General features: G+C 50.9%; 2 protein-coding genes across 4 annotated transcripts; both read right to left on the reverse strand.

The window, feature by feature from the left end:
• Window positions 1-12,738: 12,738 nt before the first annotated feature.
• SLC22A6 (solute carrier family 22 member 6) lies at window positions 12,739-20,168 on the reverse strand. 2 transcript variants are annotated; one of them, XM_004770244.2, is made up of 10 exons: window positions 19,523-20,168; window positions 19,061-19,164; window positions 18,649-18,803; window positions 17,501-17,669; window positions 16,889-17,012; window positions 16,622-16,737; window positions 15,347-15,561; window positions 15,138-15,246; window positions 13,585-13,788; window positions 12,739-13,379 (listed from the first exon to the last, which is right to left on the reverse strand). In XM_004770244.2, exons 1-10 carry the CDS (start codon window positions 19,889-19,891, stop codon window positions 13,229-13,231), a joined length of 1,716 nt encoding a protein of 571 aa, XP_004770301.1. In that variant the 5' UTR covers window positions 19,892-20,168; the 3' UTR covers window positions 12,739-13,228. The 2 variants fall into 2 exon arrangements, with proteins under 2 accessions (XP_004770301.1, XP_004770303.1); XM_004770246.3 differs by having other exon boundaries at window positions 12,739-13,316; window positions 19,523-20,165.
• A 6,812-nt stretch (window positions 20,169-26,980) lies between these two features.
• Window positions 26,981-44,501, reverse strand: SLC22A8 (solute carrier family 22 member 8). 2 transcript variants are annotated; one of them, XM_004770242.3, is made up of 11 exons: window positions 44,340-44,501; window positions 43,263-43,628; window positions 33,784-33,887; window positions 33,077-33,231; window positions 32,238-32,406; window positions 30,132-30,255; window positions 29,823-29,938; window positions 28,676-28,890; window positions 27,862-27,970; window positions 27,514-27,717; window positions 26,981-27,425 (listed from the first exon to the last, which is right to left on the reverse strand). In XM_004770242.3, exons 2-11 carry the CDS (start codon window positions 43,596-43,598, stop codon window positions 27,326-27,328), a joined length of 1,632 nt encoding a protein of 543 aa, XP_004770299.1. In that variant the 5' UTR covers window positions 43,599-43,628; window positions 44,340-44,501; the 3' UTR covers window positions 26,981-27,325. The 2 variants fall into 2 exon arrangements, with proteins under 2 accessions (XP_004770299.1, XP_004770300.1); XM_004770243.3 differs by lacking the exons at window positions 43,263-43,628; window positions 44,340-44,501 and adding an exon at window positions 42,569-42,672.
• Window positions 44,502-69,652: the final 25,151 nt, after the last annotated feature.

The raw sequence follows: 69,652 nt of genomic DNA on the forward strand, positions 1-69,652 counted from the left end.
GGGGCTGGAATGACCAGGACAATTAGGGAATTCCCTCTAGATGTGTTAATATATATCCAAATGAATTCATCTTTCAAGTGTATTTACTTGATAATTTTGATTTGGTTGGAGAGAAATCCTTATTGGTGAATATAATTATTACTGTAGGACTTTTACCATAGATACACACATTCACATGTTGTAGAATTTGGGATGTCAACATTTGAATTCTTTCTCCTAAGAGCAATGGACTTTCTTGCTGTTTTATTAAAATAACTATTATTTCATAGTTCTATATGTTGTCTGATATATCTTTAATTTTTATTTATTTTTATTTTTTTTATAACAGATTCTTTTTTTTTTAAAAGATTTTTTTATTTTATTTATTTGACAGAGAGAGATCACAAGTAGGCAGAGAGGCAGAGAGAGAGAGGAGGAAGCAGGCTCCCCGATGAGCAGAGAGCCCGATGCGGGACTCGATCCCCGGACCCTGAGATCATGGCCTGAGCCGAAGGCAGCGGCTTAACCCACTGAGCCACCCAGGCGCCCCTGATATATCTTTAATTTGAAAAAGATGATGGGGGCTGTGTCAGGCTGGGAATTAATTTTAACGATATTTTAATGGAAATACGTGAATGGAATATGACTGTAGAGGGGCACATGGGACACACTGTGGTGAGTGGGTTAAGGATATTATAGACAGGATGGAAGGATAAGAAGCAAGATGTAGGAAAGAGGGAAGGAGTCAGAGGAGTGCAAAGAGAATAAGGTCTGTATGCAGTTTAGTGATGAAATCTATATGTAGTCCAGATTAGAAATTGATCCATGATACAGAATACTCAGAAAGAATTTCTCTGCCTCTCGTTCACTCTAAGATGATCGTCACCTACAGAAATAACAGTTGCATGGGGCTTCTACCATCCTAGGGTTAGTACTGGCTTTTGCCATCTGTGTTCTCTTCATGTGCACCTGAAACCCCAGATATCAGACATTGCTGTGTGCTCCTGGGCTTCGTGTATACGTTATCACTAACAGGAAACAATCTCTTGGAAAAAATGATGTTGGGTTTAAGGGTGACTAAGAAAATTGCAGCCTTGGTTAGCTCTGGACTGCTAACTTGAGAGAGATTATGATAAATGACAGCTGCTGTGAGACTGATTCAGGAAAAAGAAAAGGAGAAAAAGAGAAAACAAAAAGGCAGTGGAACCAGGAAGCAGAAAGGTAAAGTGGTGGCTGTTAACATCTGTAGAACCGGACTGAACAAGGAGACTCAGGCTGGGTCATTCGTAATAACTTATGCCTTCCCTCCCCTACAGTCACTGGACCAAGGGTAGGCACATGACTCAAGACAGCCAATAAGTCTTTCATAGAAGGTTTTAAAAGCTGGAGCTGAGAAACAGAAACCCTTTTTCTCCCTGGTGAGAAAGTCCTTAAGATTGAGCTCAGATGGGGCGCCTGGGTGGCTCAGTGGGTTAAAGCCTCTGCCTTCAGCTCAGGTCATGATCCCAGGGTCCTGGGATCGAGCCCCGCATCGGCTCTCTGTTCAGCAGGGAGTCTACTTTCCCCTCTCTCTTTGCCTGCCTCTCTGCCTACTTGTGATCTCTGTCAAATAAATGAATGAAATCTTAAAAAAAAAAAAAAAAGATTGAGCCCAGAATCGCCAGTGGCCATCTTGTGAAGGTTTCTGTGCACAGTGGACATGCACAGCATGCAAAGAGAAGCACAGATGAGAGCTAGCAAGGGTCCTGATGACATCCGTGGTCTTGGTTACTATTGTCCCTAGAGCCAGCTCCTCCTCTGCATAACTTGTGGTTGGGAGACTATATGGTCTTTTATTGCAAGATTAGCTTGATTTAAATTATAGCCATTAGTAAGAAAGGATTCTGACTAATATAGTTCAGATGGAAGCTGCTAGTTATTGCTCAGGACATTTTAATTGAGAAGACAACAAGGAAAAGAGCTCAGGCAGGATTTTATTATAACCCATACACCTATAGCCAGGATCATTTTCTTGTTATATTTATTTATCTTCTGCTTTGCATTCAGAGTGCTGAAGCATCCCTGATGGGGTCATTCCAAGGGGCAGCCTGGGCCTTGTTTCTCTCAGGTGACCTGTGCTGTTGTACCTACCAGATACAGCCATGTGGCCTGGGTAGGGTGTCTTCACTAAAATCAGGCTTCTTGCTTAAGCCCTGTTAATTTGTGAGCCATTTCATTTGCTTCACAACTCAGAAGGTCCAGCTTCACACTGGGTCATAAGTAAACTTCCTATTGTCCTAATGAAATATTCTCTGGTGCAGGCATAGGCTTTGACATTATTGGCTCAAGGAAGAGGTATCCTGGCTGTGCTAATGAAATAGGACTCATGCTTATGTGTGGTGGTGGATGATGGTTCCATCCACCATGACTGTTGGAAGAGGATTTGATTATCTTTGGCATCTCTATACATCTCAGGGATTGGGAGAACTATGTGCATCTGACTTTGTTGATCATCGACACCAAACATGATACATTCCTTCCAAATCTCCATTTTGAAGGAGATCCAAGGTGCTCACCCAGATTCTTTGTCCTACATGGCAAGAAATAGGAAGATTGGATCAAACTGCCTGTTCTTGGGGCACCTGCATGGCTTAGTCGGTTAAGCGTCTGCCTTCAGCTCAGGTCATGATACCAGAGTCCTGGGATCCAGCCCTGTGTTGGGCTCCCTGGCATAGGGGGAGAGTCTGCTTCTCCCTCTGCCTCTTACCCCACTTGTGCTCATTCTCTCTCTCTCTCTCTCACTTTCTCTCGCAAATAAATAAAATCTTAAAAAAACAAAACAAAACAAAACCAAACAACTGCCTGCTCTTTTGAACATATGAGCAAGCGCTAGGTTGATCGATCCTGTAGTATTGTCAACCTTGGAAAGCAGAATGTAGAGTATTTTTTTAAAGATTTTATTTATTTATTTGACACAGAGAGAGAGATCACAAGTAGGCAGAGAGGCAAGCAGAGACAGAGAGAGAGGGAGGTAGGCTCCCTGCCGAGGAGAGCGCCTGATGCGGGGCTCGATCCCAGGACCCTGAGATCATGACCTGAGTCGAGGGCAGAGGCTTTAACCCACTGAGCCACCCAGGCGCCCCCAGAATATAGAGTTTTAAGAAGGGAAATGGGGAAGCAGAATTGGAAGGACTGATAACATACAAATTAAGATGGGTGGACATGGATGTCTTAGAACTTGGGTTGAGGCTGGTAAGTAATGAAGAAAGTCCCCCCAACTATGCATGGAGGGAGATGGCATGTGATGCCTGCTTCCCTCAGAGAGGGGAGGACTAGCCATGCTTAGTTACCTTCTGCTTCTTTGTGCTGGGGCTTCTAGTGGGAGTATGGCTTAACTCTGATCAATGCAGACAGATGCTGCATTAGCAAGTTTGGGGACTAAGCTCTACCATAAACTTTTCTTAGGACATCTCTGCAAATTCCTGACCAGTAAGCAGTGGGCTACATAATTCCACTACATTGTGCCTTGGCATGATGAGTAGATGAAGGGTGGACTCCTGAGTCAGTTGCAGGGTAAGGGGAGGTGCATCAGTGTGCTTGCACTGAGCCAATCAGAGCCTTTTCTAAGAATTTGAGTTAAGATACACAGAAACATTCTGATTGGTAGTGGGCCCTAAATCCGAGAGAAAATGAAGCAGATCTGGGACTGGTGATCATGTTACAAGATGAACATGCAGACAAAACGGGCTGAGGAGGGACTTAACTGTATAGAGACACCTCCGGTGCTCCAGTTCCCGGTTCCAGTTTCCACGAGGCCTGGACATACTTTGTTTCCCATCACTGGATTCCCTAAAATCTCTGAATCCTTACAAGAATTCCCCCATTTCTCATGAGCTGATTCAAGAGATCTCTTCCTTGCGACCAAAAGACCATTGCCTGAAACAGTTGTTAAGAGCATGATCATTGTGACAGCTATGAAGTGTGGAAGTGTAGAATTCGGCTGGATGAACCACTTTGCTAGGTTGACTCTGCTGGTGTGTGTGTGTGTGTGTGTGTGTTTGAGGGGCATTAGATCACTAGAGATGAAAGGACACTCCGTAACTCTATTCTCTTTCCCATCTTAGTTCCTTGGCTGCTCTCCATGTCCTGGTCTCAGCTGCTGAAAGCTCTTTTTAGATGAAGTCAGAAAACTGTTTTTGTCTCTAGGACTCTGAGCCCCGATATTCCCTGCTCAGGAATAGTCCCTTTGCCCTCTACCACCCACACACCTCCTTTCCTGTGAGGGCTTCCATAATCTCCTATATCAGAAAGTTTGCAACTCCAACCACAGTTCTCTTACCACTCATTTTGGGCAAAGGTCCTCATATCTCCAGCACTTTCCCATATTTAGGCAAACTCGGGTTAGGGTAACACAGTCTGTGTCTGTGTGTGGGGATGGTAAGATGGAGATGCAGGGGTTGGAAGGGGATTAGGGGGCCCAGATACCCTCACCTTAGTCACAATGGTGGAAGGGAAGGTGCTGTTGTTGTAGATCTAGTCACTGATGCAGAGCTCTGTGGCCCCCATGCTGTTGGCCTCTGGGCTATTGGGAAAGGGTGGACCCTATTGGAGAATGGTGAAGGGGAGGCAGGACCTGGGCTGTCCCTGCCTGTCTTGCCCTTGTTGAGATTGGCATTGGCAGGTGGGCAACAGAGGTGCATGGGGATGGTGGCAGTGAAATTCTGTATAAAATTGGGCAAATATGTCAAGATCAGGGGGAGGACCACCATTGTGATCTGAATCTTCTGGAGGCAGCTGACACCCCCCATCTGTTGCAGGAGGTCGCTGAAGGCCATGGGCAGGACCTAGCAGAAGCAGCTGGGCTGAGGTATCCTGGTCCTTCTATCTGTTTTCTGTCTCTCCATGCAGAGGGAGGAGGAGGATTGCACTTTGTCTCTTCAGCTCATCAGTTCCTGGGTCTGCTGTAGCCCTAGGCTTCCTGATGACCAGCAGTAGCTTTTATAACTTCTTTAAGACTCCGGAGACAGAGAGAGAGAGAGCGAGCAGGGGGAGGAGCAGAGGGAGAGGGACAAGCAGACTCTGCACTGAGTGTGGATCCTGACACGGGACTTGATCTTATGACCCTGAGCCAAAGTCAAAAGTCAGATACTTAACCAGCTGAGCCACACATGTGCCTCTATAATATTATCAAATTTAATCCAATAATATATAAAAAGGATAATACATCTTGACAAAGTGGGGTTTATCCCAGGAATGCAAAATTGATTTAACTTTATTATTTAAATATTAAATTAAAATTAAATTAGTATTAAACATTAATATTAAATATTAAATAAATATTATTATTTTTTGTTTCAAGTTTCTATTTAAATTCCAGTTAGTTAGTTAATATATAGTGTAATATTAGTTTCAGGTGTAGAATTTAGTGATTCATCACCTACATACAACACCTAGTGCTCATCACAGTGTCTTCCTTAATATCCATCACCCATTTTGCCCATCCCCCAGCCTACCTCCCCTCCAGCAACCCTCAGTTTGCTCTCTATAGTTAAGAGTCTGTTTTATGGTTTACCTCTCCCCCCCATGTTTATCTGTTTTGTTTCTTAAATTCCACATACAAGTGAAATCATATGGTGTTTGTCTTTCTCTGACTGACTTATTTCACTCAGCATGATACACTCTAGTTCTATTCAGGTCATTGAAAATGGCAAGATTTCACTTTTTTGATGGCTGAGTAATATTCCATTGATTCTATCTATATATATACATATATGTATATACACATATATACACACATATACATATACATATATGTATGTGTATATATATATATCACAACTTCTTTATCCATTTATTAGTCAATGGCCATTTGGACTCTTTCCATAATTCGGCTATTGTTGATAATGCTGCTATAAACATGGGGGTGCATGTGCCCCTTCAAATCAGTATTTTTGTATTCTTTGGGTAAATTCCTAGTGGCGCAATTGCTGGATCATAAGATTTAACTTTAACTGTAAAATAATCAATGTAATTCATCATGATAGTAGATAAAAAACACTGTATGATCATTTTGATACATGCAGAATGAGCATTTAACAAAATTCAATAGCCACAGCACCTATGAAAAACATTTCAGCAAACTAGGTGTAACAAGGGACTTCTTCAAACTGATAAGGGACGTCCATGGAGAGACATCATACTTAATAGTGAAAGACAAAATGCTTTCCTTCCAAGTTCACTCTCACCAACATTGTTTTGGAATGTAATAATGTAAGTAAAATAAATGAAGGAATTCCAGAAAGGAAAGAAGATAGACATCTGCCTTTATTTGCAGACAATATGATTGTTTGAACAGAAAATCCTAAGGAATCTGCAAAAGAAGTTACCAGAATTAATGAGTGATTTTAGCAAATTTTCAGGATGCAAGGTATGTATACTAAAATCAAGTGTATTTCTATATAATAGCAATATTCAATTGGCACTTGAAATAAAAATATCATTAATATTTGCATAAAAATATGAAATGTTTAGGAATAAATTTGATAGAATATCTGTGAGACATATAAATTGAAAATTGTAAAACATTGCTGAGAGATATTAAAGAATATCTAAATAAATGGGGAAATATATCATGGATTGGAGCACTTAATATTATTAAGATGTCAGTTATTTTCAATATGCTCTATAGATTTTTTGTAATACAAACTTAAACTGTTCCAGCTATTTTTTAAAGATTTATTTATTTATTTATTTATTTGACAGAGAGAGAGAGAGAGAGAGAGAGATCACAAGTAGGCAGAGAGGCAGGCAGAGAGAGAGGAAGGGAAGCAGGCTCCCTGCTGAGCAGAGAGCCCTATGTGGGACTGGATCCCAAGACCCTGAGATCATGACCTGAGCCGAAGGCAGCGGCTTAACCCACTGAGCCACCCAGGTGCCCCTGTTCCAGTTTTTTGAGGTCAAAATTTACAAGTTCTTTTAAAATGATTTATTTATTTATTTATTTGTGTATTTATTTATGTATGTATTTATTTTTTATAGAGAGAGCAAGCATGAAGGGGGGAAGTAGCAGAGGGAGAGGGAGAGGTAGGATCTTAAGCAGGCTCCACACCCAGTGGGGAGCCCAATGCAGGGCTTATTCTCACGACCCTGAGATCGTGACCTGAGCCGAAATCAAGATTTGGCTTTCTAACCAACTAAGCCACCCAGCTGCCCCTGATTTTAAAATTTACATGAAAATGCAAAGGTTCTAGACTGGCCAAGACAACTTTGGAAAAGCTAAACAGTGTTAAAGAATCTACACTATCTGTGTTCAAGACTAATTATGAAATTACAATAATCAAGACAGTGTGGTGTTCATGCAAAGATAAATAGATCAGTGCTATGGGATGGAAAGCCCAAAAATAGAGCCACACACAGGGACATTTGATCTTTGACCAAGCTGTCTAGCCAATTAATTGATGAAAAAACGTCTTTGAGCAAATGGTGTCGGTACAGTTGGATATCCATACGCAACCTCTTTCCTCACGTTATTTACAAAGATAACCTCAAAATAGAACACAGACCTAAATATAAGAGTTAAAACTGTAACATTTATATAAGAAAGCTTAAGAGAAAATTTTTGTGTCCTTTGGTTTGGCAAAGATTTTAAAAATAAGACACACAGTGCCTGGGTGGCTCAGTTGGCTGAACACTGGACTCTTAGTTTCTGCTCAGGTTGCAATTTCATGGGTCTTGGGGTGGAGCCCTGTGTCTGGCTCTCCACTCAGCAAGGAGTCTGCTTGAGATTCTTTCTTTCTCTTTCCCTCTGCCTCACCCCCACTCATGCATGCACGTACACTCTATCTTTAAGAAAAAATAAAATAAGACATAAAAAACATGAACTATAAAAGAAAAACCTAGTCAGCTGGTCTTCATCAAAATTTTAAAACTTTCCTATTCAATGGCTTTAAAAAAAAAAGATTTTATTTATTTATTTGAGGGACAGATCACAAGTAGGCAGAGAGGCAGGCAGAGAAAGAGGGGGAAGCAGGATCTCTGCTGAACAGAGACCCCAGATGAGGGGCTCGATCCCAGGACCCTGAGATCATGACCTGAGCCAAAGGCAGAGGCTTAACCCACTGAGCCACCCAGGTGCCCCTATTCAATGACTTTTTAAAAAGATTATTTATTTTTATTTTTTATTTGAGAGAGGTAGAGAGAGAGAGTGCGCAAGCAGGGGGCAGGGACAGAGGGAGAAGAAGGAGAAGCAGACTCCATGCTGAGTGGAGAGCCCAATGCAGGCTTCCATCCCAGGACTCAGGATCATGACCTGAGCTGAAGGCAGTCTCTTAACTGCCTGAGTCATCCACGTGCCCCTAAACTTTTGCTATTCAAAAGTCACTGATATAAAAATGTGAAAGCAAGCTATAAACTTGGAGAAAATATTTGCAAAACACATATCTGGCAAAGGATTTGTCTCTAGAATACATTAAAAAAAATTTCAACTCAATCATAAGAAATCGAACAATTAAATTAGAAATGTGCAAAAATTTTGACCAGATATTTTACCAAAGAAGAGATCTAAATGGAAATAAGCACATGGAAAGTTGTTTAACATCATTAGTCATTAGGAAAATGCACTTAAAACTATAATAATGTACTGCTACACATTCACTACGTTGGCTAAAATTTAAAGTATGGATCATACCAAGTGTTGGCAAAGATGCAGAGCAACTGGAACTCTCCTATATACTGCTGGTGGGAATGTGAAATGTTATAACCACTTTGGAAAACTGGCTGTTCTTAAAAACTTAAACAAATACCTTACCAAATATACTACCTAACCATTCCATTTCTTGGTATGGAAGCCTATGTCCACAAAGAAGGGGCCTGAGGAAACTTTTGGTGGTGATGGATAAGTTCATTTTCTTGATTGTGCTGATAGTTTCACAGATGCGTGCATCTGTTAAAACTCATTAAATTGTACACTGTAAGTATGAGCAAATAATTGTCTTTCGCATTTCAATAAAGCTGGAGAAATATAGTAGTTAAGATGTCTTTAACTGCTGATCACAGAAAAATCAACTTACAGTGGCTTAAAGAGGAAGAAGAATTTAAGTTTAAATTCCCATGCTTTACAATTAGAGTAGAGGTTGGTGGCTACAGGATTGGTTAAATCAGAGGCTCAATGATGTCATCAAACCTCAGGTTAGTTCCACCCTTCTACTATGTCACTTTCAGTTGTCGTAATCCTTGCTCTGGTTTCCCTGTTGGGTCGCATGCAAGATGGCTGCCGCAGTTCCAGACATCCATCCAGACTCAGTATTGTTTACCACCTAAATCTAAAACTTGACCAATTCAAGTACTAACAGGCTGTTTGTGTTCTTCTGTGGGTGTGGCTCACGGAACTTGCTTCTGGGTGTAGGCTTCTCTCAGGGGAAAAGTTTAGAAGAAGCTGGAACAGACCTCACTAGAGCTGGTCAGGGAGACTGAGGCTCAATTTCATCTGGCTTACAACTCCAGCTTTTTGCAATAGAGTCAGCCACAGTTCTATGACTACAACATGAGCATGTGGAGACAGTCACATCTCAGAGAACATCATTAGATGGTTTTCTTGAGAGAAAAGGAACAATGGAGGAAGTGGGTTCCATCCAGAGCTTTTCTTTTGCTTCTTATCACACAATTTTTTAAATACATATGAAGGTAAGTTGGGGGTTTAACAGAGAGTAATTTAGGAGTTCCAAACTTTATGGCTGTAAGCACCATAAGATAACATAGATGTGTGAATCTGATCAGGTATAAGACAATATGGAGTGGTGAGGTCTATGGCGATCTAGACAGTAAAACCCTATCCCCACCAAAAAATAGAGCATGGAGAAACAAAACCCCTATGGGCCAGTTTGACACCCCTATAGGAGTTTGAGAATAAGGGATATACATTAGTTCCCGACTGCTGTTGCATCAAATTGTCCAAACTTAGTGGCTTAACACAGCACAAATCAATTTTCTTATAGTTCTAGAGGTCAGAAGTCTAAAATCAATGTGTTGGTGGGAATTTGTTTCTTCTGGAGGCATCAGAGGTGAAGCCATTTCCTTGCCTTTTTCAGCTTGTGTTTCTTGGCTTTTTGTTCCTTCTTGTACCACTCCAAACTCTGGTTTCTGTTGTCACATCTCTGATTACCTACTCTGGTCTCCTGCTTCTCTCCTCTGTTCACAAGAGGCCAACTTAGAATATCCAGGATAATCTTCCCACCTCAAGATCCCTAGCTTAATCTCATCTGCAAAGTCCGTTTTACCATGTAAGTTAATATATTCACAGGTTCCAGGTATGAGACTGTGGACTTCTTTGGAGGTACCCATTATTCAGCCTCCATGTGATATGAAAGCTGAACTGATTGGACATCCATTCTCTAAGGGGTCATGAAAACTCTTGGAAAAGGAGGGAAGAGCCTAGTGAAGGGGCTTGGTGCGGACTAAAGCCTGCATTGTGGAGGTGGGTTCTGGGATACAACAGCAGAGCTCAGGAAGGGAGGTGACTTCTGGTGAGCACTCTACCAGGGCCAGGCATTTGAGAAACCTCCTGAGTGTGCCATCCTAGCCAGGATGTGCTCAGAGCCATAGGTAGAGAAACTGAGGGTGGCCACAAATGCCACCTACCAATCCTGGCTGAGGATAGGACTTTGTGGTTAAAACTGGGTAGAGCATCTGAAACCTCTGGAGCAAAGCATGACGGTATCAAAACTCAGGCTCAGGGCACCCAGGTGGCTCAGTGGGTTAAGCCTCTCCCTTCGGCTCAGGTCATGATCTCAGGGTCCTGGGATTGAGCCCCACATCAAGCTCTTTTCTCATCAGGGAGCCTGCTCCCTGCCCCACACCCCCGCCAGCCTCTCTGTCTACTTGTGATCTCTCTCTCTCTCTGTCAAATAAATAAATAAAATCTTAAAAACAAAAAAAACAAAACCAAAAAACCTCAGGCTCAGAGCCAGTGTGAAAGGATGGGATGCGAGCCAGTGTTCTGCAGATGGCTCCTTGGGGGAGATAGTCAGAAGTCACTTGCTGGTGACTTTAAAATGGGAGGAAAGTAGGGTTCCCTTTGGTCAAGGGCATGGGGTGAGCATAGGAAGTTCCTGGCCAGGAGCTGGGGAAATGGGTTCTGTGCAGATGGTGTGAGCTATCTGAGTCAACACCAGTAGTTGGGCCAGTTGGGGGTGTGTGCAGTAGGGGCAGGCCAGGGACTGTCTCTGGTGGAGGCAGGAGCAGATACCAGGTGATCTAAACACAGAAATGAGAGAGCCCCAGGAGTCACAGCATGCCTGTGTTTCTGGCAGGGTTTTTGAGGCAGGGACAGGGCAAATCATTGATCCCCAGGCCTCCAGATCTACAGAAGCAGGGCTAGAAGCAGGTGACCTCCCTCCCAGTCGTGGTCCTGTCTCCCTGCTCAAGGCTGGTGAGGATGTCATTCTAGGTGCCCCTTGACAGCCATGAGGTCATGAGGTCAGTGCTTCCAGAGAAACAGCAGCATGGGGAGGGCTGGTGGCCCTTGAGCATCTATTGGATCCTCCAATGGCCTAAAAATTCTTAGGGAACATGGGGAGTATATGCACAAGGGAAACACCGAGTCCCCAGAGGTTCTAGGAGGTGGGATGGGTCATCATAATTTCAGCTCTGCCCACTTTGCCCTGGAAATCCTGCTGTCTGAGCTCCTGTGAGCTGTCCCAGGGCTTTGTGGCTTTTTCAGGGGAGCCATGGTCTCCCGATCCTCTCCAGGTAGCCTTGATTCAGCTAGAGCCCTAGGGTCCCACCTGGAAGACAATGTGTATGCCTCAGAGGTGTGGACTTTCCATGAAGGATGAGGGGCTGGGGAGCTGAGTCAGCTGCAGGGGAAAGAGTAATGAGGAGTGTACCAGGAGACAAGTGTGACCAAGCAAGCACAGCTACAGCAGGGCATGGCCAGTGCCCTGACTCCTCCACTTATGGATGCTAATAAGGCTATCTTTTCCATCCCCCTGGCTTCCCTGCAATGATCTCCCTTGCTAACCCAGTGATCGGAAGGATATGCTTGTCTCTTCCTGACTGTGACCCGTAAACTGCCTTCCATCCCTCCTCTCACATGGTTCCTACCAGGATTCTTTTTCTCTTCCCCCTTCACTCTCTCTCTCTCTTTTCAGGCCAGGAGGGAGGAGAAGAAGTCAGGCCTTGGGGGTTCCAGAGGCCGAAGTCTCAGAGCCTTACAACTCGGGGCAGAGGGGTCAGGTCCATGCATTCCGGAGCCAGATTGTCTGCATTCAAACCCCGACTCCCCAATTTACTGAACTTGGTGAATCTGGACAAGGGACTTAACCACTCTGTGCCTTGATTTTCTGGGCTGCAAGATGGGGCTGACAATGGGACTTATCTCTAGAAGGTTACTGGGAAGATTAAACGAATCAGTGTATGCAAAGTGCTTAGGACAGTGCCTGGCACCAAAGTAGCCCTCAGTGCTGGCGCTCTCTGGTTGGGTTCCACCCTCCCCTTTCCCTCCTCCCTTGTCTCCACTAGCCCCGGGGCCCTGGAGGAGGCAGAACAGCAAAGAATATCCACGGAGGCTGGTGGTGGGAAGGATTCGGGGAACGAGTGGGCGGAACATCCAGCAGAGGAGCTGGAATAGCAAACTGGTTTTGAGTTTGGACTCTGCAGGAGTCTAGGGGAGCTGGGGCCAGCCTCCTGACGTCATATCCTCTGTGGTGCTTGTTCTCCCGCTTTGCCGCTGGAGTTTCTCATTGGCCCTCGCGAGGGGGGAGGAGCCTGAGACAAAGCCTCTGATTGGCTGCTTTTATTCAGACACTTCTCAGTTTCCAGTCTGATAGGGAGGGGTGGAGCGTAAGATATTTAAAACTCACAGAAATATTTGAATGGGGTAGAGAAGAAAGGAGGGAGGGAAGAGGGTGGGAAGTAGGGGCGGGGGAGCGGTTCCAGGTAAAAGATTCTTGTCCAGTTCTCTGGGATGGTTTATAAAGTCCTGGGGGTTGAGGGCAGGGGACTGGACTGTATGAATTTTGGGCCGCTGGCTGATGTGGAGTGGCTATTATATTTGAGACGAGAGAGATAAAAAGAGATGTTGCACACAAACCTTTTAATGACGCGGTCTTGGTGGAGTCTGTTCAGGGCGGGGACCCCTGGGAGGTGCTTTCCTGAACCACAGTCTTGACCCGCCTTGGGCCGCCATTTCCCTCTTTCCCTTCCCGGAGTGGGTGGCTCAGGACCTGCAGGACCCTCACTCCCTTTCGGGCTCTGTGAGGCCCCGTGTCAGTGCTCAGAGTACATTCTCGCGTGCTGAAGCCTGGAGCGGGACCATCTGCTTCTGCTGCTCTTGTTCCTGCCGCCTTGGCTTTCCTCTTCTCCTGGAGGGCAGGAGAGCGGCGTCCTGGGTATGCAGCGTCCAGGCCAGGGCTAGGAGCTGGGGGCTACCAAGGGGCTCTCTACTCAGCCGCGCCCAACTACCATTCTCTCTGCCCCATCTATTGCTCCCTGGGGCCAGGACCCCCAGGAAGGACTCAAGGAGACCCCAGCCAACTGGGGAAGTGGACAAAGAGCTCTGGCCTGAATGGGTTTGAGTCTCGGTGCCACCCCCGCCTGGGCGCCTGAACCGGGGTAAGTCCCTGCTCCCACCTGCTCTCCATGTCCTGCACCGTGTCTGGCAGTGGCTGGCCCAGGGTCTCTGGCAGGAGGGCAGTGACAGCGCTGGCGGCCACGGGGACCGCGCCGTAGATGAAGAGGGGCACGGAGGGGTAGAGCTCAGCAGTCATGCTCACCAGTGGGCTCACGATGCTGCCCACACGGGCCATGGTGCTGCCCATTCCCATGCCCGTCTGCCTGTGGGGCCCAAGGTGTGGTGGTGTCAGTCACTGCCCTAGCGTGAATGCTGAGGTCCCAGCTGAATTCAGGGTCAGGGCAGCTCAGGCTGAAGCCTCCCCCACCCCCCGCCCTTCTTCCCCACCCCTTTGATAGCAAGTGAGTTTGGCATTTGTTCCGGAGATTAAAAACAGACAAACAACAAAAACAGGCTGGGAAGGGCTGTGGCCAGAGAATCAGGAGACTGAATTTTGCCTCTGGCCTTAACTGGCCATGCGACCAGAGGAAGAGTCCCTTTTCCTCTCCGGCCCTCAGTTTCCTGAGCTGTCAAATGAGACAGTTAAGTCAGGCCAGTGGTTCTCAGATCTCCTAGGGGATTTTGAGTTAGAATTGTCCCAGCCCACACAGTCCTATTGGATTAGAATCCTCAGGGGACAGGACCCGGAAGCTGCATGTTGAGAGTATGTTAAGAACATTCTCTGAGGGAACCGAGGTTAAAAACCTTGACTCAGGAGACAGACGGTTTGGGTTCAAATCCAAGCTTCCTCCCTTACAAGCTGTGTGACATGGGGCAAGTCACTTGATCTTTCTGTGGCTCAGTTTTCTCAATGGTAAAATGGAAATAGTCACGGTACCTACCTTAAAGGTTTATCATGAGGATTCAATGACTTGATACTTATAAAAAGTTTAAGACGATGCCTGGTGTGTAGTGTTTTATACTGTTGTTCTTTCCCATTAAATCCTCTAAGGGCACAGGACAGCAGCCATGACCCTGCTGCGTCCCTAGGGAAGCCGGGCCATTCTTTGACATCTCATGGGAATTTTGCGACCCATTTTTTAACGTAGACACGTGTTTCTTGTTTCTCAATGCAAAAATGCTCCCCCCGCCTTTTGGCACTCCAAAAGCAATGCTGGGTTTATCTGTACAACCACCAAGCACAAGCAGTATTAAATGTGGCTTTTGTGAAAAGAAATTACTCTCCCGTTTGGTCTTTGGTTTCAGACATACTTTGGTTATAGACACACTTAGCTTATAGATGAAATTTAGGTTTGGTGGCTGCTTCTAACTTGTGGTTTAGATCAAGGTGGATGCGGGGTGGGGGACCTCAATGAATTGCCTCTGAGATGTGTCTTCTTGGCTCTCTACCCTGCCCCAGCTGGTGACTCCTTTTGAGATCTTTTCCTTGGATCAGGTAAGGGCTTAGCGGGCAGGTGTATCTGTGTTAGCCACGAAGTGTGTACTGAGCTTGCACAGTTGGGGGCTGAGAGGGGGCCTTGGGCTACGCATGCTGGGCGGTGTGCTCTGGGGTCTGACCTATGTGTGTGGGGATGTCTTGTCTGAAGTCTTCTCCCACAAGGCTCCTACTCACCGGATCACTGTGGGGTAGAGCTCCCCAGTATAGAGGAAGATGCAGTTGAAGGAGGCAGCCAGGCAGCCTTTTCCCAGCACAGCAAGGGAGGTTCGGACAATGGACTGATCTGGAGAGAAAGGAAGGGGTCAGTGGGAGTTTGGGAGTGGGGCACGAGAATCTGGGGATAGGGTTAAGGATGAAGGACCAAGGTACTCGTGGGTGCTCACCCTGGGGTACCACCCCATTGACCAGGATGCAGATGCCTGCCAGCAGCAGTGAGGCCATCTGGGCAGGCCGGCGGCCCAGAGAGTTGATGACAAGGAAGCCCACCAGCTTGGCAGGCAGGTCCACAGCACCAAAAATCACCTGGATTAGGTAGATGTTCACGCCAAAGCCCTGCAGGTCCATGACCAGCCCGTAGTAGGCAAAACTAGTGGCAAACCTAGTGGGGGAGGGACGAGGGGTATGGAGTTGGTTAGGAAGGGTTAAAAGTGGGGGTGCTCATTCAACATAGGGGTGAGCTACACTGCGACCCTGCTTCAGAAGCTAGAATTTGCCTTGGCTAATCTGTCTTCAAGCATTTAGTCTAAGTGCAGGGTAGTCCTCCAAGACCCCAAATTTCTCACTCTTCTGATAACTAGTATCCCCCAATATATTAGGGGATTTTTCACTTAGTTGAATGTAAAATTCATCTAGTTTTGGTCTTTATCTTATCTATTGATGCCGGGCTGAGGGCAGGTGGATTTTCAAGGCACATCTTTAGAGTCAAGGTGTTAGGAAATGCCAAAGCTTTGCAGACCTAGGCCTGGTTCTGGGATGGTTGTGCTTCTTACGTTGTCCAGAGCCCACAGAATGAAGCTCAGGTTATTGGATAGGACCCAGAACCTGGAGTAAATCCCAAATTGGAACCAAAACACTCACTGGTAGAATTGTTGAATGTGCTTTTCCTAACTGTTGTGGCGTTATTCTGGTGATGGGCTCAGGAGGGAAGCACATCAGAAGGATTATGGGGAATGTTGCAACCAGAAAGGAACATTTTTGGCTGATACCAGCCTTGGTCAACGTGTCCTTTTGGAGATGAGTTCTAGGCATCTTATTGCCCGTGCTTGTGTTTCTGGCAGGCCCTGATCAGGTAAGATCAGGAAAGTCTCCAAATGTTTTGCAAGCCAGACTAGTCTCTGCCTTCAAGATGTAATTCTATTGACTTTGGGGCTGATCCCAATCCTGAGGAGGTGTTTCCATATTGCCACAGAGTGGATAAAAGGAGAAGGTGGAGAGACCGAAGCCCAGTGTGGCGATCGGAAGTGAACTGAGGGGAGGTCGTCTGGTTCTTCACGATCGTCCCTGGTGGAGGATTACAACCCCTCATGGCAGGTCCGCTGACTTTTCCTCCCTTCTGTCTGGCCTCTTCCACCCACTGCGTCCACTCTCTCCCCAACCAGCCTCCTGTCTCTTGGTCTGTCTCTGTCTATCTCTCTATGGCTCGGTCTGTCTGGGCCTACCACAGCATGGAGAGGCAGAGGAAGAGGTGGCGAAGGGCGGGGCAGCGCAGCAACTCCAAGGCGGAAGCCTGGCCTTTGCCCATGGTCAGCTCCTTTTGCAGACTGGCCCGGAGCACCTGCCAGGATGGGCAGGGCTCAGGGCCTGGACTCCTCCAGAAACTCCTCCCAGCCTAACCCCTTACTCAGGGAAGCCCTCTGAGACCTGGGTTCGGGGTTTGAGGGTAGAATCCTCATGGGGTGTCATGGGAGGCCTTGGGGGGGTCTCACCTCCATACTTAGCTTGGTGCCCTCTTCTCGCTTCCCATTGATCCAGGCCACTCTCTGCAGGGCCCTGAGGGTGAGGTCTAGCCTCCCGGAGGAGGAGTACCAGCGGGCTGACTCGATGAAGAACCTGGGAGCGGGAGGGTAGGGGTAGGTGTCTACATGGCTTCCGTTCCCTTTGGCTGGGCTGGGGGCAAAGGGTGGGCTTCCCAGGGGTCTGCAGTGGGATTGTATTTCAGGCTGGGAACCCAGGGGTTTTGCCAAATCCCCCTCTCTAGGACCATAAGACAGCGACCAGCTTGGTGATGACCCATTCCCAAATTCAGAAGCTCAGCTTTGGGGTCTTGGGTAAAGGCAGCAACACAAGCAGGTTGGAGAGCCAGGGGGGAGCTGAAGAACAATATCCCTGGGGTGGGGAGGGAGTGGGTAAATCCTTCCTCCCACAGCCTCAGTTCTCCCATCTGTCACACGGAGGCACTGGGCTGGGTTTGACCTTCTGGCCTTGACCTTCTCTGATTCTGTGTGTTGGAGTGTGCTGTGGGATCTGGGGGATGTCTTGTCCCTTGAAGCCCTCTGGGCAGCCCTTGGGCACTCCTGCCCACCCCGGGCCCCACACACCAGGAGTAGATGAAGAAGGCGAAAAAGGGCACGGAGACCAGGAGCTGCAGGTGGCGCCAGTGGGGCACGGCCAAGGCCACACCGGCCAGGAGAAACTGGCCCAGGCTGTAGACATAGCCAGTCAGGGTGCCCACACAAGCCCGCGTGTGGATGGGCATCCACTCCACATCTGGAAAGAAGGTGAGAACAGAGTGGTGCCGCTGACCGGGTTACCCAGCAGGTCGACACCCCTGGGCTGGGCAAAGACCCCTCTCTCCACCCAAACTTTGATCTGTCCGAGGGCTCAGTGGAAGACACGTCGAATGAGGATGCATGCCATGACGGGGGAAGTGGAGGACTTTCGGTGGAGGAAGGAAGGGGGAGATCGGTTTGGAATCTCTAAGAATTGTCCCCGCCACTCCCCCACTCTGTCTTGCTGCTCCCCAACCTACTGTCCTGGCGAGCGCCCCTTTACCCTTCGGAGCCTCTCTGACCACTCAGTGCTGGCTTTCCTCAGCATGGGCCGATTCGGTGGCCAGAGCAGCTGATGAACCATCCTGGTTCATCCCTGACCCCCAATCCATAGATTCCCTCCTGGACTTGAGGGACGACGTTGGGTAAATCCTTGCCCTTCTCCCCAGTCTCAGGTTCCTCCTCGAACAATGCACATTGATGGCTCCTGGACAGACCATGCTCAGGCCATAAGTGTCTTTGGTCTACATGATGCTGGCTTGCCCCATGTTAAAAACATGGAATTAATTTCCAACATTACAAAATTGGGCTATTTGACATTAATAAAGAGAAGAGGGTAAGATCGGACAGCCCTGACCCTTCTGGCTTGAGCAGCTGAGTGGTTGTGGCCCCTCTGGATGGGGCTGTGACCCTCCTTTGTCTAAAGTCCTCAGCGTTCCCTAATCCCTCCTGTACCCAGTCAGTTTCAGTCCTTTATGGGAACGGCCTGGCCCTAAAAATGGAGTTTGCAAGCATGCCTAAATGACAGGTCAGGATGGTATGAGTCAGGGGAAGAAGGCTGTTAGGTTGGCTGCCCAGACCAGGGCAGGCGGGACTCAGGTGGGGTTGGCTGGGAGAGGGAGCCGGAAAGAGGCTGCTGGGTTGGGGGTCAGAGAGGAGTGGGTAGGGGCCCGCCCTGCCCTCCCGGCCTCCCTCACTCAGTGTCATGCAGTTGAGAGCGATGCCAGCCAGCGACATGCCGGAGAGGAGCCGGAAGGCACAGTAGACGGGGAAGTTGGGAGCGAAGGCTGCGCAGGTTCCTGACACGGCCGTCTGCAGGTAGTTCAAGATCAGCAACTTGCGGCGGCCCAGCCTGGGGTGGGGGAGGGGGGAACAGCAGCAGGGATCCTGAGGGCTGACCGTGCCAGGACGGGTGGGGGAGAGGGGTGCCTGCCCTGGGGGAGGCTCTGGGCTGGGGGTTTCTTTTGAGGACCTGCGCTGTATCCTGAGGCTGGCCCTGTAGGTCCTCAGACCAGCCCCAGGGGTTCAAGGCCAACTTCCCACCTGGTTCCCATGAACCCAGCTGAGGCCCAGGCCCAGCCCGGCCCCGTGGCTCTGCCCAGGACTGACCTGTCTGCCAGGTAGCCGAACACCATGGCTCCGAGAAGCACCCCTACCATGTACAAGGACTGGGCCAGCTGGCGTAAGGCCCTGTTAGAGCACACGAGGTCCCACTGCGGGGAGAGGGGGCAAGGGTCAGGCAGAGATGAGCCTGGGCCGCGGGGCTCCCCTCCCCCTCCCTTGGGCTGGCCCTCTGAGACCTATGCCACCCTCTTCCCCTGACATTTCTCTTTGCTGTTTGCTTCCCCGGTCCCGGTAGCCGAGAGACTTTTCTTGACTCGAACATCCCCCTTTTCTGTAAAGGCCCCCATCTTGAGTCCCTTTCTTCATTTTTCCATCTTGGCCTCTGGAGAATCTAGGACAGTCTGTGTGTGTGTGTGTGTGTGTGTGTATGTGTGCATCTGTCTGCCTGTCTCAGAGGGGAAAGCAAGTCTGGCTGGCCTCTGGAGCCGGGGGCCCAGGTGTCCTCACCTCGGTCACGATGGTGGACGGGAAGGTGCTGTTGTCATAGATCCAGCCATTGGTGCACGGCTCTGTGGCCCCCGTGCCGTTGGTCTCTGTGTCGTTGGGAAAAGGCGGTCCCTGTCGGGGGGCGGTGAGGAGGAGGCAGGACTCGAGCTGCCCCTGCCCGTCCCGGGGCAGCCAGGCCTCCAGGTCCCCGTCCTGGCTGAGGTTGGCGTCGGCAGGCGGGCGGCAGTGGTGGGTAGGGATGGCCGCGGTGAAGTTCTGCAGGGTGTTGTGGGAGGCCATCAGGAGCAGGGGGAGGACCACCAGCGTGACCTGGATCTGCTGGAAGCGGCCGACACCCCCCACCTGCTGCAGGAGGTCGTTGAAGGCCATGGGGCCGGGCCGGCCAAGCGGCTGGGGGCTGAGGACTTCTGTCTGGGTGTCCCTGAGCCTGCCGTCCTTAGCTGGAGCACAGAAGCAGCTGTTGCCTCCGCAGCTGAGTTGTTCCTAGAGCCGAATCGGAGCTGGCTCTGTGGGGGGACAGGAGCCTGGCTGGCTGCCCCTCCTTCCTTCTCTCTCTCCGTCTTCTGTCCCTCCCTTTCCCTTGAGCCCCCCCTCACTTGGGGGTGGGGTGCTCAGCTTTCAGGGTCTGCCGTAGCCCTGACCCCTGCATGGGCAGGATTTAATCCTTGGCCTGGAGGGAATGAGTTAAAGTGTGACTTGGTATCAGAAGGATTAACCCTCTGAGTGTCCTTGTGTCAGTGGAAATTCTCCAAGTGGGTATAAAGGGCAGGAGAGTGGACCGGAGTGGGGGTCCTGAGAGGGGATGTACTGAGAGGGCATGTCCGGACATCCGGGGGCAGGGGGAGCCAGGTGGGACCTTACTGTCTTCCTTTTACTGAGAAGACTGGGCTCTGGGAAGTGTGGTGGCCTCTTGAAGGGATTCTGTCCTTTTTAGTGGACAGGATCCAAGCAGTCTGTCTTTGAGAAGGGTTGCCAGAGAAAATACAGAACTCTCAGTGTCGGATCAACAAATACATTTTATTGTAGTGTAAGTATATCCCTAATATTACGCGGGACACGCTTATACTAAAAGAAAATCATTCACTGGTCTGAAATTCAGATTTAACTGGGCATCCTGTATTCTTATGTGCTAAAATTGGCAACCCCCGTCTCTGGTCTCCTGGGGGCAGCTCATATCTCATAGGACTACAGCTTTGTTCAGATGGAAGTAACTAAAGAGGTCGGAGGCTACTTTTGAAGGAGCAGGACCTAAGACCAACATTTGTACATGATATAGATCGATCCTTTCAGGGTCTCAGCTTTTTACCTTCTGGCTTTTTCTGTTTCCAAAATTTTCCCTGTGTCTTATCTCTGTCCATAATTTTTGTTTTAACTTTTTTCAGTTGAGCATGAACTTATTTTATTTGCAGCCACAACTCAAAGACAATCACTTGTTTTCCTCCATTGATTTGGCTGCTGAGGCCGGATCACCCAAGATCAGGGCAGTGCCGAGTTCTGGTTGGGTGGGCTTCTGTGAGTTCTGATTGGCTGGATCATGGGTTGGGAATGCCAATAGAGCCAGTGGCTACTTCTTGCTTTTATTGAATTTAATTTTTTTTTTTTCTAAAGTAGGTCCCATACCCAGTGCAGAGCCCAGTGAGGGGCTTGAACTTACAACCCTGAGATCAAGACCTGAGCTGAAATCAAGGTGCTTAATTGACTGAGCCACACAGACACCTCAACAACTTCTTGCTTTTAATTTGCATAGTGCATGGTATAGGAAACGTGGACTCTGAGTCAGTTTACGTGGGTCTAAATCCAACCAAAAAATGTCTCCAGACATTACCTTAAGAGACGTCTCAGACTTATTTTGAATAATGATCAATCCCATACCTGCTTGGCCAAGGATATTCCAGACATACAGATGACTTCTACCAAAATACTTCCAAGAGAGCACATGCTCTTATTGGAGTAGGGGAAAGGTTTGCAAGGTGAGGAGGAGAACTCCTCTTCCTCCACATTCTGCTGGACTACAGCAGAGTAGCTTGGACCCTGAAGCATGGCAACCCTTGCCCTTCCCAGGTGTACCTAGCCAGTTTTGCCATTGGAGGAGCCAAATCAGGACCCTGACCTTCCTGGGTCCAGGCCAACACTCTTCTACCATGTTCTAACTCAATTGTTGATTTGAGGTTTCATGCCAGACTCTTCATTTTTTTTTTTTAAAGATTTATTTGCTTATTTGACCGAGAGAGATCACAAGTAGACAGAGAGGCAGGCAGAGAGAGAGAGAGACAGAGAGAGGGAGAGAGAGAGAGAGAAGCAGGCTCCCTACTGAGCAGAGAGCCCAATGCGGGGCTCCATCCCAGGACCCTGAGATCATGACCTGAGCCGAAGGTAGCGGCTTAACCCACTGAGCCACCCAGGTGCCCCTCATGCCAGACTCTTCTTTGTGGGGTATTTCCATCTGGGGTCTCTGGCTGTCCCTCCCTCTTTCCTGCCTTCTATGGGCTGTCTGTTCATCCCACCTCACCAGGTTCTTTGGCATATGTCTGAACAGCATAGATGGTTAGAGTTCTAGAGTTTTGTGGGACATATCCAAGCCCCATACGAATTAGCTGATGCAAAGGCCCGTGAAGAGAGGGGGTATTTCTCAGTTCTCCCAGGCATAAATCTCCAAGTCTTATTGTTGAGGGGAAGCAGTTTTATTTCTGACTTCTCCTGTAAGGACTCAGGATGCCCTGCTATTGTTGTACAGTTTACGCAAGCTACAATCTCGTGGATGAAGTTGGGAGGGTGTTTACTATGCGCTGAGATACGTGAAGTCTTAGACTGCTTCAGACCTATTTTGTCTAACTTCAAAGACAGGTTATTTCCTGCAGGTTTAGAGGTGAGCAATGCCCGGCTAAAGACGTCTTAGAGCTCATCCAGTCTCATGTACAGAAAAGAATAGGGAGGCCCAGAGAGGGATGTAACTCAGCCCAGCCTCCCTCCCCCCACCCAGTGTTGGTTCTGGGCTGGGACCCAGTGGGTGTCCAGATGCCTGACAACGTTCTCCAGGCCAAGGTATATAAGAGCCTTGTGGCCTGGGGATGTGAAGACAGCTGGACAAACAGCTTGGGGGCTCTGGGGCCAATCTCCTGCCAGGACTTAGTGCCCTCGTGGGGGCGTGGGAGGAGTGTTGAGGGCAGTGGGGGAGATGGCGGTCCTACAAGCACCTTCCCTTTTTGAGCATGCGCCCAACCCTACTTTTGAGAAGAACTCCCTCCCTAGGGCCTGACCAGCTCCAAGCCAAGCTGAGCCTGGAAAAGGCTCTGGAGACTCCAGGGACTCCATTGTGGTTGGCTCCTGGGATCATCTGTCTAGCAAGGAGACTTCCCACCAGCCCCCCAGCTCCTGGAGGGTTTCTGGAGGGAAGTGCTCCTGTGGCGAATGATTGGCAGAATGCGAAATATCCTTTAGGGACATTCTGAGTCATTAATCACTCAGAGTTGGACTCCCTGGACTGACTGGAATGTGGACTTCAGTTCTGGCCATGCTCACCCAGAAGAGGTCAAATCTGGGACTTCTGATTGGCCAAGCGCCACAGAACCACATACCATCAGAGACAAATGCTGTTGCTCACATGAAAACGTCTCATTGTACAGATAAGGAGACCAGGGCCCAGAGAAGGCGAGGGATTTGTCCTTGATCACACAGCAGACCCATCTAGATCTCAGCCCTCTTGATTCCATTGCTCTTTCTATCATGTTAACAGCCATCACATATCTCAGATTTTCTGAGACATCCAGTTTTTTTTTTTAAATAATTTTATTCTGTTAAATGGGATTTAAAGTGTGTCACTACATGCGATTTTGATTTTGGTTGTTTTGTGAGGTTTTTCAGATAAATGATTTGCAGGTCGGAGGAAATGCTCTTGCTCAGATCACAAGTCCTAAGTGTGGGTTTGAAATGAATGGCTCGGGGAGAATCAGGCAACTCCAAGTGCCTACACCAGGCACATGGCAACACTCTGAACAAGGAGCCAAACTGTGAATTGTATGTCTCATGGCCTGGTTACCCTGGCCAATGAATGGTGCAGAAATTAGAAATTCATCCCAAACTGCCATGGAAAGCCTGGATAGGAGGCGAGTAACCAATGCAGTGGCTCAGTGTGACGATTCTGCCCAAGAGAGGGGCTCCATATTGCATGACAAGTCCCTGAGCCAGTTGGAGGGTGAGTTCAGGGACTGAGAGCAGGGAGTAGGGAAAGCAGGAGGAGCCAGAGCTCTAGAGGAGCAGCAGAGATGGGAAAGGTGGAATCCAAGCTGGGGACTTGGGAACGGCCAGAAGAATGGGCCATGTGCATCCTGACCGGCATCCTGGTTCACCAGGTGTCCTGACCACGTGACTGCGAAGCACTTTCCCGGGCATCTTCTTTTCACCTTCCTGCGTGTCTTTGCAATAAATACCCTGAAACAGCTCAGAAATGGTTACGGCCAGGACATCCTGGGAGCCACCCTGAATTCTGGACGGCTGGAAGTTGGGGGGGTGCGGCGGCGGGGCTAGTGTTCCTACCTGAGCCCAGTTTTCCTCCCTTCAGGCTGAGCCCCAGCCAAGCCACCCCGGGGCCCACTGAGCCCCAGCCAAGTGCAGTGGGGGCTGGGTGGGAGCCTTCAAGGGCTGGGCGGGTACTAAAGGCAGGGGGTAGGGGGAGGCTGGTGCAGTCTGGGAACTGACAGGAGTGGAATGAGGCTACATGGCAGGTGCGAGGGGGAAGGTATTGAAACTGAAGCCAGTCGAGGCAGGTTGGGGCCTGAGCGGGTTGGGCTCTGAGTGGGACCGGCCTTGTCACAAGAATGTAGACTTCATCCCACTGGGAAGTCACTGAAATGTTGAAGCAGGGGGGTGTAACACGCTCTCTCTCCTGTTTAGTAAGCTCTCTTCCAAACATCTAAATACAGATTTGAGAATAGTGGACTCTGCGGCTGGCGGTCGCGGCCCTGGAGTGTGTCTGAGTTGTCTGATTGGTGGCCGTGACCTGCTGCTGAGGGCTAGAGCTCAGCCAGTCCCAACGGAGATGTGCTAATAGGGTAAAACGCACCCCAGACTCTGAAGACTTACTATGAACTGAAAGCTGTAAAATACCTTTATCGATAACTTTTATATTGATTACATGTTGAAATGGTAATAGGTGGATATCTGGGGCTAAATAAAATATATTATTATTATCATATATACACACACTTAAAATTAATTTTACCTCTTTTTAAGAATGAGCTACTAGGAACTTCAAATCACATAAGTGGCCTGCATTCCATTTCCACCGGACCTCCCTGGCAAGGGATGACGGAGGAAGGGGTCTTAGGAAAGAATTCTGGGGAACGTCAGTGTTTAGGAGATGATAGAAGGAGAGGAGCTGCTTTTGGAATTGTTTGGTTTGGAAACATTTGAGTTTAGCTTAAACAAAACAAAAGCTATTCAGAGAATTCAGGATATTTTCTCGCGCTCAGTATATCCAGGGCCGAGGAGGACCTGGGGCCTGGACTCCGTTAGGAATCACTGTGAGGGGCGTCTGGGTGGCTCAGATGGTTAAGCGTCTGCCTTAGGCTCAGGTCATGATCTCCAGGTCCTGGGATTGAGCCCCACGTCCGGCTCCCAGCTCAGTGGGGAGCCTGTTTCTCTGTCTCCCACTCCCCCTTCCTGTGATTACATGTTGAAATGTAATCTTTCTCTCTCTCATATGAATAAATAAATAAAATCTTAAAAAAAAATCAATGTGAATAGTCTCACCGAGTCTTTTTATCTGGGCCCTCGTGTCTGTGGTTCTCCTTTTCTCAGTGCCTTTCGCTTTGTTCTTTCTCGGCAGCCGGCTTTCTCTGACCCACCGGCCTTTGGGTCAGCCCACCCTCCTTCCCAGGACAACGACCACGGCAGGGACTAGAACCTCTGTGACTCAGACTCCCAGCCCAGGAGGGAACACGTGATGAATGAGACCTGGTTCAGGAGGGCCGCCTGGTCCAGACAGTCATGACCAAAGGTGGAGGTCATGGAACAGCTCAGTTGGCAGGTTCTGGGGGTGTTGACCTTTGAGGAAGGGGTAGGGGCAGGATGGGCGAAACTACATTTTGTAGCATTTGCAGGAGACCCTCCAGGAGAGTCTGAAGGAGCAGCCACAGTATGGGAGGGAGCTGCACACGCCACCCCCTCTGCTGCCGGCCCTTCTCCCCCGCCCCCTGCTCCCCACCCCACCGCATCTCAGAAACCAGGGGACCCAAGTCTGTTGAGAGGCCAAGTAACAGGCAGGATGAAGATGCCCTTTGGGTTCAGCTCAGCCCTGGGGGCACAGCTGTTTCGCTGAAGGGAGGAGGCTGGAGAGCAGTTTGAAGATGTACAAGGTTAGAAGGTACAAGCCCGAGAGGCATCCAACTTCTTTATAAAGTTTAGTTATGAAGGAGAGAAATTTTGAGACGGTGTGGCCCCTGCGGAGAGATACGGTTCCAGGGGGGGCTGGTTGGTTTGGTTCGTTTTTGTTAAGACAGGAGATGCGGGAGCTCATTTGACATATGCTGAGAAATGAGCCAGGAGAGAGTGAATGGGTGGAGGAGACCTGAGGGGCAAAACATCCAAAGGCGCTTTCCTTTGGACTGGGTGCACAGCCCCAGTGGGAGGATTGACTTCCTGCTGGGATTGGAGGGAACTCAGGGAACAGAGTGACAATGGTGGCCCTTGGTTATGGCTACGCTTTTCGCATGTACACACGACACAGAGCTGTCCAGGGGCCTGGGTCTGGGCCATGGATCAGAGACCTGGGGCAAGCAGATGGATTGGATGGGGACTGGAGCAGTGCTGGCTTCTGCCTGCAGCGGCTCTGGGCTTGTCTTGTCCTCTGCTCACACGCATGCTGGGACACGTACTTGCCCACAGGGTACTTCCAAGCACAGGACTTGCTATGGACAATATTGGGTCCTTGCTCAAATTTGCATGTTGATGCTCCAGCCTCCAGTGTGATGGTAATTGGAGGTGGGGGCTTCGGAAGGTAACTGGGGATAGATGAGGTCATGGGGGAGGGCATCATGGTGGGACTAGTGTTCTCAGAAGAAGAGACAGCAGAAACCTTGCTTCTCTCTCACTGTCCCCGCCAAGTGAGGACACAATAAGAAGGTGGACGTCTGCACGGCAGGAGGAGGGCTCCCACCGGAGACTGAGTCTGCTAGCGCCTTGATCTTGAACTTCCCAGTGTCTAGAACTGGAAGAAAGAAATGTTTGTTGTTTATGTGGTCTGCCTGTGGCGTATTGTTGCAACCTGAGCAGACCTGGTGTATATGCAGCTCTGTGCACTTGTACACGTGCACACGGGTTCCCATCAGCCCAGCCTCTCTGTACCCGTGTGCCCAACCCTGCATGTGACACATAAGTCCCAGTGGATGGTTATGCATTGCATGTGTCTGCGTGGCGGCCAGCTCCCTTCTCCCTGCTTCCCCCACTCCTGAGCATGGTGGCCTGAGTTCATTGCCATTTATTGAACGTTTCCAGCGAAGGAAGGGGTGGGGAGCAAGAAAGGGAAGCTGTCTTTGTTTAAGATTGAGCCAGGGAGCTGGAGGGGACTTCAGGGAAGGGGGCTGGGTCAGTGGGGGAAGGTGGCCTGTGGGGAAGGGCTGGACAGAAGAATGACATGGCCTCGGCTGAGGGAGGATGAGGACAAGGGTAGGGAATGGGAAGGGTTCCCTTTGGGCTGGAGCATGGACCTACTCAGGGCCTCCCAAGGTGCCCCCAGAGCCCAGAGGCAGGCGAAGACCTGGCTAGGATTCGTTTCGGAAGGGCAGGGAAAGGAGGGCTCTGCTGTCTTCAGCTGGGGTCCCGGCCCCGTCCACAAGGCTGCAGAGGGATCTTCTGGGATGCTTTCTCTGCTTCTGGTTCCTGCTTTGGTTTCTTTGCCTGCCAGGACCTAGGGAAAGAGAGCTCAGGAAAAGCTGCCGGTCGGGACCTGCTTCCCCAATGAGGAGTTCCAGTGGGACCAGAGGCAAGGGACTGACCAGTTTTCCACGTCTTCGATAGTCTCTGGCAAGGGCCGATTGAGGGTCTCAGGCAGGAAGTAGGCGGCACTGCCTCCAAGGAGGGTGACGGTCCCAAATATAACACTGGGGATGAAGGGCTGTAACTCCCCCGTGATTTTCACCAGTGGGGCCGACATGCTTCCCACACGGGTCCACATGTTGCTTACGCCCATACCTGTTTGCCTTGGGAGAATCCAGGGCACGGATTGGCAGCCTGTGTGGGTCTTAAAGGACAGCTGTGGGACCCCTGGGCAGGGGCGGGAGGATGCCACAATCCCACCTGACCCCATATCCTTTGGCTGGGTCAGCCCCAAGCCCAGCACCTACCGGATGACCGTGGGGTATAGCTCGGTCGTGTAGAGGAAGAGGCAGCTGAACGAGCTGGACAGGCAGCCCTTCCCAAACACAGCCAGGACTGTCCTCAGCGTTGGCAAGTCTACAGAGGGAAGAAAAGGTGACGGGTCTTTGCCTCAGAAGCACCCGAGTGCTTTCCCTCCTCGGCAGACTTTGTCTCCCTTTTTGCTTTGACTGTTGGAAAGCTCAGATCTAATTTAAATTTGAGTAAGAGCCCCTCTGCTGTTTCTAGTGCTTTGCGGGCTGTCCTGCTGCATCCATGTTTTCCCCGGCTCTGATTTCCTTCTCCCATATTTTGTTGTATATATGCTGGTCCTAAAATAGCTCACGTTCCTTTGGGAGGATATGGGTGTATCAACACACAAACGTCTATATAAACGTGGCTTTTCCAAGGTCGTGGTGGGAGTAGTTTGTGGGGTCTCCCCTGAGCGCTGAGCTCCGTGGTTTTCACATGCCAGCTCGCCTTCCGCTTAGCGATGTCAGGCAGACCATGCTCCATCCCAGAGCGATCCCTCACACTGGCCAGACACCACCATACTTTGCCCAGGCTGGGTCAGATCTGGAAAGGAGCTTTGGTATCATCTAGCCCAAATGAGTCATTTTCTAGATGAGAAACGTGAGCCCCAGAGAGTTTCAGGGACCTGCTCAAGGTAACACAGAGAATTAGGGGCAGAGCCAGCAGAATTGGGATCCCAGGCAGCCCACTTTCCAGTCGGCGGCAGCCTGTGTTGCCCACAAACACGTTGGGCTGCTTTCAGAGGGCTCTGGCTTAGTCCTGGCTTCTCACCTGAGGGCACAAAGATGATAGCCAGGATGGCCCCTCCTGCCAGGAGTAGAGCACCCGCCTGGGTGATGTGTCGGCCCAGATGGTTCATGGAGAGGACGGTGATGAACTTGGCCGGGATGTCGACCCCACCAAAGATGAGCTGGAGGATGTAGAGGTTGACTCCAAAATCTTCCACACTCATAGCCAGACTGTAGTAGCCAAAACCAGTGGAAAACCTGAGGGGAAGAGAGTGATTGGTTGGTGCCTGCCACTAGACTGGGGTCTCTCCCTACACTGGTCACGGGGTCATCGGGAAGATGAATAGTTTCATTTCTTATCCCAACCGCAGCTGATCGGTACAGGCTGCTCAGAGAGCTCTCTGAGATTGTGCAGGGCTCAGTGCTGGGATGGATTCGTTATGTCTGACAAGAGCACGGTCTAGGGTGTGGTGGCAAAGATTCATATAATTGACTCTAGAGAATATCAGGACTGGTGAGACTCTGGGAGACCAAAGGAGGTAGGAAATGGTCCCTCTTGGTTGTGTAATAGTTGAACATCTAGAATGGGAGAAGTGAGAGTCAAGCTGTGTGCCTGGGTCAGACGCTTCCTCTTTCCCTCTCACAATCGTGGGATCTCTTTTGAAGTCCTTGGACATATGGACCCTATTCATGTGGAGATAAAGGAGGGTCTCTGAACCAGGTCACGGAGAGGGCTTTGCAGGAGCTGTAGAATGTCAGATAGAAGAGATGACTCGGAGAAGCGTAATTTCTGTCTTCAGGCTGTGAGGGCCAGCCTTGCTTCGTGTGGTCCCAGAGGGCAGAGCTGGGCCAGTGGGGGCGGTGGTGGAAAGGCAGAGAATGGGGCAATGGACATAGCAGGGATGGGAGCTGTGAGTGGGGAAGGGGTTTGGAGTATTTGCCTTGTGGGTGGGGTGGGCATGACCTGACGGGGAAGCAGACACTGATGGCCGGGACTAGGTGTGTGGCTGGGACACAGGAGATTTATTTCCAGGGTTGGGGCTGGGCTGTGGCAGCCCAGGGAGGGGATCTCTTGACTCCTCTTGCAAGTACCCTAGGCCTTCCCCTTTGGAGAACCTGCTGGAAGCCTTGTTCATCGCTCCTGTTTGGCAGAGATGCGCGGGTGTGAGCAACGAGGTGTGGTACGTTACCAGGCCAGAGAAAGACAGAAGGTCACACGGCGCAGGTTGGGCGTCCGGAAGAGGTCAGCCATGCTGTACTTGGCCTTGGCCAAGGAGATCTCCTTCTGCATGCTGAATTTGAGATCCTTGGGGCAGAGGAAAGAGAGGGGTGCCATTAGTGATTGGCTGCTGGGCCAGAGGAAGGAGGGAGGGAGGTGCAGGCCTGGTGTCTCTAGAAGACTTTTCCTGGGGCATTGGATGTGATGTTGGCTTGGAATCAGGGAAACAGAGGCAAGAGGAGGGTTCCTGGTCCAGACTGTAATCCCTCTTGGCTCCTACCTCCACGCTGAGTTTTTCTCCTTCTTCCTTCTTGCCATTGAGGGCAGCCATCCACCGGAGTATTTTCAGGGCCTTTGAGAATTTTCCAGACAGGACCACCCAGCGTACAGACTCTGGTATCCACCTGGGTGCCAGAACCAAGTCACAGTGACTCCCCCCCACGCCAGAGCCTTTTTGGTGGGGCCAGAAGAACACCAGCATCAACAGGGCCCAGGACAGGAGGTCCAGAAACCCAAGCTGTTGTACTGCAGATTTCATGGAATTTAAACTTGGCCAAGCTTTGCACCTGGGCTGCCTGCTGCCAGCACAAATTCTAGCATTCTCTTCTTCCCTTTCCAGAAGAGCCTTTCCTCTGCCCCCTACCTGGCTACTTGTTATCGTTGGGTATCTTCCTTAGCTAGGAGCCTTGGTCCTGGGCCAAGGCAGGTGGATCCTGGGGAATGGACGGCATGTTCAAAGCTAGACAGCTGGACGTTCCTGTATATCCTCCTCCCCAGCCCTTCTTGGGCCACCTCCCAGGGCGAAGAAGGGGCAGGGCTTCGGTCCTGGGGCAGCTTGAGAAGGTGGCTCAGGTTAGGGTTATGGCCTAGAGGACGGGTTTGAGGCAGAGGACCAATTCTGCTGGAGTAGGAGCACAGCATGAGGTCCTGGGATCGGCGAGTGGGAAGCCGACCTCACATTCCCCACCTCTAGGCTGTACTTTTGGGCTTGGTTCACCCTGAGCAGACCCTGAGTGTCACTAGGCAAAGAGAAATAGAGGAGAAGGAGGCGTGGGGAAGAAGGAATGATATTTTTAAAAAGCCCTGTCTGAGGGGTGTCAGCTGTGGCTGTGGCCACCATAGGCACCAAGGACCAGACTCCGTCCTCCTCTCCCCAACAAGAGGAACAGTGGCTCCCCATCAGTGAGCCTTCCTGTGGACCAGGCCCCCATGACCCTGGATGACAGGCGTTACTATCTTCATTTTGCCTAGGAAGATCTTGGAGCTCAGAGTGGGTGAGGCTTGTCCCAAGTCCCAGGGAGAAGGGGCCTGAGCTCTCGACTGTTCCCTGCTGACACTCTGCTGCTCTTTGGTCCCTGTCTTCTCTCATCCCAGGCTGTGAACATTCCCGGGCTCTACCCTGGACCCTTGGAGCACCTGTCCATCCCCTTCTATAAGAATCTACTCTCATTTTCAAATGGAGGTCTGTCCCTCTTCTATGTCTTTTTGTGTAACCCTGGGGGATGGCTTTACTTCTCTGAGCCTCTGTTCCCTCATCTGTCAAATGGGACAGTGATGCCTCCTTCATACAGAGAGGTCATGAGGATCCGGATGATTTAAGGGGACTCCTAGAACAGGGCCTTGCACACAGGAAGCGCTCAGTAAAGTGTCACTCTGTGTCAGTTAAACATCGGACCCTGGATCCCAGCTCATATCTTGATCTCAGGATCCTGAGGTCAAGCTCCACACCGGGCTCCATGCCCAGCATGGAGCCTACTTAAAAAACAGAAAACAAGTTACACTTTGGAGTTTTCCTATTTTCAACATGTCCTTAGCTTCGATGTGATGATAGTGAGCCCTTGACCTATTTGGGGTCTTTGATTCCAGATACTTCGATTCTCCCAGTTCCCCAGTTTGGGCTTTCCTCTCCTTTCTACCTCAAATCTAGAAGTCCCCAAATCCTGTGGATTTGTCCTTCAAAATGCCTCTCAGACTTGCTCCTGAGGCTCCTCCTGCCCACACAGTCATGTGTCTCCTTTAATCTCCACCCACTTGGGTCGGTCCTTGGGTCACAAACAGAAGCTCGGTCAGGCCTTTCGACACCACAGACACGTTCATTCTCTCTCCCTCCACACGAAGCTGAGGCTCCTTGGCTTTCTATTCTGTCCACAGCCTGACCCTGTGCCTCTCAACTTGGCCCCTTCGTCCACTGAGTGCCCCCCAGACACCTGGTCCTGCCGCACACCTTTGTGGATTAATTCCTCCTCCCTGGATTGCCCTTCCCAAATCCGGGACAGAGGTGTCCTGGGAGAGAGTCCACCAGCCTAGTCAGACACGGTCTCCCCCTGTTTGGCCCCCGCGGGCGTTAAGGAGGGAGAGGTAAGAGGTAGAGGAGAGGGCCACATACCAGGACAACAGGAAGAAGACGAAGAAGGGAATGGACACGGTTAACTGTAGCCAGCGCCACTGGGGGATGGCATAGGCCAGGCCAGGCAGAATGAACTGGCCACAGGTATAGAAGTAACCCATTAAAGTTGACATGATGGCCCGCATCTGGATGGAGACGCACTCGACATCTGCAGGAGGAGCCCAAGGACCAGATTAAGATTGTGTTGGGCCCTGGGCCACCTCCGGATGGAGGGGCACCAGCTCCTGCCCACCATCCCATCAGCTGCTTGACCTGACCTTGATCCTAAGGCTTCATCGCCCCCGTTTTATAGATGCTGTGACTAAGGCTCAGGAAGGTAGGACTCAAACTTAGGTCTTTCTGACTTCCAAGCCCACAGTCTTTTTTTTTTTTTTAATTATTTTTAAGTAATCTCTATGCCCAACATGGGGCTCGAACTCACAACCCTGAAATGGAGTCACATGCTCTATCCGCTGAGCCAGCCAGGCACCCCCACCCCACCTCCAAGCCCACACTCTTGAGTGTCTCTCTAGAGGCAAACGACTTCCCTCATTTTGCTTCAATGTCCTTATCTGTAAAATCAGGACAACAGTGTGGCCTCCTTGTGTGTGTGGACGGAATGGGATGGCATCCCCCCAAGAGTGTCTGGCCCGGGGGTGGGGTGGGGTCCTCGTTGTGGATTGATGTTGTCCTTATGCTCAGAGGGGGCCTCTGAGATCCTGAGAGGGGCAGCACCTTAGGCGACCAAGGTCACAGCGAACCTGCGTTGAGCCAGGCCCTTGGCTTCAGGCTGGGGTCCCCCGACTCCTGCTCCCTTGCTCCTTCCCCCTGTGGCTTACTCAAGATGGTGGTACTCAGAACAATGCCCGAGATACTCCAGCCGCTCAGGAAGCGGAAGATGGTGTAGATGGAGAGGTTGGGGCTGAAGGCTGCGCCGGAACCGCTGGCCGCCAGCAGCAGGTAGCTACAGGTCAGGATGGGCTTCCGGCCAAACCTGGAGCTCAGACGAGTGGAAGGACCAAGTTAGCCCGGTGAGCTAGGTGAGACATGACTCTGCAGGCCTCAGGGCAAAGGGTCGGACCCCCCACCTCCCCAAGGGCTGGGCAGGGCATGTAATCCCCTCTTTAGACAGAGCCTGACTGGTAATTGCTATTTTGTTGAAGGCTGGCAGTTACAGTTTCAAGTTAATGAGTGATCGCCTCCCCGCCCCAGCTCAGTGACCTGAGCAGAGATCAAGGGACTTCCCACTTCCAAAGAGTCCATGCACCCGCCTCCACGGCCACACAGCCTCTATACCGTATCGGAAAACCTCGAGGCTTTCCCAGGGTCTGAGGAGGTGGGAAGACTCCGGTTGTGAGGGCTTTGGGGCAGAGGGAAGGCTGCACCCCAGCAGGATTGGGACATGCCCAAGGCCACAGACCAGGGACGGTCCTTCCTGCTTCCCCCAGTTCTTTGCCTCTTTGGGGGCAGTGCATAGGTGGTCAGAGTGAGGTGGGATGTCCCCGTAGGTTGTGCCGCCTCCCCTCCAGAGGCCCCCGTGTCTCACCTGTCCGACAGGTCTCCCAGCACGATCCCCCCAATCAGTATCCCCGCCATGAAGACAGACTGGGCCACCTCTTTCAGTCTTCTGGAGTCACACACCAAGTCCCACTGCGCAGGAGAAAGGTCGTGCCAGCCTGGCTCGGTCCAGACCGGCCCTCCCAGCCAAGCTCTGCCGGAGCCCCACGGTGCCGGCCCGCTCCTGGCGTCCTCACCAGACTTCCCTGAACCTGGACCCCCCTCCCAGGCGCCAGCTCTGTGTTCAGCCCAGCCCGGGGCTCCTTGGGTCTGCCTGTGGCTCTTTGGGTCCCTGACCCCTGGGGTGCAATGACAGTTCCTCTCCAGTGTATGTGGCCCGTCAGGGGCTTGTAGAGTCTGCTTAGCTGTCGCTTCCAGGTATGTTCTCAACTCCTGCGCTCGTCCCCTCCCAACTCGCCTGCACCCCGTGCTGCAAGGTCAGGGCCGGCCTGCAGCCTAGCTCTCTCCCTCTCCTCCATGCGGGCACGGCTCTGTGGCTGACACCTGGCTCCGTCCCACATCTGTCTGTGTCTCTGAGATCGCTCCTTCAGGTCCACATTCGCTTTCGGTTCCCCCTTCCCTTCAAAGCTGAATCTTTTGGAAGAGAAGCTAAACTTGCTCTCAGCCTGGCCTCATCTTCTGCTCATTGCTCTAGTCCGCCCCCACCACTCCACTGTCACTATGCTCACCAGAGTCGCCGTGAGGTCTTTTTCACTAAGCGCACTGGAACCTTCTATAGCTTGGCCTGCCCTGATGCTGCTGATGTTGACCTCTCCCTCCCTCTGGTCTCTCTCTCCCTATTTACCACTCCTCTTCCTCCATGGGCTCCTTTCTCTCTTAAAGATTCCCTAAGACTCTTTCTGGAGCTTTCTCTCTTTTTATCCATTTTCCTGAGTGGAGCATCACCTGCTCCTCTGGCTTCAGTGTCTATTTTATGAGGAAGACTCACTCCAACCCGTATCTTCAGCCCAACCTCTCTTCTGGCCCGGAGAACAGTCAGTTCAGCTGCCTTCTTGAAAATTCTACCTCGATGATGTCTCACGGTCACCTCAGAGTCATAAGACTTGTCACCCACGGTTCGCGGACTGGGAGCCTGTCCTTTGCCTCATCTTCTTCAGTGCATCCCCATGCCATCCTCCAGTTTCTAACTTTTGAATATTTCTGGAATCTGGATTCTTCTATCTCTACTAATATCTTAGTGCAAGATTAATAATAATGGCCGATTTTTATGGAAGGCTTACAATGCACCAGGCACTGCTGTAAGGAAACACTTCCCAAGCTTTAACTTCTTCAGTTCCCACAACAACCTCATGATGGGGCATGACGACCGTCATCATCCCCATTCTAGAGATAAAGAGACTGAGGCCTGCTGATGATCACTGTGGCGATCTTCGGACAGGTCTCCCAGCCTTCGATTTCAGTTCCTCCTGTCCTTGCTTCCCCTGCTAACCTGAATGGCTTCCTAAAACCCCTCTCAGGTCAGGTTCCTGTCTTGCCTAAAGGACTCCCTGGCTTCCTCCTGCCCTTTGGGTAAGGAGAAAGCTCTGTTAACACAGATTTAGAAAGCCCTCATGCTCTCGCCTCTGCCTACCTGTCTGGCCTAATCTCTGCTAATCCCCAACACGCACCCTTTGTCTAGCCGTCCTGAACTACTTGTGTAATGAAGTGGAGAATTTTATTCAGTAGAAATGCCTCACAAGAATGTTTTGGAAGTGAAACAGTGTGGGCGAGAAACCATACGTCCCAGGGAGCCCTGTCCACATTCCTCTGCTGGAAGTGAGGGGGATGGGGTGGATGAAGACTCCAGGTCAGCTATCTCCAGGCAGCCCAACATGGCCAGCAAACCCAATGGGCTCTTCTGGTTGAGAAGGGAGGCTTCAGGGTATGTGTGTGGCATGGTGGGAGGGCAAAGGGTGAAGGAGGAAGTGAGGGGTGTGAGGAGGAGTACACCAGAGGGTGCCTGGAGAAACTTCTGGTACATTGTGGCATGCTGTGGAAAACTGCTTTAGGAAAATCTGAAGTAAAGACCTAGCACCCGGCTACTTTCATTCACACCCCACCCCTTCCACAGTAAGCACATTTCTCAGGTGACCCAGTCTCTGAGTGGGGGCATGTTCTTGACAGTGCAATGGAGCGGAAGAAATGCTTATTACTTCCACCTCGTTTGATTAAGGGAGAAGCATTGGTCTGGACTTGATTGTCTCCCCTCTTCCTGTTGATGGGAATGGTGACAACTAGAATGACTCAGGAAGTCATGTGTTGAAGATGGCAAAACTGTTGTTAGTCTGGGTCCCTGAATGACCCTATGGGGCAGAGTCACCCATCGACCTGAAATTCCCACCTTAGAACTCTTGCATGAGAAAGAGAACCACGTCTATGACCTGCAAGCCATTGAATTATCATTGACCCTTTCGTTATGGCAGCATAGTCTATCCTGATACATCCCACCAGAAGTTGTAGATGGACACTTGATTCCCTCCCCCCCAACCTCCATGTTATTTAGTGTCTCAAGAACAAATCTTTCTGCTTGGATCCTGAGAGGGTCAATGTCAGGCCCATTTGGATTAGTTTAAGGCTGTTGCCCTTCTGTATGGTCTGAGACTAGATTGCCGCGTCTTGGTTTCTACCACACTACTTGCGGTGAGGTATGCATTAGAATAATGGTCACGAGCCAGTTTCTACTTGAAAGCTGAGCCGTGTAAGGAAACACCATTCCTAGAATGGGCTTTGACTCATGTTTAAAACAAGCCTGAATCCTTATAATGGCCCATAAATCGCTGCAGGATGAGCAGACTTATCCCTGTTCCCTCTCTGCTCTCATTGGCTACTACACGTCCTCCACAGACTCCACTGGTGTTGGTCTTCCTGCTGTTCCTCGGACATCTCAGGCACCTCAGAGTCTTGGCATATGGCATTTTCTCTGCCTGGAAAGTTCTCCCTTCAGAGAGCCACTTGACTTGCTTCTCCACCTCTCGCAGACCTTTGCGCAAACATCATCTTCTCAACGAGAGCCTCCTTGACCACCCTATTTAAAATCGTAACTCCCAGTCTACATTACTCCACCCCACTTTATTTTCTCGATAGCATTTGTACCATAAGCTATAACACACAGTTCCTTTTTGTGTGTTTATTTCTCCCTCAAGACCGTCATCTTGATGAGGGTACAGTGTTTCGTCTGTTTTGGTCACAACTGTACTTCCCTTGCTTAGGACGGTGCCTGGCACATAGTAGGCACTCAGTAAATATAGGTGGGATTGAAGGAGTGAGCATTCTACAGGAAGAACAGAGAGAGGGAGAACCTTAGTGGTTAAGATATGCTGATGTCGAAATGAGAGGTCATATGGTCCACATTCCAGATACCACCTGGAGGAGAGTTTTGCTTTGCCACAATGAGCATATGTCAGGATGGAGAGTGTCTAGGCTATAAACATAGGATGTATAATCCCGTGTCAGCAGGAAGGACTGAAAAACTTCACAATTAGGCTGGAAAAACGTCTATGGCAAACTGTCTACTAGGGAATGGTGAAATGAGGGTTTAAAGCTTAGAACAAGAGCTTTGTGGTTAGACATTAAAAAAATCTTGGGTTTCAAATGCACACTTAGTTGTTCCCAGAGATTTCATGGTTAATAAAACTCATTGGAGTTGATGATAAAACTGTGGCCAGGGTTGCCCTGCAGATCAGCACAAATCCATGGGGCTCGGATCTGGAACGTGTAACTGCTATGGGTTGAATGGTGTCCCGTGAAAAGTTAGTCTGGAGTTCTAACCCCTAGTGCCTCAGCATGTGACCTTATTTGAAAATTGCATTGTGGCAGATATGATTAGTGAAGATGAGGCCGTCTTGGGGTAGGTCTGGGCCCTTAACCCTCTGTGACTGGTGTTCTTATAAGAAGAGAAGTTACAGACACATAGGGAGGACGTCTTGGACAATGGAAGCAGAGATTAGATAAGCCAAGGGACACCAAGCCTCACGGACAATCATCAGAAATTAGAAGATGCAAGAAAGGAATCCTCCCTAGAGCCTTGGGAGAGAGCATCCCTACACCTTGATTTTGGACTTCTGGTCTCCAGAGCTGTGAGACAATAGATTTCTGTTATTTTAAGCCACCCTATTTGTGGCACTTTGATATGGAAATTCTAGGAAACAGATACACTGTGTGGTTCCTGCATGTTTGAAGTACCTGTGGGCTTGGTAGGTGGTGATGGGAAGGGGATTGGGGATGGAAGAGTCTGGCCATGAGGGAACCAGAAATAGAGAGAACTGAAGAGATTTTTAAAGGCATCCTGGAATTCTGGGGGGGAGGGAAGATACCTAGAGACATTTGGGGCAAGCTTCTGTGTGGTTAGCTGTAGAAGACCCTTGAGAAGGCTGAAGGCTCGGTTAGTCTCAAAGGGGTTGAGGGTGTGTGGTTTATGTTCCTTTGACTTTGACTCCATGCACAGGCTGGGCCACATGTGGTCTGTGGTTTTAGTCGGGTTACACTGTGTGTGTTCCTCTCTGCCTTTGAGCTTGTCATCATGCCCTTTTCCTCGTCGTGTTGCCAGACCTACAGGCAGGTACTGGTGACAGAACAGGAAAGCTCAAGGCCCAGAGAGGAATCGGAGGGGCCCACTTGGACCCCCAGACTGAGCTGGGCACCCACAGGACCGAGGTTCAGTCGTGTGGGAGCTGCGGGCCACAGCTCCCCTCCAGGGAACCCAGAGCCCACAATCCATGCTCCCCACACTTGCCAGACTTGAAAGAAAGGCCTTTGTTTCCTCTTAATGTCCTGGTAAAGCTCTTTCTGAAAAATTCCAACCTTATCTCTGCGGAACTCAGAGAAAGGAATGTGTGGTCGCCTCTGCCAGGAAGGCTTAGGGGATCAGCGGGGGAGGGAGACTCCCTCCACTCTGGCTGGACCCTGCCCTGTGCTCACTCCCATCCTGGCCAACAGTCCTCCCCACCTGCGCCTCCTCCTCTGGGAGGGAAGTTCCTTGTTATCTTGTTATGCAGATGCAGGAACTGAGGCGGAGAGGGGGGCTGATGCCCCAAGTCATGGGCTGTGAGAGTGGAGTGGGGACCCACCCTCAGGCTTGCTGTTTCCACGAGGGGAGGGCTCGGTGAAAGCCGTGGAGTGTGGCTAAGCTGCTCAGGGGAGCTGGGAAGTGCTGTGACAGCTGATTTCCCTTTTCCTGGAGGTTCCCCTGCTCTTCTGGTGGGGACATCCCCTCTAATCTCAGGACACCTCTATTAGCCATAATAGTGAGGGCAACAGCCACAGAGGCCACAGACATTATAGCTGAAGGCTCCACAGGGGCCTTGCGTGGTCTCCTGTCGGGCTCACCCTTGCTCTGTTCTTCCGTTTTATGGATGAGCAAACTGAGACTTCTGGCCTCATGAGATTCCTAGTACAGGGCAGAGTCAGGATATGAACTCTGTTGCTTGACCCTGGATCACGAGCACACGCGGTTGGTCAGGGGGGTGGCCCCTGGCCTCCGCTAACTAGGGTCACTGAGTCAGGTGCCACACACCCTTATTACCACCTTCCGTACCGGGGCTGGCACATCCAGACCCTGCCTCCGCTCCAGAGACCCACCTCTAGGTAAGGCCCCGCCACGGTTTTACCCCCGCCCCATGGGGAACTGAATCCTGCTCGCCCCACCGCAGGCAGGTGGAGGACGGATTTGCCCCAGATGGAGCGGCCAACAGAAAAATCACTGTGCTGGTAACCAGCAAATCGCTGGGTCTGGCCACGGACATTTTCCCAGCTGGGCAGGGACTCCTTGCTGAGTCAGGGAGCCAGGCCGACCCAGAAGAGGGTACAGTACCCTGAGGACTGGTGAACCCCTGCGTTTGTCGGGATGCAGATGCCCCTCCTTCCCCCCAAGGGCTGGAATGGTGTCTGGGCACTTGGCTGGCACAGACGTGAACGGATGCTTGACCAAGGACAAGACCTGCAACCTCTGTTCTTCGCCAGGCTCCCTGGAGGGGAAGCCACTTGCCAGCAGTCAGCAGGATCCGAGACCCCCTGAGGGCCTCTGCCAGGCATGGCCTTGGCCTTGGTTCAGCATCCGCTGAGCCCTTCCTGTGCTCCTGGCGCAGGGATGCAAAAGATGTTTGGAGGGGCGCCTAGGTGGCGCCCTGGGTTAAGCGTCTGAGTCTTGGTTTCTGTTCAGGTTGTCATCTCAGGGTTGTGAGATCCAACCCTGCGTTGGGCTCTGCGCTCAGCCTAGAGTCTGCTTGAGTTTCTCTTTCCTTCTCCCTCTGCCCCTCCCAATCATGCTCTCTCTCAAAATAAATAAGTCTTAAGGGGGGAAAAAACAAGATGGGTTGAGGACCTACATTCCCTGTCCAGGAGGAAGCCACCAGCCAGGGAGGGGGCTCTTGAACAGCAGCCCACTGGGGCCACAGGGTACTCGGTCAGAGGGACCGACTGTGGGTGGGGTTATGCAGCCTTAAGGAGCCCCATTGCCTGCCCTGCTTCACGTCCCAGCTCCACCATTGATGGTGGTGCCTGTGCTTTTGTTTGCTCTGCTGTACTAACGGGACAATTAAGGTGCCAGCCTCAGGGTTGTTGTGAAGATTGAAGGGGTTAATAAAGGCCGGTCCTGAGGCATGGGGAAAGCCCACAGTCAGGTGTAGCGATGATGGTTATGTCACTGCTTCCTGCTTGATTGTTGTCCCTCCAGCTAGCTTCCGTGTTTTCAGAGGACAGACAGGGATGGTGGCTTTCACTCCTCCTCTCTGATTTCCTGGGGGCCAGCTGTACAGCAAGTCGCCCATACATTTGGAAATTTCATAGTATTGAGGCATCTTTGATGCCCTCCCTGCCCCTCACCTCCATGTCCGTTGTGTCCCCAAGTCCCATGGATTCTGACTCCCTAAACTCTCTGGTATCTATTTCCACTGTCCCTTCCACTGGTCCTCATTTCCCTGGATCCTTGTGGTGAACTGCGAACTGGTCTTCCTACTCCTAGACTAGAACTCTCCACCAGACACTCTCCGTCCTGCCGTCAGAGGGAAGGTGATCTGAACACACCCCTCTACTGCTCAACACCCTTCGAGGGCTCTCTGCTGTCTAGGGACAGAGGCTACACCCTCTCCTTAGCATCTAAGCCGGGCGGCCTCTTCTCCAGCCCCACGTCTGGTGGCCTCCACGCTCCACAGCTAGCGCCTCTAGCCTTCCCCTGTCTCTTGCCATCCTGACCGCTTTGTTCTTATCCTGCTCCTGTGACCAAGCGTTTGACCCCCCACACTGTTGCTTTGGCCTGGGACACGCTTGCCCACTTCAACCTGCCTGCTTCCTCTCTCCTGGTCACACCCAGCGGGGTGTCGCTGACTCCAACTGGCCCTCCTGGGCCCCCCTGCCCCCTCTGGGCCAGGCTCCGTTCTAGCTGCTGGGGATACAGGGAAGCAGCTGGAAATCTCTGTCCCAGGAAGCTTGCGTGTTGCACGCATGGCCAGGGGTCCTCGAGGGGTGGCTCTGTCTCTTGCTAGAGCTGAGTTCCTGGAGGGCAGGAGGGAGCAGGTGGACTGTGACTCTTTGTCCTCAGCAGTAGGCATATAGTTTTTAGTAAGTGTTTGTTTGCTGCATTTCAGGCACTGAGCTTGGCCCAGGGGAGAAAAGGCAACTATAATATGACCCAGGGTTATTAGAGTCAGCGGGTGTCATAGCTCGGAGCATGGCTCTGGGGAAGGGAGCCCGTGTTAGGATCCTGAATCTGCCCCTTTGCTCGTGGCGTGAACTTGAAGGAGCTCCTTAACCTCCAGGCTTCGTCTTTTCCATCCAATCTGAGAAATGAGCTTATAATACAAACTATCTTACAGTGCTGTCAACAAGACTAGAAGTGTTAATATCTCTGGGCACCTGGGTGGCTCAGTGGGTTAAAGCCTCTGCCTTCGGCTCCGGTCATGATCCCGGGGTCCTGGGATCGAACCCCGTATCGGGCTCTCTGCTTGCTTGCTTCCTCCTCTCTCTCTCTCTGCCTGCCTCTCTGCCTACTTGTGATCTGTCTGTCAAATAAATAAATAAAAATCTTAAAAAAAAAAAAAGAAGAATATTTCTCAAGTTAATAACTCTCAAGTGCTTGGAACAGGGCCTGGCATGTAGTAAGTGCTTTATGTATAAATAAATATTCACGGAACACGTGAAAAACAGTTATACAGACTAGGAAGTTAGAGAGTCTTGGGTTCAAATCCCACCTCTGCCAGGTCCTAAGCACAGGTATTCCAGGGAAAGTTGTGGATGAGGCTCCGTGTGCTGCCGCCTGGGATTCCGGGAGCCCTCACCTATAGCACGCTTAGTGCAGAACCGGCGCAGGGCAAACCGTTGGAAGTGCAGCTCTCAGATGAGGCAAAACAGCGGCCTCTCTGTTCAGGGCTCAGATGCCACGCCCCCTCCGGGAAGCCTCCAGGGAATCCCGCTAGAATCCTGCAGTTCCTCCCTCCTTCCTCCTTCCTCCTTCCAAGCACCGTGGACCCCTACCCCCCTCTGTGCCTCTTAGGGGCGAGCGTTTGCCTTCAATCCAGTCCCGAAGACCGACCAGCTGTGTGATACTGGACCCTCACTTCCCTTCTCTGAGTTTTGGTCTTTCTGATCTGTAGAAGGAGCAAAAATCACGTTCGACAAGATATCGCGGTGAGAATCACAACTGTCTGCAAAGCACCAAAATGTGCCAGGCGGTTTGTGGATCCTTCCCAAAATGCCCGTTCCTGGTTCTTCTCCCCGACTCCCCGCACCACGGTCTCCTGACTAGCCTGTCAGTTCATCTGAGGGCGGAGGGCCGGACGTACCTCTGTATCTCTGTCGTTCCCCGGACGGCAGGTCATAGAATCAGGAAAGAAGTTAAGGGTTGAATGCATGGGAGGTGAACCCAGGCATAACTCATGGCGGGAGAGGGCGGTTGGGAGGTCTGGGCAACCCTGTCACCTTGGGCCCTGCTCCCTCCTCCACACACACTCCCATCTCGGGACCTTCACACAAGATGCAATTTCCTTCCTTTTCCTTGTTGCCTGGTGAACTTTTGAAGGACATTAGCTCAGCTTGAGGGTCACTTCTTCAGGGAACTGTTCCCCCCAGGACTGCCCCCCCACATCCTCACGTCACCGCCCCTCCCTGCCCCCATGTCCAGCCCTAGGCAGCCCTAGTCTAAGGTCACAGCCCTAAGTACTCTGAAGTTGTAAATTTACATTTCTTTATGGGGTCCTTTCCTCGGGTGATGTCCTGCAGGGCTGAGGACCCTGGGTAGCAAAGACAGTGCACTTCTGTATCCTCAGAGCTCAGCACTGGGTTTGTCCTAGAAATGGGCTGGCGACTCTCTGAACGTGAAGACACCGAACTTTCTGGTTCGTCGGCATCTGCACCCAGGTCCTTCCTCTCTGCCTGCCCAGCGACCCGGCCTCTGGTCCCAGTCCCAGGGAGACTAGAGCCCAGACTGTTGTCCCGTCCCCGAGCGAGTGGAGGAAGAAGGGCCCCCTCTGTGCGTACCTCAGTCACAATGGAGTCCATGGTGTGGAGGTCATAGACCCAGCCGTCCAGGCATGGCTCCGTGGCCCCCTGGGTGTTGTTGGGCAGGCTGGTGTTGGGCGGATATATGAAACGGAGGCACGTCTCAGGCTTCCCATCCAGGCCCTTGGGGAGCCCCCAGGGCCCGGCGGAGGTGTTGGGGGGCAGGCGACAGTGGTGGGGCGGCGTAGCCGCTGTGAAGATCTGCAGCAGGTAGTGGTTGGCCAGGCCCAGGACTGGGAGGCCCAGCAAGACCATGTTCAGGTACTGGAAGGTACCTTTGCTGCCCACTCGGTCCATGAGCTCAGAGAAGGCCATGGTGGATGAAAAAGAGCTGCAGGAAGGCACCTGGCGAGGGAGAGGGGAGTATGCACTTGAATTTGGTGTGCCTATGCGGACAGGTGTGGGAGCACCGTGGGACAGTGGGCCAGGTACACGGAACAGCATGCATATAAACATGTACAGATGTGGGGCTCAGGTGTGTGTGTCCACACGTGGATACGTGAGCACATACCCAGCGGTGTGTCCAGGCACAGGACCGCAGGTGCGGCGTGTGTCCAGGTGTGTGTGTTCATGGGGTGTCTGCTGTGATGTGTGTCTTGAGGCTGGAGTGGAAGGTGCAGCTGTGGGAGCTTGGGCGTGTGGCTGGGTGTGTAAGTTTACCTGTGCTCCACGAGGCTGCTCACACAGGCCACGTGCACATGTGGCACAGGACAGCTGGGACCCCAGGGCCCTGGCCATGGACATTGGCAACAGGGGCCAGATGGTGGTGGTGGGGGGGGAGGTGGGGAGGTCCCTGCTCACCCTGAGCGGACACAGGCTTGGAAGAGCCCAGGTCGCCTGCTGTGAAAGTCTCCCCAAGCCCCAAGCCTTCTGGCTCTTGGCTGTCCTCTGGGCCGGGGTCCGCCAGACTGGGGCAGTGGAAGGAGTCCCAGGCAGGTCCCAGAGGGCGTAAGGGGCTCGGCCAGTCGCAGAAAGGAAGCCAGGCCAGAAGCCCTGGGGGCTTCTCAGGGGCCTACATGGGCCTGGACTTGGGCGGGGGTCCCCATTCCTCCTTACCTGGTAGCTGGTGGGGGCCCAGTTCCTTCCGCTGGGGCCGGCGGTGGAATGTGGCCGAATCCCAGGGTCCGGCAGCAGCTGCTGCACTTGGGGCAGCTCAGCTCCAAGGAGATGTTTTTGTGCCTGCCCCCAGGGGGACTTATATAAGGCATAAGTTCCTCAGGCTAATGTTTGACTTTCTTCTGAGTATTAATGGTGCTGGCATGGGAGGGCGCTGTGGACACACCGAGCCCTGCGGTCTTCAGAGGGCTGCCTCAGCAAAGGCTGGCCGGTGGTGTGGCTGAGCCCAGAGGGGGTGCTGGCCAGACTGAGGGGCAGGTGATTAGGGCAGGCTGGTCTGAGGATAGTCTGGGTGGGGTCTGGTCTGAGTCCTGAGGGCCCTGGGTCATCTCTGTGCAGAGGGTCTGTGGGATAGCTCTGAGAGGGGTGTTGTGTGTGTGGGCAGAAGACATTCTGCCGGGCATCACTTCCCCTGCCTGGTGCCTCCCGAGAACGGGCCTGGAGACTTGTCCCCTGGGAAATGGTGAGGCGGGTCCAGCAGAAAGTGGCACGGCTGTCTGTCCCTGAGGGCTCCAGCTGTGATTTGCTGGGCTCCTTGGCAGCCAGGGCTCCCTTGCCTGGGTCCCAGGCTCAGGGGAACAGCTTCTCTTCTGATCAGCTGTGTCCCTTTGGGGACAAATCGTGGTCCCTGGTGTTTTGTTCTTTTCTCTGAATTATTTTAACTCTCTAATAATGTTTTTCTTGCATAAAACATGGGGAACACAAATAGGCCAAACAAAACAAAATACCCAGCCTCACCTGAGAGCCAACCCCGTGTGCTTTCTGATGTATGTTCTTCTAGACCTTTCTTCCTCAGGGACTGTGGTCTGACCCTCATTCTTCTGCAGCCAGCAGGAGGCTCAGGTAACCTCATGGCCTCATTACTACTCCAAGCATTGTAAATTAGGAGACTAAGAAACAGAGAGGTTAAGTAACTTGCTCACGGTCTCCCAGCCGGGGAGGACAGGGACAGTGTGGACCCAACATCTGCAGAGTCCGTGGGCTCTCTCAGAAGCATCACCTTGGCTGACTTTCAGTGTCCCTCCTGCGTGCTTTTGCCCTCTGGTTCTACCTGCAGGGACTTTGGGGAGCAGCCCCGTCCTATCTGCTCTGGGGGGTTGGGGGGCCCACCTAGGGCTCCCCTTCTTGGCTGGGGAGGACTCGGTCCCCTTCTCCACCCAGGCAACACCCAGCTCCCTGGCTCAGGCTGGCCTCAGCCCCTGAAGTCTCTCCTAGCCCCTCACCACCGCCCCCTCCGGGGTGGGGTCAGCCGCTGGGGCTCTGCTCCCCACCTGGACTCAGCAGTAATTGATGTTTTCAGAGTGGCCTGAGGCAGGGCGAGATCCGGAGTCATCAAAGGAAGATTCAATTATGCTCCGAAGCAGCCAAGGGGTTGTTTTAGGAAGGTTTTCGACTGCGAAGCTTGCAGAGAGCTGAGCCGCTGCTCGAGCCCCCCTGTTCCAGGCGTTCGGCCCCCCACCCCCCCGTGAGATTTGCTGGTGCCTAATTGGGCCTGCGTTATCCGTCTGTTCCTGTCCTAGCGGAATGTTGTCTAAAGGAGCCTGGTGACTTCCCGTGGAGGCTGCTGGAGGTGAGCCAGAGTACAGATGTGCAAGCCCAGCTGCGGGGGTGGGGGGGCGGCCCAAGCCCCCAGGGAACGTGCCTGGATTCACGTATCTGGACTGAGGCATTCTCTTAGGCCCCCAGGGACTGCGTCATGAACCTGCTGGGTGACCTTGGGCAAGTCACCTCCCTCTGGGCCTCTCATTGCTCCTCATTAGTTAAGTGGCTTACACAACCTCTCCAGAAATCTTTTATTCAGATAGTATATTGGGTTTGTAGGATCAATGCATAAGGCAGCGGTGAGAGGAGGGAAGGCGGAGAGAAAGCGGCCCCTCCATCCCCCGCGCCTGCCCCGGCTCACCCTTTCCTTTGGCATCTTCGGACCCCGGCCGGCTCTGCCCGAAGCCGCTCCAGTTACATTACAGGATCCTTCACTCACTCTGGCCTTGCTGTGATACTAAATCGAATAGGTTGAAATTAACTTTTTTTTTTCTTTAAAGAAATGATGCATCTGGGAAATCTCACATGCTAAATGCATTTTTAGCTTGGGATGTGGAAATGCGGTTTTCTTCCTCCTTCCTTCCCTCTCCCTTTCACCCCTTCGTCTCTAGTCGGAACCCATCCCGCTGTCCTTTGAGCCGCACGGGGCTCAGTCAGTGGCCCCCGTCCCTGCTGGGTCCCAGCACAGGCATGTGTCTTCAGCTGGAGGGGCCCAAAGAGTCCTCAAGTTCAAGTCCAACGTCCTCACCTTACACGCACAGAGACCAAGGTTCAGCGAAGGTTCAGCGTACTTCTCCGCATGGTGCCGCCGTCTTTCTAAATCTTCAGTTCAGGGAAGCAGAGGACACGCCATGACAAGTGAAAACAGGGAAATCTTACTCTGCGGGGAATAGTGGGGAGTCTAGGTGTTCTGGCCAATTATGGGGACCACAGTGAACTTTCTGGGGGCCATCTACTCTTACCCACTCACCTGTTCATTTGTTTGTTCATCTCACCATCCATCCGTCTGTCCGTCTGTCCATCTGTCCCTCCATCTGTCTGTCCACCCACCCCTCCAACCTTCCAATGTACTTTATGCTGTGTATGTATGAGGCCCCATGCTAGGAGATAGGTGCCTGCTCTACCCTCCTGTTTGCTGTCAGAGAAAACAGCAGCCCAGAAACAATGACAGCATGCAGGGGATTGGCCTCAATGCCACAGGAGAGGTCCATGGGGTTCTAGTCCTTTCCAGAGAGGGAAAGAGTGATTAGGTTTGATGGATTGGATTACCGTGGATTGTCTGGAGAAGGTGGTGGTTTTTACACTGGGTTTGGACAATGGGGAGGTAGAATCAGGGAGACACCAGCAGACCCAGGGGTATGAGTGCAGGCATGTTTGGGGAAATGGGAGGTGAGTTGGATAAGCAGCGTGGACAGAAGCCTTTTCCCCACCTCAGTGGTGGCCTTGGTTCCAGGGGCTGGGACAGAGCTGTGATCGTCTCAGAGGGGTGGATGATTCTCTTGGCTTCTCTGTCCTGTGCAGGCGGAGGTGGGGAAGATCTTGAGGCTTGTGGGTCACCAATGGAGTCATGTTCAGTGGTGCCTAAATTCACTGTGTGGAGTCTGGGCCTCTTGGCCCTCATAAAGTTCCCATCCGGTTGGGTGGGTCATTCGAGCCTTTTAGGTGAGGGGGCCTCCTGGCCCCTCATGGGTTCTTGAACCCATCATGGGTTCAAGAAGTCAGAAGCTGCAGCATGTTTGGGGCCTGTCTCGCTGCTCAGACTGTGGCCCTAGGCAGGGATGGAGAGATGTTCACTAAATTCTCAAGGGCCAAGAGCTACTCTTAAGGCTTCATCACTGGCTTACATGCCCCAGATTCAGTCCCTGTCCTTGGGTGGCTCTTAACAGACTAGGTGTCCGGTATGGACCTGAACAAAGGATTGTCCTCTGCCCTCAAACCCTAACCAATCCCTCCTTCCCCTCCATTTATTCTAAAATTTCCTTCACTAGGAGCAAGGCCATTCAGGAAAGAGGGGTCTTACATGCTTGAATTGGAATCTTGCTAGTTCCGTGGCCTTGGGGGGTTGTGTCACCTGGTTAAGCTTTAGTTTTCCCACCTGTAAAATGGGGATTAATTCTTACCTTATAGGATTGTGGGGATTTTAAATAAAGTATATAAAACCCTGAACACAGTGCCAAGCACGCAGTATATAAAACCCTGAATTTGAGGGTCAGTCCCAAGGGAAGGGGGGCTTCGGGAAGCCTGAGCGGTCCCAGAAGAAGAGGAGGGAGGGAAGTGGTTGCTAGGAGAAGGGAGCCTGGCAGGGGTGCCCTTTGGCCCTGGGGGTCGCAGGTTGGAGGGGCTTCCAGGAGGCAGGGGGAAGGTGGGGGCTCCTGAGGCTGTCCTTGGGCACCTGGAGTATATCCTGGCCCAGCCAGTCACAGCCGAGCCCGTCATGTTGCCAGGCAGGCTGGGCCTCAGCTGTTACCCCAAGTAGGAAAGGTCAGGGACACAGCTGCCAGGATGGTGGAGGGACTCTGCGCCCAGAGCCCCCAGCCCAGGGCAGGCCAGCAGTGGCGCTCCCTGCTGGTGCCTATCAGGAACTGTATCTCTCACCTCCAGGGCGTGGCCAAGGAGTTCCGGAGCCCACCTGCCCGTTGAACCCAGCACAGAGCACGGATTTCTGCGGATCTGGAAACCTCCACACTGGACGACTGCTCTAAGAACCTGAGGGAGGGGAACCCCTGATTACAGGCTGATTCAGCAGACGTCTCAGTCCCCATGTCCCCAGCACTGCTTTCTGCTCGTGAAATGCCTTAAACCAGAGCTGGCCGACGCAGATGCCCACGGGGCCAGGTGATGTGGATGAGCAGGGTGGGCTAGGTGTGGGCCACGGCGAGTGGCCCCGTGCACCCGAAGGTGCAGAGCGCATGTCCAGTCTCAAGGGGGCAGCGGTGCTCAGCACCAGCTGGTGTTGCCATGGGAATAGGCAGGCTTGGGGTTGCCAGAGCTTCAGATATTTTAAAAATAGCTTGAAATCTGGACTTTGTGAAATTTTCCAATTGTGTAGGCGACCCCTCCTCCCACCTTCTGGAATCCCTTTGTCTTTTCTGCCTCTACCACCTCTCAGAGTCACAGACTCCATCCAGTGATTCCTTGTAGAACAAGGTAGGATTTCCTCGGGGGCTGTCCTCACATGTGCTCCCTGCTGGACCTCAGGGTTTGGTGAGAAGGGCCGTCGGGTGTTGGTTCATCCGGCAAACACGTATCGAGCACCTGCTTGGCGCTGGGTCTGGCGCAGAAACGTGCGGAGGACGCGAGAAGTGCAAAAGACACAGAGCGTGGCCTGGGAGGGCCACAGAGCGCTGGAAGGAGAGCGGAGGGGACAGGTGTCTGTGGAGCCCGTGCCAGGGGCCAGGCACCCTGAGGACACTGTCCCACGTGCTTCCCCACCAAGGCCTCGTATCAGAGCGGTGGTTCCCTGTCTGCAGGCAGCCATGACGGGGGTGGGCGGCTTTGGCTCCACGCTGTGTTCATGTTCTTTCATCATCTTTACACTCGCTGTTCCCAAGGCCAGCTCTTCCTCTGCTCTCAGATGTCCCCTCCTCACAGAGGCCTTCCAGGATGGTCGAGAAGGGCCCCCAGCTCTAGGAACACCTTCTCTAACAGGCTCCATGCGTCACTGCCCGGAACTGCGTGGTCGCTTGCGTCTGCCTCTCCTGCCCCCCAACCAGGAGGCCGTGAGGGCAGGAGGGCCTGGCTCTGACCTGTTCGCTGCCAGAGTGCGCTTATGGTAGGAGCTCGCTGAGTTCAAGCACAGCAGGTTCCGCTCTGTCCACAAGCACCCCCCCCCCCAACGGCCATCTCTTTTCAGGAAGCAGTGTCTGCGGGGCGGTTCTCAGCCCTGGACCCCATCCGCCTGGCCCTAGTGCCTTCACTTGCAAAATGGGCAGATGGATACTAGTTCTAATGTTATGGGGCTAGGAGAAGGCCAGGTGTGCGTGGTCCTGTGAGGTCGTAGGTCTGAATCCTGTGTGTGTGTGTGGGGGGGGGTGGGTGGCCCTGGGTCCTGGCGGGTGGGTGGCCCTGGGAGCTTGGAGCCCATCTCACAACCCCCCCTCCCCAGCAGCACAGCGCATTTTTCCACTTGCCTTGTTTCCTGCCACAGGCCTGCTCCGCCGTTGACCTGCCTGTACTTGGCAGAGACGCTGAGGGAAAAAGATGGGCTGAGGCTCCCGGAGCAGCCAGTGCGGGAGAGAAGAAGCCACAGATGCAAGGGTGGGGGGGGATGTTCAGAGCCTGAGAAATCCCAAAGCCACTGCCTACTCTTGGTCCCTGGGCTTCCAGTCTCCCCCTGGGGGGATGAATCTTCACCATGGTGTGGGCAAGGGCTCCTGCCCATAACGGGAGGGGTCTTGGGGACCGGTGTGTTGGTCAGAGAGGCCAACAAGCAGACATGTAGCCGCCTGGACAGGGGAGGCAGCCTGGAGCTGGAGGCTGTACTGGGGTGCGGGGAAAACAGTCCTGTGGTTTCCAGTCAGGTGCCTTGTATCTGCTGATTGTACAGGGCGTGGGACCATAGACGGCTGTCTGCCTGGGGTACGGGGGCCGTGGTGGCCTACCCCGGGGTCGGTAGGGTAGTGTCACCAGTGCTATTGACGAAATGCAGCTGGGTAAGTTTCTCAGACTCGTGGAGAACTCGACGCTGAGATTTACGATATCTAAGTAGGAGAACGGAATCAGAATCCAAAGGGATTGGAGGGGTTGAGTGCTGGGCCTGCCGCTTTCTAGGTATGCCCCTTCAGTCAAGTCGCATCAACTTTTGGAACACTGGCTTCCCCATCTACAAAATGGGGGCAACGTCGCCTCTCCGCCGGTGCCGTGAGGGTCGGTGAGACGACCTGTGCGCGGCAGCCAGCTCGCGCTGGGGTACAGGATGGCTGCGGCTTTGTCTAGTGGCAGCGGGAGCTCCTTGGGGCCAGGGGACTTGTCTTTCAGTGCTGTGTCCCCAGTGCCTGGTACGGCGTGGGCACCGAACAAATGTTTGTCAGATGAACGAACAAGATGAAATTTGACAGGGATAAATGTCAGTTCCTGGACTCGGATCCAAAGACCCAGCTGCACAGAGATGCGGTGGGGGGGCAGGGGGTGGGGAGAAATGGCTCAGCCATCAACAGCACATGCGAGAAAAGTCGAAGGATTCAAGCGGGCAGAGATATTGGTCAGCATGAGGTGGCCTGCCAAAAAACCAGGAAGGGCGAACTCGGGTGGCATCACAAGAGGCTCAGGGCTCAGAAGGAGGGAGGCCATCGTGGTCAGACCAGCCTCTAGAGCCCCATACCATTCTGCGTTCCCCCTGTGGTGTGCTTGCAGGAATCAGGGCACTGAGCTTGGACAAGGGAAGTGTCCAGGGTTACAGGGTGACGCTCAGAGCTTGCCTGTTCTACCTGCATGGGCGACCAGCACGTGGCTCCAAGCCTCAGTTTCCTTGTTGGAAAGTGTGCCTGCCACAGGCTGGAGCTCACTTGGCTGCTGGGGAACAGCAGGAATGGGGGTCTGAGTCTCGCTGGACTCACTCCCCCACGTCTGCCCCGCTGATCTCCTCAGCACCAGGGTTGTTCACACGGGAGGACAATGGGCAGGCAAGCTTTGGGCGCCGGCACCTGTCTCTTGTGCCCTTGGAGAGTATTACAGGACGGCCCCTCCCACCCTGACCTCCTCACTTTCCTCCTTTTGAGGCTGATCCTGGAGTCCAGCCACTTTACCCGCAGCCAGCTTCTTTCTCGTCAGCATGTTTTGGGTGTAGGACTGTGTGTGCAAAAAGCCTGGGCTCCGCGTTCCTCTTCCACCCACCAACCGCGCTGTGCGCCTGCCGCGAGCCTGCCTGGGGGCCCGGTGCGCCCTCTGGTGGCCACAGGGGGCACTGCGCGGGGCTCTGCGGGAGGTCTTGGAGCGGAGCCCACCGGAACCACGCTGCAACTCAGACAACCTGGTAAAAATCCTGGACGCCATCAACAGATGAATGGATAAATACAATGTGGTGTATACACACAACGGAACATTATTCAGCCTTAAAAAGGAATGGAATTCTGATACATGCTGGAACATGAGTGAGCCCTGAAAACATGCTTAGTGAAAATCAGACACAAAACAACAAATATTGTATGAGTCCACGTATAGGAAAGATCTAGAACAGGAAGATTCATACGGATAAAAAGTAGAGTAGAGGTAACCAGGGACTGGGTAGGGGGAATGGGGAGCTATTGTTAACGGGTCCGGAGCTTCTGTGTGCGATTATGAGAAAATTTTGGAAATGAATGGTGGTGATGGTCACACAACATTGAGAAGGTACTTAATGCCACTGAATTATACACCTAAAATGGTAAGAATGGTAAATTTATGTTATATCTATTTTATCACAATTTAAAAAGTTCCGAGAAAAACCCTGGACATGCCACTTAAAAGCTGCATGACCTTAGTTAAGTCACTTCACTTCTCTGAGCCTCCGTGTCCCCATCAATACTACCTACGCCATGGCCACCACCCTGGTGCAAGCCAGCCCTTCCCTCGCCTGGAGGATTACGAACAGCCTTCGTGATGGTTTCCAGGTTTCCCTCTTGGGCTTCTTACCCAAGTCTTTTTCTTTTTTTCTTTTAAAAAAATTTTTATTTATTTATTTGACACAAAGAGAGACACATAGAGAGAGGGATCACAAGCAGGAGGAGTGGGAGAGGGAGAAGCAGGCTTCCCACTGAGCAGGGAGTCCAATGCGGGGCTTGATCCCAGGACCCTGGGATCATGATCCCAGCTGAAGGCTGACGCTTAACGACTGTGTCACCCAGGTGCCCCATCCTACCCAAGACTTTTCCAACTAAGCTGCATAATATCTAAAACTATAAACCAGATCAAGTCACTTGCCTGCTTAAAATTCTCCCCAGACTCCTCCCGTTGGCTGACAGATCTGGGTGGTGACCCCTCTCCTCTCTCAGCACTTCCTGTCCCCCCTTGTTCCGGAGCTGTCACTCCGTGCTCCTTCCTGCCCCCAGGCCTCTGGCCTTGCTGGTTACTTTGCCTTGAACACGGATCTCCAGATTGTCTTGTTTAGCTGACTGCTTGTCACTGGGGTCTCAGCTCATATGTGGCATCGCTCTGTACCACCCACTCCAGTGTTGCCTCGTCTCCCAGTCTTATCGCGTGTATCCTGCTTTATTTCCTTTCTCTGTAACAGCAGCCATTATCTGAAATTGTCTTATCTTCTTTATGGAGCTTGTTTATTCAACTGGCTGGATTTCGTAGGGTGCAAGCGGGAAATAGTTCAATTTTTCTCACCCCACTGCCTTAGCACATGGTTTGTCTCTTCTCTCTTCCCCCTCCTTGAAAATATTTCAGGGGCGCCTGGCTGGCTTGGTCGGTAGAGCGTAGGACTCCTGATCTTGGAGTTGTGAGTTCAAGCCCTACATTGGGTGGAGAGATTACTTAAAACTAAAATCTGTAAAAAAAAAAAAAAAAGAGAGAGAGAGAGAGAGAGAGAAAGAAAACATTTCAATTAAGTGTAGTTTTATCCATTTCTTTCTGATATTAGAACAGTTTCAGTTTCTGGCATCAAAAATTCTGATTCTTTTAGGAGATACACGTTGAAGGATTTAGGAATGTGCTGTGATGGCTGAGGCTTGCTTTCAAATGGTTCAGCCAAACCATGAACGTGTGTGTGCGCACACACACACACACACACACACACACCCGTCAACAATTTTTGGGTGAGCATATGGGTGTTTATTGCACTATTCTTTCAACTTTTCTGTGTGTTTGAAAATTCTTGTAAAAAGTTGGGCAAAAAAGAAACTATTTTTGCCAAGTTAAAAAATAAGGCTCGTCCTCTCTCAATAGATATATTTATCCTCCATTCAGTATCAGCTTCTCCAATGCAAGCCGACCGGGTTCTCAGCAGCTGGGAAGGAGGGTGGTGGGTGTGTGGTCACAGAGGGTCGGCTCTCTGAGATTCACCTCCTTCCTCTGGGGAAGGCAGCTGCATTCTGGCTCCTGCAGAGGGGTCCAGAAGGGAGGAAGGGGACTCCAGGTAAAGGGTAGTGCTCCTTGATGACGCTGTTGTCACACAAGGAATGTGGATTGGTGGCCTTGCCCCTTGGAGGGCTCGGCCAGTGCTGATCCCCATGCAGGGAACGTCTGATCCTGGGGAGTGCTCAGACCCTGCCCAGTGCTCCTGACAAAGCCTCTTTCTGTGCCCACAGGCAGCCCTCTTGGGTGAGGTCCCTTTGAGAACACTCCAGTCCAGCTCCCTTCTGGATGTCCACTCTGGCCATGGTGGGGGGCAGGTCTCGCCCCTGCAGCCCTCTCTTCCCTCTCCTCTGCCAGGCTGGAGACTGTTCCAGATTTCTGGTCTCCATTTCCTCCCACCTTCTCTCCCTGAACTCTGCACTGGAGACTGCAAGGCTCAGAGGGTCAGCGGCTCAGCCGCGCCCTGGATGACAGTGTGGGGATGACATGTCCTCTCTGGCAGCCTCCGCCCCCCCACGGTGGCACTCCTAAGTCCCTGGCACCTGACTTGAGGGGTGGCGTGTTTTGGGGGGGTGTGCGTCAACACTCTCTCCCTCCTCCTGGGCTGACCACTTCCTTTGGAGAAAGTTCCAGCTCAGAACTGTCTTTCTTGAACTTCTTAATGTCGTGGGCATAGACTGGGGGTGGGGAGCAGATAGGACTTGCTTTTGTTACCTCTCAGTGAGCCAGCCGAGGTGGCCCTCTGGGCTTTGGGGTCTCAGCAGAGAGCCCTGAGGGCAGGAAAGTTCCGACTGGAGGTGCTGTCCGCTCTAGTTACTTCTTGGAGTCTCTGTAGAAGACAGCACAGACCAGAGAGCATCATCATTACCCACTACCAGCTGACCGTGAAAGCAGACAGAGGCCACACTGCGGTAGGTCGGGAGGTAGGATGCACAGACCAAGAGTGCACAGCAGAGAAGCCGGGTGGACCCAGATCCCCCGGCCCGCCCCAGGCTCAGCCTCATCCCCACCTCTGCTGAACCAGCCAGACCCAGTCTTTATTATGATTATTATTGAAAGTACCTGCGAGAGGGGAATGCCATGCAATCCTAGTTCATTCCAAGCCCACATCAGAGATGCTAGTGTCGGTTAGCTCCCTGTGACATTAAACTTCACGGGTCAGCTCTTCCTCTCAGCTCCTGCTTTGGAGGACATCCCCGCTGAGATGCCACATTTCTTTCTTCATTGATTTCCTTGTACTCTTCGCTGGTACGGAGGTGTCCTCTGGCTGGGGGCATGCTCGGCCACTCACTGGCCTTCCTTCTTGCGCACCGCCCCTTCCCAGTCTGGTGCCAGTCTGTGTGATGGAGATGTCCATGTTGCTGTTTGCTCTGACCCCATGGGAACCATTAATCTGGCAGCCTCCTGGGGGTGCTGAGAGGTCCAAGATGGGGGCTGCATCTGGCATTGATTTACTGGCAGCCACCCAGCCTCAGTACCCAGACATTTGGCTTTACACACACACATACACACACACACACACACACATTTTAAAGATGTATTTATTTTTATTTTATTTTGAAGATTTTATTTATTTATTTGACAGAAAGAAAGACAATGAGAGAGGGAATACAAGCAGGGGGAATGGAAGGGGGAGAAGCAGGCTTCCCGCTGAGCAGCGAGCCCAACATGGGGCTCGATCCCAGGATCCCGGTATCATGACCCGAACAGAAGGCAGACGCTGAATGACTGAGCCATCCAGGTGCCCAAGATTTATTTATTTATTTTTGGAGGGAAAGAGGAGAGGCAGAGGCAGAGGGGGAAGGAGAGAATCTCAAGCAGACTCACCGCGGAGCACAGACCTTGACAGGGGGCTCGATCTCACAACACTGAGATCATGACCTGAGCGGAAATCCAGAGTTAGACTCTGAACCCACTGAGCCAACCAGGTGCCCCTGGTTTCTGACTTAGAGATGACAGGAGGCCTTTGGTTACATTATAGTTCTAGATACCTCCTCTACTCCTCACCTTCTTGTCCTGGCCGAGTGCCTACAGCCCCTGGGCCCATGGCCAACAACGTGAGCCAGAGAAGTGCCAGGGGGTTGAGGGCAGAAGCTGGGTTTGCAAAGCCAACCATGAGTGGTGTGGGGCATGTCATTAGCTGCACCAGCTCTACACAGAGTAGGGACTGAATGGTCAAGCAATTTCTCCTGGCTGTGCTGTGCCTATGTGTGTGTGTGTGTGTGTGTGCACACGCGTGTACACATGCAGGTGCACAAATACGTGTGTGCACACACACACATCGGGAGGGGTGGATTTCCGTGTTGCTGGATCCTGAACTACAAATCAGGTGCTAAAAAAGAACTAAAGGTTTATTATACTGATCAGTTATCTCCTAAAACTCAGCGGCTGACAACAGCAATGATTTATTTTGGCTTCCGCCTCTGTAGTTGGCCTGGGAGTCAACTAGACCCCGTCTTAACTCTTGCTGGGTTTAGCGTGCTCAACCCAGAAAAGAAAATGGTTCTGATAACACAGGAGGCGCAGAGAGAGGACATGCGCACGCACTGTAGTGCGCTTGTGCGCGTGTGTGCGCATGTGTGCGCATGTGTGCGCACGGCGTTGGTGTGCGCATGCGTTTACGTGTGACGGGCATGCGTGCTTGCGCGTGTCCGGTGGCTAGGGCGCAGGGTCTGGGGTGGGGTCAGACAGAAGTGGTGGTGGCTTTGAGGGGGAACGTGTGTTTGCACGGTGCGGGGGCGGGGGTCAGGGAAGATACAAATTAAAAGTAACCAAACAAGGAGCACCTGGGTGGCTTGGCTGAGCATCCGTCTGCCTTCAGCTCAGGTCGTGATCTCAGGGTCCTGGGACCAACGCCTGGGGAGGGCTTGAGCCTGCTTCTCCCTCTTCCTTTTTTTGCTTGCTACTCCCCCTGCTTGTGTTCTCTCTTGCTGTCAAACAAACAAACAATAACATCTTTTAGAAAATCCTCTAAAAAATAACAAAACAAGTTAAATTCTTCCTATTGAAAAAAAAAAAAAAAGGAAGAGACTCTCTCCCTCTCTCTTCTTAGAGCATTCAGCTTAGAAACCTTGCAATTTTAAGTTCTGCCTCTTTGAAATATATGTAAGTCTTTTCATAAGCGAAGACTCTTGCCAGCTCTACATCCCAAGAATGTTTCCTGAAGGACCTGGAATCCATCTCCTTGAAATGGAATCATGGAGGAAGAAAGCGCCCGTCCCCCCTTTTCCGTGGGGGAGTATCGGCCTGACTTCACCGGTGCCTGCTTCCAAGTTGCAAACCTACCTCCTGTCATAGAGACGGGAGGAAGGTATTTTTCTTCCTCGTGAAGGCAATTAGCAAACACAGGTAACTACCGTAATTGCTAGGAACGTTTAGCATGAACTGTGTGCGACTTGCTGTCAAGTCCTCTTGGTGGGGGAGAGGTTGTGTCTATGTGTGTCCATGTGTGTACTGGGCCATCTACCTGGCCTTAGAAAAGGAGCGAAGTCTTCCTTTGCTGTCTCTTTGCCGGTTGCCCGTGATGTGCAGCGCATCCCGGCTGAATCCTTATTTAATAATAAACCTGCGTTCCTTCCCTTCTACTTTTGCAGAGAGGTGTTCTGGGTTGGCAGGAGATTTTGTCTAATTTGTATTTTCGCAGTCAGTGTCTAGGCGCCCTCCAGCGATTTTTGGGTGCACGAAAACGTGCATCTTTTCCAGAGAGAGAGGGGGGAAGCGGCATGGAAGTCTCCCAGCCCCCCCGGGGCCTCCAGGACCACTGGGGCCTCCTCCGCCAGCCTTCCTGGAGGCACCTCTCCCAGGGAAGGGGGGCGCCTCCTGAATGAACGGTCACAGCGGCGGCTGCGCACCTCGGCGTGCCTCGGACCATCAAGCGGTAGAAGCCAGCCGGACCCGGGCCCAGGACAAGAGCCCGGGGTGGGATCGCGGCTGCTGAGCGGTGGGAGGGGCCCACGCCTCCCCCGCGGAGACCCACCGCCCCGCGGCCGGGTAGCCCCGCCAGCCTCCAGATCGGCCCGGGACGGCTCGGCAGCGACGCCGTGTGGCCGCGAGGGGCGCGGGCGGCGGGACTGCCGCTTCTCTCCGTGTCCAGACTGACCCTGTGGACAGCTTCAGCTGGGGGCAAAGGACGATAATAAGGCAGCCGGGGCCCTGATCAACCGACTGGGGGAAACAGTCGCTATCATCTAACATTTCCTGACCACCAACGAGTTATAGCGCGACAGGCATCCCTCATCCCCACCTGGGTCGGGGGATGGGGTAGGGAGGGGCTTGGGTTTGGCCTCAAGGTGTCCGTTTCCCACATTGCTTGAAATAACGCATCGACTGTTCAGTGACGTGTGTCGTGGGCTCCGTCAGGATGTCCCTGAAACAAAACGGCAGCCCCAAAGCAGCCTCAGCAAGGCGTCTCACACCCCAGCGGCTACATCCCTTAGGTCAGGGACGGGAGGGCTCCCAGGGCCACTGGGCTGCATTCCTGGAGCTTTCCGTGCTGTGCTCCAGGGAACATCTTTCACACATAGAGTCGGTGAAGTGGTGCCTCCCGATGGCAATGTGCCTGCGCACACAGGCCGGTGAGGGCTGGGCCCTCACTGGGTGTGGGAAGGGAGAGGATGGCTCCGATGTGTCCCAAGGATCCGGATCTAGAGGGCAGGTGCTCCTGGCACAGGAGTGGTACATGGATAATTCCTTGTGTACTAATTCCTGCCCATGGGCATACGTTGGGAAACATTCTGTGCTTGGGTTGGGGGGGGGGAAGAGAGGTTGATTATTACTGTATGAGTTTGCTGTGGCCGCTGTAACGAATCGTAGTGACTTAAAGCAACACAAATTTACTGTTACAGTTCTAGAGGTTAGAAGTCTGAGGGAGTCTGGCTGGGCTTAAATCAAGGTGTCAGCAGGGCTGTGTTCCTTCTAGAGGCTCTAGAAGAGACTGTTTCCTTGCCTTTTCCAGCTTCTAGAAGCTGCCCACATTCCGTGTCTTGTGCCCCTTCCTTCTAGCAACCACATTGCTCCAACTTCTGCTCCCATCATCATATCTTCTCTGACTCAACCACTGATCCTATCCAGATAATCCAGGATGACTTTGATCCTGCAATTTTCTTGCAATCACAAGACTGGCAAAATCCCTTTTGCCCTGTAAGGTAACATATTCAGAGATTTGGGGGATTAAGATGTGGATACCACTGACATTATTCTGTCTACCACAATTTCTGGTGTCTGTTTCTTACTTTGGGCTCTCTTATAAGCATACTGAGCCTGAGACATGACAAAGTGGTTTATTTAGGAGGTGGTCCCAGGACACACAAAAGGGCAGTGGGGAAGTGGGATGGGGAAGGGTGGGGGACCAATAGATGGTGTTTCATCAAGCCAGATACCCCTGTGGGCACCTGGAGCTGAATCCCACAGGGGAACTGCAGGAGACAGCATGGAGCTTGTGTCTCTGAGTTATTCCTGCACCCAGGCTGAGGGAGCTGGGGTATTTTGACATGAACTCTGGCAGCCACAGGTCACAGAATGTTGTGCAAATAATTAATTCCCCTGCACTTGGAGGCTGCCCTGCTTGCAGAGAGCAGGCTCCAGGGGCCAGAGAAAGCCTGTTGGTAAGGCAATAGGGAGTCAGGCCATCAATGACTAAAATGGCCAAGACCAATGGGCTGTGGTCAGGGTGTCGACAGTCCCTGCTGGTCAGCCATAGGTAATGGAGGAAGGTGTGGTGGCAGCATAGCAAGGCTCTGTGCACCTCTATATTCTCAGGACTCCTAGGAAGGGCATGTGGCCAGGCCCAGGAGTCAGTCCACCTGGTTTACTCTACGGGTGAGAAGGGAAGCAGGTGTAGTCACCACCCCCTCCCACAGACACCATCCCCTCTGTTCACAGACACCATCTCATCTGACCTTCCATGAAATAGAGACCCCTGATAGGACCTTTGCTCACTTGGAATCAGGGTGTGAAGTTTCTGGCACTCAGTGGAGAAGGAAGGAGTGGGGGGATATTGCAGGAGAGGTGTGAAGTGGGGGGGGGGGCAGAGGAGTAATCACCCAGTGCCTCATACCGCAACTAAGCCTTGTCTGCGCTCACCGACTTTTCCCAGCGACGGTTCTTCCTCATCTTCTCCTTCCCCTCCCCCTCCTTTTCCTCCTTCTCTAGTGTGCATTGTTAGAATTACCGTGTTTTGTCATGTTATAATTAGACTACACACCAAACACATGTCCAAACACCAGCTCTGACTTGTACCATCATTTACTATAACCTTTCCTTATGGAATTATTCAAACATTTATTAAGATCACTCAGCTTCAACATTTATCAACATTTGGTAACTTTTGTTTCACCTATAGCCTCCCCTGCTCCATTTTATTCTCATTATTTAAAAGGACAATTTAGGGATGCCTGGGTGGCTCAGTCAGTGAAGTGTCTGCCTTTGGCTCAGGTTATGATCCCAGGGGTCCTGGGATCGAGTCCTGCATCGGGCTCACTGCTCAGCAAGGTGTCTGATTCTCCCTCTCCCACTCCCCCTGCTTGAGCTCATGCTCTTTCTCTCTGACAAATAAATTAAAAAAAAAAATAGAAGGATAATTTAACATTATCATCATAGGGAGGAGAAGATCTGAAACTGAACAAGAGTTCTTTAAATGGGAGAATTTTAGATGAAGTAGGAATATTTACTATCTTATTTTTTCTCATTTTACTGCACACCGATACGAACTTTGTCATAGATCGGTATTTGAGAACCACTTATAAAATCCTTTGTCCTAAGTGCATAGATAAAAGGACAAAGACCCAGAGAGAGAGAAAGAGCGCAATATGGCCAAGGTCACTCAGAGAGGAATGGCAGGGTAGACCAGAAGTGTTCTTGGAGCAAAGACTCACCTGAAGCAAGATTGTGCAAATTATCTTTTCCCCCAGGAAATAAGAATGATCAGGAAGTGGCCCATGATATTATCCCCTCCCTGAATGCAGAGTTTGACCCTCTCTGGACATGAACATTTATTACCGGATTGAGGTGACCTTGAGGAGCTATACCAACTGTCTATTGCTGCCTAACAAACCAGTCCAAAATGTAGACGTTTAGGGCGCCTGGGTGGCTCAGTCAGTTAAGCCTCTGCCTTTGGCTCAGGTCATGATCCAAGAGTCCTGGGATTGAGCCCCTCATTGGGCTCCCTGCTTAGCAGGGAGGCTGCTTCTCCTTCTGCCTGCTGCTCCTCATGCTTCTCACTCTCATTCGATCTCAAATAAATAAATACAATCTTTTTTTAAAAAAAAAAAAGATGGAATCCGTAGCCTTTTATTTATTTATTTATTTATAAATATTTTACTTATCTATTTGAGAGACAGAGAGCATGAGTGAGGGCAGAGGGAGAGAGAGAAACAGACTCCCCATTGAACCTGACATAGGGCTGGATCCAGGACCCCGAGACCATGACCTGAGCCAAAGTCAGCCGCTTAACTGACTAAACCACCCAGGTGCCCTCCGTAGCCTTTTGATAACTCAAATCTCAGAAATGACAGCTTATCACTTTTGCTGCTTTCTGTTTCACCCAAACATTTAAAAACTAACGTTTATGCTCCTGAATCGTCAGTTACACTGACATCAAAGGCCTCAGCAGGCTCTTGGGTAGGATTGACTTATCTTCTCTTCCCTTTGTATTTGTCAATGAGGAGGGGCTTTGAGAAGTTAAAACTGTTTCTGAAGTACATGTAGCCTGTAAGCCACAGTTCAAACCCGATCTGCTCAGTTCCATACCCCAGTTGTGCCCTTTCCATCGGGCCATGTTGCTTCTTGAGGAGAGAGTGGATTCTGTGAGGGACCCTCAACAGCCTATTGGTGGTTGGCTTCTTTTCCACTCAGTTGACTGGAATCAGTCTCCTGGGGCTGTTGTAACAAAATACGATAAGTTGTATGGCTTGAAGCAACAGAAATTGTCTTGCCATGCTGGAGGCTACGAGTCCAAAATGGAGGTGTTAGCAGGGTTGGCTCCTTCTGAAGTCTCTTAGAAGAGTCTGCTTGATGGGCCTCTCTTAGCTTGTGGTGGCCCCAGGCATTCCTTGGCTTTCCGATGCATCACCCCAATCCTTCTTCCCCACGTGACATCTGCCGTGTGTGTGTCTGTGTCTTTCTGTGAGGACGTCTCTGGGGCTGGGTGAGGCGTCCTCGCCTCATTCCAGTATGACCTCATCTTCACTAAATACATCCACAATAACCTCCTTCCAAATAAAGTCACATTCTGAGGTAATGGAGGCTGGGACTTCCACATACCTTTTTTGGGGAGACACAATTCAACCCATAACAGACTCTGAACAGAACTGAACAGAGTAGAATTTAGGACATTTGAACTAGTTGGGAAAAATTACAGGCTGGAGGGGTATTTCCCTCAGCAAGTGTTCCTGTCAAGGAATCCCAAGCTGTTGACCAGGGTCAGGAGGAGAAGATATCCTTAGGAAACCTGGGGAGGGCTTATTCCAAGACATATCTTTCTGTGTGTGTGTGATTTAAAAAAAAATTATTTTATTTAAATTCGACTAATTGACATACAGTGTATTATTAGTTTCAGAGGTAGAGTTCAGGGACTCATCAGTTGCCTATAACACCCAGTGCTCATTACATCGAGTGCCCTCCTTAATGCCCATCCCCCAGTTACCCCCTCCCCCCACTCACTTGTGATTTTTTAAAAAAATTTATTTTTTATTATTAGCATATACAGTATTATTTGTTTCAAGGGTACAGGTCTGTGAATCATCAGTCTTACGCACTTCACAGCACTCACCATAGCACATACCCTCCCAATGTCCATCCCCAGCCACCCGATCCCTCCCACTTCCCTCCATTCCAGCAACCCTTTATTTCCTGAAATTAAGAGTCTCGGATGGTTTATCTCCCTCTCCCGTTTCATCTTGTTTCATTTTTTCCTCTCTCCCCCTATGATCATCTTCTGCCTTGTTTCTCAAATTCCACGTATCAGTGAGATCATATGATAATTGTCTTTCTCTGACTGACTTATTTCACTTAGCACAATATCCTCTACTTCCATCCATGTCATTGCAAATGGCAAGATTTCATTTTTTATGGCTGCATAATATTCCTATACATACATACAGACAGACAGACATACCACATCTTTTTCCATTCATCTGTCAATAGACATCTGGGCTCTTCCCATAGTTTGGCTATTGTGGACATTGCTGCCATAATGTCCAGGTGCCTATAATGTGCAGGTGCCTGCTGAGATCACTACATTTGTATATTTGGGGTAAATACCCAGTAGTGCAATTGCTGGGTCGTAGGGTAGCTCTATTTTCAACTTTTTGAGGAATCTCCATATTTTCCAGAGTGGTTGCACCCACTTGCATTCCCACCAACAGTGTAGGAGGGTCCCTCCCGGCCATCTCTAAAGCCTCTTGGGCAGTGCCTGTTCAGATGAGGGATAGGCATCCCCCATAGGAGTGGAGGGTGCTGGAATGCTGTAGAAGCTGGCTCATCTCACTCTGCTCCAGGCCAAGAGCTTCTACAGTAGAGATGAGTGTGTTCTGGAAGAAGGCTTCTTACCTGGCTATATGCACTCTTGGATCAACGATCATCTCAATGTTAGCTGGGATCCTTTCATCTAGTCCTGTGGTGAGTTCTTTAAATCTAGAGTTTATTAAGAAAACAAGAGGCGGGGCGCCTGGGTGGCTGAGTGGGTTAAGCCACTGCCTTTGGCTCAGGTCATGATCTCAGGGTCCTGGGATCGAGTCCTGCATCGGGCTCTCTGCTCAGCAGGGAGCCTGCTTCTTCCTCTCTCTCTGCCTGCCTCTCTGCCTACTTGTGATCTCTCTCTGTCAAATAAATAAAATCTTAAAAAAAAAAAAAAGAAAACAAGAGGCTATCTTGAGAGTGATAGAGACTCCGGTCTGAAATGAGAAGTAGGTAAAAATCCTGGATTTCTCTCCCTTTCCCTCAACTCCTCCCCCTCCCATCTAATCCAGCAAATGCTGTTGGCTTTACCTCCCCGGTGAAGCCCAGTCCTTCCTCTTCTCTTTGTGGGGTCCATGGTCAAAGGAGCGAGACTGATACAAAGTGAGGGTCAAGCAAAGCTTTATGTCGCGCCAAGCATCGAGAATCAAACTGACCCGTCAGGGCCATCTCTTGCAAAGAGGCGACCCCTCCCAGTCTCACAGACTAACTTTTATAGAGCAAAGGCCATGTGGTCGAGCCTGGCCACACACAGGGGGCCAACTGAATTACAGTTTACCCTATAGTAGTTATTTGAACGAGCCTATCACTCTGGTCAGAATTGGCGCCCAAAAGGCAGGGCCCACATTCTTGGGTGGTTAGGGAGGTGCTTTCCTGATTGCATGTCTCCACCTGGCTTGACTCATCCTTGTCTTCTGGGCTCTGTTACCTCCCCCTGACCTGACGCGTCCTGGTATATGGGCTCTGTTATCAGGGGCTGGTCAGTCATATTTTTCTGGTTTCCCAGACTTGTTTCTAAGTAAGTTCCTCTGGGGGGGGGGCAGGGTCAATCTAAGTTTACTGCATAAATAACAAAATGGCTCGCTCTGGCGAAGTAGGCCCTTGCACTCTTGTCCTTTACTGCTTCTTCCTTAAGTCAAGCCACCTCTTCCTCCCTCCTTGGGACCGCTGCAGGAGTCTTCCGACTGGTTCTCCTCCTTCCGTCCTTGTTCCCTACAGTCCGTTTTCCACCTAGCCTCCAGAGTGCTGTTGTAGAAACCTGAGTCCAAGCATGTGGGCGCCGCATTAAAACCTCTCCTCATACCCCTTGACTTTCAAAGTCCCACACAGTCTGGTCCCTGTTTACTGAAAGACCCCCTCTTCCCTTGCTAAAGGCTTGTTTAAGTAACCTGATGTCCCCACAGCACCCCCTCTCCCCTTGCTGAAGGCTTGATTGTTCCCATAGCCGAATGACAACATATATCCTGCACAAGCAGGATGTCTGTGATCACCCGGTCTGTCAAAAGAAAAGACAAATGAAAAGTAAAATGTAACTGGGACTTTCCAGAGTGCTGACCCAAGGAACCACCAGAACGCCCTGACCCCAATGCCCAATCATGCCTGAATCAAATTAATCAATTAGACTCCTGTAACCATGCATATCTGCTCTGTAGGATCGCTTCCTGCCACCGCCTCCCGCCAGAACAAACCATTATGTCCTTGCCTTGAACACAGTGCCTGACAATGCTTGATTTAAGTTAACCAATCAGATCCCTGTAACCATGCATCTGCTTCTGTAAGCTTGCTTCCCGCCACCCCAACCCTGCCCTATATAATCTGCTCCCCAACTTAGCCCGGCACGCTCAGCCCACAAAGGCTGATGTGTCCGCAGGCGCCTGTGTAACCAATAAACCTCTTGCAACTTGCATCCAGTGGAGGCTTGGTGTCTGCTTCTTGGGTGCGGATCGGGGGTCTTTCATTTACCTCCATCTGAAACCACTTGTATGAATTTATTTCTTCCTCGTGTCGATGCACAACGACCCAAACTTTTAGAATTTCTTTTAGAAAGGAAGTGAGTTTTCTTCGAGCCCCAGTGAAGACAGTGTCCCAGGGTTCCACAATCTTCACAAAGAAGAGACTGCTCTGGAGAAGGAATGTGGGATACAGTGCCACATAGTTTTGTTGTTGTTCCCGCAAGAGTCACAAATCATCACGATGAAGGGCATTTCACACAGTGACGAACTTTATCTTATGCTGTTAGCGTCTGCGCAGTTGCAGACCTCAGAGATGTGGAATGGGGCTCGGGGAGCTTTTTACCCTTATCTTTAGTTTGAAATGTTTCTTTTAGGTCATCTGCTAATGAAACAGATGTACAGTGTGTGCTCAGGGCAGAAAGAGAGCCCATGCTTTGAAGTTTGGTGAAGTCATTCTGACCTGGGTAAAAATATAGTTTCACTGGGGGCCCAGGAGCAGGGCCCGCAAATATTAGAAGTTGAAAATTACCTTTGTCACTTGATAGGATCTGTTCCTTCCTCTGTCCCTGTCCCCTCCTCCTCCCATTAGAATGTAAATCTTCAAAAGTGAGCATCTTATCTGTGTGCTGATCATGAGACACGGAACCTGGCCCGGTGCCCTGTGAGTGCTCAGCCAACCTGTTTACCATGCAGGGGACATAAATGAATTTAGGCAAGGAACCATGGTAATTCTGTACTTAGTTCTGACATCGACTTTTGGTTCTTTCCACTGACAAAGTGGTGAGAGTCCTGAGCCAGGTGGTAGAAGGCATGATCAGGATTCTTCTAGGTTCTGCTGGTACTCTTTTAGGCATCCAGACAATGCTCCTGTTTCCCACTGACCTCGGGTGCCCCAGGACCTTTTCCCACGTTGCCTTCTTGCTGGACAGAGCCTGGCCTCAACCCTTACGTCAAGTACCAGATCATTCCACTAGAGGGCATGCGAGCACAGGGTTAAGAGTTGGGGATCTGAAGGCGGTTCTTGTTTGCATCTCTTCCCTTCCGGGTGTGGTTCTGGAGTGCAGACAGTGGGATGAATCCTTGGGAAGATGATGGAGAAGGAAGGCAACAGCCTAGCGATGGCAGAAGTGCAAGATGGAGCCAGTGACAATATAACAATACAACACACACAACGTGATGGTTCAGAATTAGCGGTTTTCTTGTTTTGTTTTGTTTTGGAAGTGGGTTGCCTAGGTTCCAAAGTAAAACCTTCTCTTTGAAGACAGTCTAGAGGTTATGCACATTATTTATGCTCACATCCCATTGTCCAGCAAACACCGCTGCTAAGGATACATGTGGTCACCCTTTTCTGCAAGACAGGCTGTGAGATGTAGCTTTTTTCCCTGAGTGGTCAAAATTCTGTAGTATGGAAGGAAGGGAAAATAGATATTGGAGGCTTCCTGGCAGTTTTGAACCACAGATCCTCAAACCCGCTGAGGTTAAAGAAGCAATCTGGGTTGCAAATGAACTGATTTGTAGTTAGAGGAGGGGATTCCTGAGGTAATTCAGATCCAAGCCACTAGGGGCGCCTGGGTGGCTCAGTGGGTTAAGCGACCACCTTTGGCTCAGGTCCTGATCCCAGGATCCTGGAATTGAGTCCCGATTGGGGCTCCTTGCTCACCGGGGAGCCAGCTTCTGCCTCTCTTGCTCCCCCTGCTTTTGCTCACTCTCTCTCTCTGATGAATAAATAAAATAAAAATCTTAAAAAAAAAAAAAAAAAGATCCCAGCCACTAGTTTTTAGGCTTAGCTTTCTTCTTTGTTTATAGTTTACTTTGTTACATCAGGTAGATTTTTGGATTTCACAATCTGGATCCTCTCCCTAACCCCCGTCGATGTTCTTTTAGAATCTTTAGGATTATGCAGAACTGGTCAGTTAGCATTATTTAAATCTTCTGTTTGCCCTCTGAGCATCTTACTGTATATTAATGGAGTCAGGTGGAATTCTTATCTCCTAGGGCGAGAGGGATGAAGCCTGAGGGGTCAGCTCTCTCCTTTTTACATTGGGCTGATTCATCCCTTTGGAACACACCCTTGACCCCTGCCCCTTGTAGCTGGCTGTTTTAAGGCACTGCTAGCTGTTGGAGCTCCCATCTACTTGATTTATCATTGATGCAGTCCTGTTCTTCATACACTCCATACTCTTTCCAGATTATTTGATTGATTTCCTTCTCTACTTATACAAGTGAAAAAAATGCATACTAATTATGGAAAGGAATACACCTACACTGGAAGAAACCAAAGGCTCAAATATGTAAATTCTCCTTGTTAACAACAATCACTTCCTTTTTTTTCTGTTATTTTATTCCACGCACCTCTCCCCCTCTTCGTATTAACCTTTCCTTTTTGAATGTTATTTATTTATTTATTTGAACTTTATTTTAATTCTTGGAATTTTACACACATACATTCAAAAGTTGAACTTTTTTCAATTAACCCTCCTTCCCTTTATTCTTTCCATCCCATCTCTCCTTCTTCTCTTCCTCCTTGTACTTCTCGAGCCAAAATTATTTCAACATTGCAAAAGGGAGCCCCTATAAACTGGTTTCTTGATTCTTTAAACATTGCCCTAGAAATGCCTGAGAGCTCAGTCAGTTAAGCGTCCGAATCTTGATTTTGTCTCGGGTCATGATCTCCTGGTTGTGAGATCCAGCCAGTGTCAGGCTCTGTGCAGCGTGTGGAGCCTGGTTGGGATTCTCTCTCCCACTCCCTCTGCCCCTCACCCCTCCCCTTCTCTAAACAAAAGAAAAAAGAAAAGAAAAGAAAAAAATAAAATGTTGCCCTAGTATTTTCACAGCATCACTGCTTTCTGGAAACTGGCGTGTTCATCCTGTATTTTTCCTGTTTCCAAACTTACTGTGAGCTTTTTTCAATAAGCCCTGGTTCCTTTCAGTGGAGGACAGCATTCGTGATTAAAATCTGGGTTTTGGGGGCACCTGGGTGGCTCAGTGGGTTAAAGCCTCTGCCTTCGGCTCAGGTCATGATTCCAAGGTCTTGGGATAGAGCCCTACATCGGGCTCTCTGCTCAACAGGGAGCCTGTTTCCCTTCCTCTCTCTCTGCCTGCCTCTTTGCCTACCTGTGATCTCCATCTGTCAAATAAATAAATTTAAAAAAACTTAAAAAAAATAAAATCTGGGGTTTTGCATGAGTGTTGGTGGCAGGTAAAAGCACCATTACTGTGGGGCTAATTTTAGTGATAGAGCTGGAAAAGATACTCTTTTTTTAAGTTTAGGAACTCATGCAGTGTTTATGTTTTGTGATATGCCCGTAAAAGAGGTCAGTTTTTCAAAAATATTCGATTGGACTCTTAGGGTTGCTTCCATGTCTTGCTATTCTAAATAACACTACAATGAATGTGAGGGTCTGTAAATCTCTTCAACATCTGAGAGTGATTTCATTTCCTTTGTGATTGCTGGATTATATGGCAGTTTCGTTTTAAATTTTTTAAAAAAACCTTTACTCTGTCTTCTATAGTGGCTGTGCCAAGTTACATTCTTACCAAGAGCACACAAGGGTTACCTTTGCTCCACCTTGCCAACAATTACTTCTTGCTTTCTGATTAGAGCCCTTCTAACAGGGGTGAAGTGTTAGCTCATTGTGGTTTTGAATTGCATTTCCATGCTAATGAATGATGTTGAGCTCCTTTTCATGTCACCCTTAGCCATCTGGATGTCTTCTTTGGCAAAATGTCTATTTATTCTTCTGCCTATTTTTTAATTGGATTTTTTTTCTTTTTGCTATCGAGTTGTATGAGTTCCTTGTAAATTTTGGAAATTAACCCCATATCAGATATACAACTTGCAAATATTTTCTCTCAGTCTGTAGGTTGCCTTTTCATCTTGTTAACTGTTTCTTTTGTTTCACAGAAGCGTTTTAAGTTAATATAGTCTCACTACATAGTGATGATGGTCACACAACTTGTTAATGTACTTCATGCCACTGAAGGAACACTTTTAAATGATTAACATGGTTAATTTTATGTTGTACGTATTTCACTACAATTAAAAATAATTACTACACACAGAGACATGTATTAATAAATCACATTATAGGAGCCTCGTAACAGTGAGTTTGGCTTAAGAAATTTATCTTCCTTCAACAAAATGAGATCTGCAAGAATATTGAAATGTTGGAGTTTATCCGATACATGAGAACAATTATCCTTACTATAGCTAACAAAGTAAAAACAAGATTGAAAATATTTGCTGGGATAAGAAAATTTATAAAATAACATGATTGTGAAAATAGTAGGGCTTTAAGAAGTGAAAAATAC

Source organism: Mustela putorius, unplaced genomic scaffold (genome assembly GCF_011764305.1).
Source record: "Mustela putorius furo isolate JIRA1106 unplaced genomic scaffold, ASM1176430v1.1 tig00000127_pilon_pilon_pilon, whole genome shotgun sequence".
NCBI classification, from domain to species: domain Eukaryota; kingdom Metazoa; phylum Chordata; class Mammalia; order Carnivora; family Mustelidae; genus Mustela; species Mustela putorius.

Coding starts and splice junctions, on each gene's coding strand:
- SLC22A6 (XM_004770244.2), bottom strand. CDS start 19,891: ATGGCCTTCAACGACCTCCTGCAGCAGGTGGGGGGTGTCGGCCGCTTC. Junction 19,165..19,522: donor CGTCCACCATCGTGACCGAG/GTGAGGACACCT, acceptor CTCTCCCCGCAG/TGGGACCTCGTGTGCTCTAA. Junction 15,247..15,346: donor CAATGGGGTGGTACCCCAGG/GTGAGCACCCAC, acceptor CTTTCTCTCCAG/ATCAGTCCATTGTCCGAACC.
- SLC22A8 (XM_004770242.3), bottom strand. CDS start 43,598: ATGGCCTTCTCTGAGCTCATGGACCGAGTGGGCAGCAAAGGTACCTTC. Junction 30,256..32,237: donor GTCTTCTTCCTGTTGTCCTG/GTATGTGGCCCT, acceptor TCTGGCACCCAG/GTGGATACCAGAGTCTGTAC. Junction 27,426..27,513: donor ATCGAAGACGTGGAAAACTG/GTCAGTCCCTTG, acceptor CTCTTTCCCTAG/GTCCTGGCAGGCAAAGAAAC.